This window comes from Aulostomus chinensis, chromosome 1 (assembly GCF_037954235.1).
Source record: "Aulostomus chinensis isolate RoL2024-O1b breed Wild chromosome 1, RoL_Achi_v1.0, whole genome shotgun sequence".
NCBI classification, from domain to species: domain Eukaryota; kingdom Metazoa; phylum Chordata; class Actinopteri; order Syngnathiformes; family Aulostomidae; genus Aulostomus; species Aulostomus chinensis.
In genome coordinates, this window is record NC_141320.1 from 42975198 (window position 1) to 43046964 (window position 71767).

Below are 71767 nucleotides of genomic sequence, written 5' to 3' on the forward strand. Positions count from 1 at the left end.
CCACATTACTGTAGCATCATTTTGAGGTTTTAAGCAACTCTCACCACATTACTGTTGCATCATTTTGAGCTTCGTAGCAACTCTCACTACATCCTGTAGCATCATTTTGAGGATTTTAGCAACTCTCCCCCCATCACTTCAGCATCATCTTTAGATTTTTTGTAACTCCTACTACATTACTGTAGCATCATTTTGAGGTTCGTAGCAACTCTCACTACATCACTGGAGCATCATTTTGAGGTTCGTAGCAACTCTCACTACATTACTGACAGCATCATTTGAGGTTTTGAGCAACTCTCATCACATCACTTTCGCATCATTATGAGATTTTTAGCAATTCTCACCACATCACTGTAGCATCATTTTGAGGATAGTAGAAAATCTCACTTCATGACTGTCAGCATCATTTTGAGGTTCGTAGCAACTCTGACTACATCACTGGAGCATCATTTTGAGTTTTTTGAAACTATTACCACATCACTGTCACATCATTTTGAGATTTTAAGCAACTCGAACTACATCATTGTAGCATCATTTGAAGGATAGTAGCAACTCTCACCACATCACTGTCGCATCATTTTGAGATTTTAAGCAACTCTCACTACATGACTGTCAGCATCATTTTAAGGTTTTAAGCAACTCTTACTGCATCACTTTAGCATCATTTTGAGATTAGTCGCAACTCTCACCCCATCACTGTGGCATCATTTCTTAGGTTAGTAGCAACTCTCATTACATCACTGTCAGCATCATTTTGAGGTTTTTAGCAACTCTCACTACATGACTGTAGCATCATTTTTTAGGTTCGTAGCAACTCTCACCACATCACTGTAGCATCATTTCTTAAGTAAGTAGCCACTCTCATTACATCACTTTGGCATGATTTTGAAATTACTATCAACTCTCACCACATCACTGTAGCATCATTTTGATGTCATGAGCAACTCTTACTACATCACTGTAGCATCATTTTGAGGTTATTAGTAACTCTCATTACATCACTTTAGCATCATTTTGACATTAGTTGCAACTCTCACTACAACACTGTAGCATCATTTCTTAGGTTCGTAGCATCTCTCATTACATCACTTGATTATCATTTCTTATGTGAGAAGAAACTCTCACTACATCACTGTAGCTTTATTTTCAGTTAAGAAGAAACTCTCACTACATCACTGTAGCTTTATTTTCAGTTAAGAAGAAACTCTCACTACATTACTGTAGCTTTATTTTCAGTTAAGAAGAAACTCTCACTACATTACTGTAAGCATCAATTTGAGGATAGTGTCAACTCTTACTTCATCACTGCATCATTTTGAGGTTCGTAGCAACTCTCACTCCATGACTTTAGCATCAATTTTTAGGTTTTAATCAACTCTCACTACATTACTGTCAGCATCAATTTGAGCTTCCTAGTAACTCTCACTACATCACTGTCGCATCATTTCTTAGGTTCGGAGCAACTCTCATTACATCACTTTAGCATCATTTTTAAATTAGTAGCAACTGTCATTACATCACTTGAGCATCATTTTGAGGTTCGTAGAACTCTCACCACATCAGTGTAACATCATTTTGAGGTTAGTAGCAACTCTCACTACATCACTGAAGAATCATTTTGAGAATAGTTGAAACTCTCACTACATCACTGTAGCCTTATTTTGAGTTTAGCAGAAACTCTCACTACATTACTGTCAGCATCATTTTGAGGTTTTTAGCAACTCTCACCACATCACTGGAGCATCATTTCTTAGGGTAGTAGCAACTCTTACTACATCACTGAAGCATCATTTTGAGGATAGTAGTAACTCTTACTACACCACTGTCGAATCATTTAAAGGTTCGTAGCAATTCTCACTACATTACTGTCAGCATCATTTTGAGGTTCGTAGAACTCTCACCACATCACTGTAGCATCCTTTCTTAGGTTAGTAGCAAGTCTCATTACATCACTTCAGCATCATTTTGAGGTTCGTAGCAACTCTCATGACATCACTTTAGCATCATTTTTAAATTAGTAGCAACTGTCATTACATCACTTGAGCATCATTTTGAGGTTCGTAGAACTCTCACCACATCAGTGTAACATCATTTTGAGGTTAGTAGCAACTCTCACTACATCACTGAAGAATCATTTTGAGAATAGTTGAAACTCTCACTACATCACTGTAGCCTTATTTTGAGTTTAGCAGAAACTCTCACTACATTACTGTCAGCATCATTTTGAGGTTTTTAGCAACTCTCACCACATCACTGGAGCATCATTTCTTAGGGTAGTAGCAACTCTTACTACATCACTGAAGCATCATTTTGAGGATAGTAGTAACTCTTACTACACCACTGTCGAATCATTTAAAGGTTCGTAGCAATTCTCACTACATTACTGTCAGCATCATTTTGAGGTTCGTAGAACTCTCACCACATCACTGTAGCATCCTTTCTTAGGTTAGTAGCAAGTCTCATTACATCACTTCAGCATCATTTTGAGGTTCGTAGCAACTCTCATGACATCACTATCAGCATCATTTTGAGGTTAGTCGCAACTCTCACTACATTATTGTGGCATCATTTTGAGGTTTTTCGCAACTCTCACTACATCACTGTAGCATCATTTGTTTGGTTAGTGGCAATTCTTATTACATCAGTGTAGCATCATTTGAGCATCGTAGCAACTCTCACTACATCACTGTAGCATCATTTTGAGGATTTTTGAAACTCCCACTTCATGAGTGTCAGCATCATTTTGAGATTAGTAGCAACTCTCACTACATCACTGTAGCATCAGTTTGAGGTTTTTAGCAACTGTCACAACATTACTGATAGCATCATTTTGAGATTTTTAGCAACTCTCACTACATCACTATCAGCATCATTTTGAGGTTGGTAGCAACTCTCACTACATCACTGTAGCATTATTTTGAGTTAACAGAAACTCACACTACATTACTGTCAGTATCATTTTTAGGTTTTTAGCAACTCTCACTAAATGACTTTAGCATCATTTTGAGGTTCGTAGCAGCTCTCATGACATCACTTTGGCATCATTTTGAGGTTTGTAGCAACTCTCACTACATTACTGTAGCTTTATTTTGAGTTAAGCAGAAACTGTCACTACACTACTGTCAGTATCATTTTTAGGGTTTTAGCAACTCTCACTACATCACTGTAGCATTATTTTGAGATAAGTAGCAACTCTCACTACATCACTGAAGCATCATTTTGAGATTTTTAGCAACTCTCACTACATAACTGTAGCATCATTTTGAGGATAGTAGCAACTCTCACTACATCACTGTAGCATCATTTGGAGGATAGTAGCAACTCTCACTAAATGACTGTCAGCATCATTTTAAGGTTTCAAGCAACTCTCACCACATCACTGTAGCATCATTCATAGATTTTAAGCAACTCTCACTACATAACTGTAGCATCATTTTGAGGTTAGTAGCAACTCTCACTACATCACTGTAGCATCATTTTGAGGTTTTTCGCAACTCTCACCACATCACTGTAGCATCATTTTGAGGTTCGTAGCAACTCTCACTACATTACTGTTAGCATCATTTTGAGGTTCGTAGCAACTCTCACTACATTACTGTAGCATCATTTTGAGGTTTTTCGCAACTCTCACCACATCACTGTAGCATCATTTTGAGGTTCGTAGCAACTCTCACTACATTACTGACAGCATCATTTTGAGGTTTTAAGCAACTCTCACTACATTACTGTAGCATCATTTTGAGGTTTTTAGCAACTCTCACCACATCACTGAAGAATCATTTTGAGATTTTTAGCAACTCTTACTACATCACTGTAGCATCATTTTGAGGAAAGTAGCAACTCTCACTTCATGACTGTCAGCATCATTTTAAGGTTTGAAGCAACTCTCACTACATCACTGGAGCATCATTTTGAGGTTTTTAGCAACTCTCACAACATCACTGAAGCATCATTTTGAGATTTTTAGCAACTCTTACGACATCACTGTAGCATCATTTTGAGCTTCGTAGCAACTCTCACTACATCACTGTAGCATCATTTTGAGGTTTTAAGCAACTCTCACTAAATCACTGTTGCATCATTTCTTAGGTTTGTAGCAATTCTTTTTACATCACTGGAGCATCATTTCTTAGATTAGTAGCAACTCTCACTACATTACTGGAGCATCATATTGAGGTTCGTAGTGTCACGTCCCCATGGTCACGGGCATGGGGGCGTTGCATTATTTTTGACTTCCTTCCCTTCTCAGGTTCGAGCTTCATGGGGCGGAGCTGCTGACTAATTGGGAGCACCTGGGCCCGGCATCTCCCAGCTATAAAGCAGGCGATCAACCTGGCCGGTTGTCTCTCGCTCACTCCTCCTGGCCCACGTCGGAGCGATGGTTGTGTTTCTTGAGTTATGTCTTGTTTAGTTCTCTGCATCCATCACACCGCACACATACACCCCCTGTACACTCATGCACACACTCGCACTCACCACTGACACTACTGATAACCACACTCCACTGTACGTTATGGTTTGCCTTGTGTTGATTTTGCGTTACTAATAATAAATTATTAGTTGTGTTTCACGTTTAGTCTGCGTCTCCCTCCTTCGATGTCACGATTTCTGAGCCGGGTCGTGACAGAAGCAACTCTCACCACATCACTGTCGCATTATTTTGAGATTTTAAGCAACTCTCAGTACATCACTGGAGCATCATTTTGAGGTTCATCGAAACTCTCACTACATCACTGTAGCATCATTTGGAGGATAGTAGCAACTCTCACTACATGACTGTCAGCATCATTTTAAGGTTTTCAGCAACTCTCAGTACATCACTGGAGCATCATTTTGAGGATAGTAGCAACTCTCACCACATCACTTTCGCATCATTTATTAGGTTATAAGCAACTCTCATGACATCACTTTCGCATCTTTTTGAAATTAGTAGATACCCTCATTACATCACTGTCAGCATCATTTTGAGTTCATTATTATCATTGAGGTTATTCGAATCTTTCACTGCATTACTGTTAGCATTATTTTGATTTCATTAGCAATTCTTACGACATCTCTGTCGCATTATTTTGAGGTTATTAGCAACTCTTCCTAAATCCCTGTAGCATTGTTTTTGAGGTCGTTAGCAACTCTTCCTACATCACTGTAGCATTTTTTGAGGTTATTCGCAAATCTTACGACATCACTCTCAGCATCATTTTGAGATCATTAGTAACTTTAATTACATCACTGTAGCATCGTTTTGAGGTTCGTAGCAAATATTACTACAAGACTGTCAGCATCACTTTGAGGTTATTCGAAACTTTCACTACATTACTGTCAGCATCACTTTCAGTTTGTTAGCAATCCTTAGAACATCACGGTAGCATCATTTTGAGGTTCGTAGCAACTATTACTACAATAATGTCAGTATTATTTTGAGTTTATTAGCAATTCTTACGACATCACTTTCGCATTATTTTGAGTTTTTTAGCAACTCTTACTAGATTACCGTCAGCATCATTTTGAGTTCATTAGCAATTCTTACAACATCACTGTCGCATCATTTTGAGTTCATTAGCAATTCTTACGACATCACTGTCGCATCATTTTGAGGTTATTAGCAACTATTACTACATTACTGTCAGCATCACTGAGTTTATTAGCATCCATCACCACGTGACTGTTAGCATCGTTTTGAGTTCAATAGCAATTCTTACGACATCACTGTCATCATCATTTTTAGGTTACTCGCAGCTCTAACCACATGACTGTCAGCATCACTTTGAGGTTATTCGAAACTTTCACTACATTACTGTTAGTATCATTTTGAGTTTATTAGCAATTCTTACGACATCACAGTAGCATTATTTTGAGTTTCGTAGCAACTCTTACTACATGACTGTCAGCATCACTTTGAGGTTATTCGAAACACTTACTACATTGCTGGAAGCATCACTGAGTTGATTAGCAACTATCACTACATTACAGTTAGCATCATTTTAAGTTCATTAGCAATTCTTCCGACATCACTTTCAGCATCATTTTGAGGTTATTACCAATTCTTCTGACATCACTGTCGCATTATTTTGAGGTTGTTAGCAACTCTTACTACATTACTGTTGCATTATTTTAAGCAACTCTTTCTAACTGACTTTCAGCATCACTTTGAGGTTGTTCAAAACACTGACTAATTACTTTAAGCATCACTGAGTTAATTAGCAACTATCACTACATTACTGTTAACATCATTTTGAGTTCATTAGCAATTCTTCCGACATCACTGTCGCAATATTTTGAGGTTCGTAGCAACTTTTACTACATTACTGTCAGCATCACTTTTAGGTTATTCAAAACTTTCACTCCATTACTGTTAGCATCATTTTGAGTTCTTTAGCAATTCTTACTACATCACTGTCGCATCATTTTGAGATCATTAGCAATTCTTCCGACATCACTATCGCATTATTTTGAGGTTCGTAGCAACTCTTTCTACTTTACTGTTGCATTATTTTGACGTTATTAGCAGCTCTCACTACATTACTGTCAGAATCATTTTGAGGTTATTAGCAGCTCTCACTAGATTACTGTCAGCATCATTTTGAGTTCATTAGCAATTCTTACTACATTACTGTTGCATTATTTTGAGGTTAGTAGCAACTCTTACTACATGACTGTCAGCATCACTTTGAGGTTGTTTGAAACACTTACTACATTACTGTAAGCATCACTGAGTTTATTAGCAACTATCACTACATTACTGTTAGCATCATTTTGAGTTTATTAGCAATTCTTACGACATCACTGTATTATCAATTTGAGGTTAGTTTCAACTTTTCCAAAATTACCGTCAGCATCATTTTGAAATCATTAGCATTTCTTCCGACATCACTGTCGCATTATTTTGAGATTATTAGCAATTCTTCCGACATCATTGTCGCATTATTTTGAAGTTCATAGAAACTCTTACTACATGACTGTCAGCATTACTTTGAGGTTATTCGAAACTTTCACAACATTACTTTTAGCATCATTTTGAGTTCATTAGCAATTCTAATGCGGCTCGAGGCCACGGTGGTTCACCGAGCGACAAGGTGAGCCTTGAAAACGGCATCGGTCTCCTCTTGTGCTGGCAAGCCTGAGGAGACCGTGGAGGACGTAGCCTCGATGAGCTCCCAGTATCTCTCACACCTTCCAGCCCTAAATGAAGAGGGCAGGGTTTCTGCCACATTTAGTTGAGGGTCATGGTATCTGACAAGCCCTGGGCTCAGGACAATACATCCACGGCTCGTCTTCGCAGTAAGTGGAATGATACCAGAGAATTCATGCGTGGGAGGAGATCAACTTGGAAAACCCCGACTCCAGGATGAGTCGCTGGCTTGTGGCTTTGAACACCGCTTTGTTTTACTTTGAGTCGCCCCACTAGCATAGCAGGGTGAAGGCACCGATTGCCTTTGCTTTGGATAGCAGTGGGGACAACCAGTGTGCCAGATGTAGTGTTTATGGCACTGCATTTTGTGTCGCCACCCAAAATGTTGCAGTTCCTGCCCACAGCCGCGGCCGGGATTGGCTGTACCGGGGGTGCTGGCTCTCACGTCGGGTGGCTGACAGGCATCGCTTCTCGGCCTTTTGGCTAAGATCAAGTGTAGTATCTGTTCTTATCAGTTTAATATCTGGTACGTTCCCTATCCGGGAACCATATGTTAAATTGCTTTTTGGAACAGGGAGATGGAACGGGAGCTTGCTCCGTCCTTTCCACGCATCAACCTGGTATTGCAGTGTTTCCAGGAGTGGTGCAATTCCCCGCATTTCTCGTCGGAAATAAAACAAGCCTCCGCCAGGCACTCGCTCACCTGCTCCACCCAAAGCCGGACCAGGGTTCTCCTCCTGCACTGCAGCTTTTCCTCAGCCTGCGGCCGCAATGGCCTTCCAGGAACAGTGCGGGTCCCTCCCCTTTTGTCAGGAGCAAATCCCGTGCTCTTCAGGCCAACTCTCAAGTGCTGCACATGAGGCCGGGGCTGGATTTCCGCCCGCGCTGCCGCTGGGCGTCAAGTTGTGGCTCCGTTTGCACTCCAGATAAGGATGGAGGTCCGCTGACGGCACTGCTCTCGGAGCCTTTCCCAAAAGGCTTTGGAATGCACTCTGAAAGACCTGAACCTTCAATGTGCCTGAGCTTCCCGGGCTTGGGATATCCGACATCCGGCATCGTTGTGAGAAACAAAGGGGGCTGCGCACGCGGCAGATTGGCACAAGGTAGGAAAGATCAGGCGCTGTGTCGGCCTCCCTGCCTGTCAGTCAGAAGGCTGTGTCCCTGGAGCTCATGTCTGTTCCTAAGCTCAGCGAGTCATACTTACCTGGCAGGGGAGATACCATGATCAGCAAGGTGGTTCTCCCCGGGTGAGGCTCAGCCATTGCACTGGGGCTGTGCTGACCCTGGTGAATTCCCCAAATGTGGGAATCTCAACTGCATAATTTCTGACAGTGGGGGACTGCGTCCGCGCTCTCCCCTGTGATCGTGTGAAAAAAGGAAAGAAAGAAAGAAAGGCCGACCACGGCGGCAACAACAACAACGGTGACCGCCTGTCCCGGCCAGTCGGCGGTCTCCTCTTGTGCTGGCCAGCCTGAGGAGACCGCGGAGGACGTAGCCTCGATGAGCTCCCAGTATCTCTCACACCTTCCAGCCCTAAATGAAGAGGGCAGGGTTTCTTCCACATTTAGTTGAGGGTCATGGTATCTGACAAGCCCTGGGCTCAGGACAATACATCCACGGCTCGTCTTCGCAGTAAGTGGAATGATACCAGAGAATTCATGCGTGGGAGGAGATCAACTTGGAAAACCCCGACTCCAGGATGAGTCGCTGGCTTGTGGCTTTGAACACCGCTTTGTTTTACTTTGAGTCGCCCCACTAGCATAGCAGGGTGAAGGCACCGATTGCCTTTGCTTTGGATAGCAGTGGGGACAACCAGTGTGCCAGATGTAGTGTTTATGGCACTGCATTTTGTGTCGCCACCCAAAATGTTGCAGTTCCTGCCCACAGCCGCGGCCGGGATTGGCTGTACCGGGGGTGCTGGCTCTCACGTCGGGTGGCTGACAGGCATCGCTTCTCGGCCTTTTGGCTAAGATCAAGTGTAGTATCTGTTCTTATCAGTTTAGTATCTGGTACGTTCCCTATCCGGGAACCATATATTAAATTGCTTTTTGGAACAGGGAGATGGAACGGGAGCTTGCTCCGTCCTTTCCACGCATCAACCTGGTATTGCAGTGTTTCCAGGAGTGGTGCAATGCCCCGCATTTCTCGTCGGAAATAAAACAAGCCTCCGCCAGGCACTCGCTCACCTGCTCCACCCAAAGCCGGACCAGGGTTCTCCTCCTGCACTGCAGCTTTTCCTCAGCCTGCGGCCGCAATGGCCTTCCAGGAACAGTGCGGGCCCCTCCCCTTTTGTCAGGAGCAAATCCCGTGCTCTTCAGGCCAACTCTCGAGTGCTGCACATGAGGCCGGGGCTGGATTTCCGCCCGCGCTGCCGCTGGGCGTCAAGTTGTGGCTCCGTTTGCACTCCAGATAAGGATGGAGGTCCGCTGACGGCACTGCTCTCGGAGCCTTTCCCAAAAGGCTTTGGAATGCACTCTGAAAGACCTGAACCTTCAATGTGCCTGAGCTTCCCGGGCTTGGGATATCCGACATCCGGCATCGTTGTGAGAAACAAAGGGGGCTGCGCACGCGGCAGATTGGCACAAGGTAGGAAAGATCAGGCGCTGTGTCGGCCTCCCTGCCTATCAGTCAGAAGGCTGTGTCCCTGGAGCTCATGTCTGTTCCTAAGCTCAGCGAGTCATACTTACCTGGCAGGGGAGATACCATGATCAGCAAGGTGGTTCTCCCCGGGTGAGGCTCAGCCATTGCACTGGGGCTGTGCTGACCCTGGTGAATTCCCCAAATGTGGGAATCTCAACTGCATAATTTCTGACAGTGGGGGACTGCGTCCGCGCTCTCCCCTGTGATCGTGTGAAAAAAGGAAAGAAAGAAAGAAAGAAAGGCCGACCACGGCGGCAACAACAACAACGGTGATCGCCTGTCCCGGCCAGTTGGCGGTCTCCTCATGTGCTGGCCAGCCTGAGGAGACCGCGGAGGACGTAGCCTCGATGAGCTCCCAGTATCTCTCACACCTTCCAGCCCTAAATGAAGAGGGCAGGGTTTCTGCCACATTTAGTTGAGGGTCATGGTATCTGACAAGCCCTGAGCTCAGGACAATACATCCACGGCTCGTCTTCGCAGTAAGTGGAATGATACCAGAGAATTCATGCGTGGGAGGAGATCAACTTGGAAAACCCACAACTCCAGGATGAGTCGCTGGCTTGTGGCTTTGAACACCGCTTTGTTTTACTTTGAGTCGCCCCACTAGCATAGCAGGGTGAAGGCACCGATTGCCTTTGCTTTGGATAGCAGTGGGGACAACCAGTGTGCCAGATGTAGTGTTTATGGCACTGCATTTTGTGTCGCCACCCAAAATGTTGCAGTTCCTGCCCACAGCCGCGGCCGGGATTGGCTGTACCGGGGGTGCTGGCTCTCAGGTCGGGTGGCTGACAGGCATCGCTTCTCGGCCTTTTGGCTAAGATCAAGTGTAGTATCTGTTCTTATCAGTTTAATATCTGGTACGTTCCCTATCTGGGAACCATATATTAAATTGCTTTTTGGAACAGGGAGATGGAACGGGAGCTTGCTCCGTCCTTTCCACGCATCAACCTGGTATTGCAGTGTTTCCAGGAGTGGTGCAATGCCCCGCATTTCTCGTCGGAAATAAAACAAGCCTCCGCCAGGCACTCGCTCACCTGCTCCACCCAAAGCCGGACCAGGGTTCTCCTCCTGCACTGCAGCTTTTCCTCAGCCTGCGGCCGCAATGGCCTTCCAAGAACAGTGTGGGCCCCTCCCCTTTTGTCAGGAGCAAATCCCGTGCTCTTCAGGCCAACTCTCGAGTGCTGCACATGAGGCCGGGGCTGGATTTCCGCCCGCGCTGCCGCTGGGCGTCAAGTTGTGGCTCCGTTTGCACTCCAGATAAGGATGGAGGTCCGCTGACGGCACTGCTGTCGGAGCCTTTTCCAAAAGGCTTTGGAATGCACTCTGAAAGACCTGAACCTTCAATGTGCCTGAGCTTCCCGGGCTTGGGATATCCGACATCCGGCATCGTTGTGAGAAACAAAGGGGGCTGCGCACGCGGCAGATTGGCACAAGGTAGGAAAGATCAGGCGCTGTGTCGGCCTCCCTGCCTATCAGTCAGAAGGCTGTGTCCCTGGAGCTCATGTCTGTTCCTAAGCTCAGCGAGTCATACTTACCTGGCAGGGGAGATACCATGATCAGCAAGGTGGTTCTCCCCGGGTGAGGCTCAGCCATTGCACTGGGGCTGTGCTGACCCTGGTGAATTCCCCAAATGTGGGAATCTCAACTGCATAATTTCTGACAGTGGGGGACTGCGTCCGCACTCTCCCCTGTGATCGTGTGAAAAAAGGAAAGAAAGAAAGAAAGAAAGGCCGACCACGGCGGCAACAACAACAACGGTGATCCACTGTCCCGGCCAGTTGGCGGTCTCCTCATGTGCTGGCCAGCCTGAGGAGACCGCGGAGGACGTAGCCTCGATGAGCTCCCAGTATCTCTCACACCTTCCAGCCCTAAATGAAGAGGGCAGGGTTTCTGCCACATTTAGTTGAGGGTCATGGTATCTGACAAGCCCTGAGCTCAGGACAATACATCCACGGCTCGTCTTCGCAGTAAGTGGAATGATACCAGAGAATTCATGCGTGGGAGGAGATCAACTTGGAAAACCCCGACTCCAGGATGAGTCGCTGGCTTGTGGCTTTGAACACCGCTTTGTTTTACTTTGAGTCGCCCCACTAGCATAGCAGGGTGAAGGCACCGATTGCCTTTGCTTTGGATAGCAGTGGGGACAACCAGTGTGCCAGATGTAGTGTTTATGGCACTGCATTTTGTGTCGCCACCCAAAATGTTGCAGTTCCTGCCCACAGCCGCGGCCGGGATTGGCTGTACCGGGGGTGCTGGCTCTCACGTCGGGTGGCTGACAGGCATCGCTTCTCGGCCTTTTGGCTAAGATCAAGTGTAGTATCTGTTCTTATCAGTTTAATATCTGGTACGTTCCCTATCCGGGAACCATATATGTAATAGCTTTTTGGAAAAGGGAGATGGAACGGGAGCTTGCTCCGTCCTTTCCACGCATCAACCTGGTACTGCAGTGTTTCCAGGAGTGGTGCAATGCCCCGCATTTCTCGTCGGAAATAAAACAAGCCTCCGCCAGGCACTCGCTCACCTGCTCCACCCAAAGCCGGACCAGGGTTCTCCTCCTGCACTGCAGCTTTTCCTCAGCCTGCGGCCGCCATGGCCTTCCAGGAACAGTGCGGGCCCCTCCCCTTTTGTCAGGAGCAAATCCCGTGCTCTTCAGGCCAACTCTCGAGTGCTGCACATGAGGCCGGGGCTGGATTTCCGCCCGCGCTGCCGCTGGGCGTCAAGTTGTGGCTCCGTTTGCACTCCAGATAAGGATGGAGGTCCGCTGACGGCACTGCTCTCGGAGCCTTTTCCAAAAGGCTTTGGAATGCACTCTGAAAGACCTGAACCTTCAATGTGCCTGAGCTTCCCGGGCTTGGGATATCCGACATCCGGCATCGTTGTGAGAAACAAAGGGGGCTGCGCACGCGGCAGATTGGCACAAGGTAGGAAAGATCAGGCGCTGTGTCGGCCTCCCTGCCTGTCAGTCAGAAGGCTGTGTCCCTGGAGCTCATGTCTGTTCCTAAGCTCAGCGAGTCATACTTACCTGGCAGGGGAGATACCATGATCAGCAAGGTGGTTCTCCCCGGGTGAGGCTCAGCCATTGCACTGGGGCTGTGCTGACCCTGGTGAATTCCCCAAATGTGGGAATCTCAACTGCATAATTTCTGACAGTGGGGGACTGCGTCCGCGCTCTCCCCTGTGATCGTGTGAAAAAAGGAAAGAAAGAAAGAAAGGCCGACCACGGCGGCAACAACAACAACGGTGACCGCCTGTCCCGGCCAGTCGGCGGTCTCCTCTTGTGCTGGCCAGCCTGAGGAGACCGCGGAGGACGTAGCCTCGATGAGCTCCCAGTATCTCTCACACCTTCCAGCCCTAAATGAAGAGGGCAGGGTTTCTTCCACATTTAGTTGAGGGTCATGGTATCTGACAAGCCCTGAGCTCAGGACAATACATCCACGGCTCGTCTTCGCAGTAAGTGGAATGATACCAGAGAATTCATGCGTGGGAGGAGATCAACTTGGAAAACCCCGACTCCAGGATGAGTCGCTGGCTTGTGGCTTTGAACACCGCTTTGTTTTACTTTGAGTCGCCCCACTAGCATAGCAGGGTGAAGGCACCGATTGCCTTTGCTTTGGATAGCAGTGGGGACAACCAGTGTGCCAGATGTAGTGTTTATGGCACTGCATTTTGTGTCGCCACCCAAAATGTTGCAGTTCCTGCCCACAGCCGCGGCCGGGATTGGCTGTACCGGGGGTGCTGGCTCTCACGTCGGGTGGCTGACAGGCATCGCTTCTCGGCCTTTTGGCTAAGATCAAGTGTAGTATCTGTTCTTATCAGTTTAATATCTGGTACGTTCCCTATCCGGGAACCATATATGTAATAGCTTTTTGGAACAGGGAGATGGAACGGGAGATTGCTCCGTCCTTTCCACGCATCAACCTGGTATTGCAGTGTTTCCAGGAGTGGTGCAATGCCCCGCATTTCTCGTCGGAAATAAAACAAGCCTCCGCCAGGCACTCGCTCACCTGCTCCACCCAAAGCCGGACCAGGGTTCTCCTCCTGCACTGCAGCTTTTCCTCAGCCTGCGGCCGCAATGGCCTTCCAGGAACAGTGCGGGCCCCTCCCCTTTTGTCAGGAGCAAATCCCGTGCTCTTCAGGCCAACTCTCGAATGCTGCACATGAGGCCGGGGCTGGATTTCCGCCCGCGCTGCCGCTGGGCGTCAAGTTGTGGCTCCGTTTGCACTCCAGATAAGGATGGAGGTCCGCTGACGGCACTGCTCTCGGAGCCTTTTCCAAAAGGCTTTGGAATGCACTCTGAAAGACCTGAACCTTCAATGTGCCTGAGCTTCCCGGGCTTGGGATATCCGACATCCGGCATCGTTGTGAGAAACAAAGGGGGCTGCGCACGCGGCAGATTGGCACAAGGTAGGAAAGATCAGGCGCTGTGTCGGCCTCCCTGCCTGTCAGTCAGAAGGCTGTGTCCCTGGAGCTCATGTCTGTTCCTAAGCTCAGCGAGTCATACTTACCTGGCAGGGGAGATACCATGATCAGCAAGGTGGTTCTCCCCGGGTGAGGCTAAGCCATTGCACTGGGGCTGTGCTGAATCTGGTGAATTCCCCAAATGTGGGAATCTCAACTGCATAATTTCTGACAGTGGGGGACTGCGTCCGCGCTCTCCCCTGTGATCGTGAGAAAAAAGGAAAGAAAGAAAGAAAGGCCGACCACGGCGGCAACAACAACAACGGTGACCGCCTGTCCCGGCCAGTCGGCGGTCTCCTCTTGTGCTGGCCAGCCTGAGGAGACCGCGGAGGACGTAGCCTCGATGAGCTCCCAGTATCTCTCACACCTTCCAGCCCTAAATGAAGAGGGCAGGGTTTCTGCCACATTTAGTTGAGGGTCATGGTATCTGACAAGCCCTGGGCTCAGGACAATACATCCACGGCTCGTCTTCGCAGTAAGTGGAATGATACCAGAGAATTCATGCGTGGGAGGAGATCAACTTGGAAAACCCCGACTCCAGGATGAGTCGCTGGCTTGTGGCTTTGAACACCGCTTTGTTTTACTTTGAGTCGCCCCACTAGCATAGCAGGGTGAAGGCACCGATTGCCTTTGCTTTGGATAGCAGTGGGGACAACCAGTGTGCCAGATGTAGTGTTTATGGCACTGCATTTTGTGTCGCCACCCAAAATGTTGCAGTTCCTGCCCACAGCCGCGGCCGGGATTGGCTGTACCGGGGGTGTTGGCTCTCACGTCGGGTGGCTGACAGGCATCGCTTCTCGGCCTTTTGGCTAAGATCAAGTGTAGTATCTGTTCTTATCAGTTTAATATCAGGTACGTTCCCTATCCGGGAACCATATATTAAATTGCTTTTTGAAACAGGGAGATGGAACGGGAGCTTGCTCCGTCCTTTCCACGCATCAACCTGGTATTGCAGTGTTTCCAGGAGTGGTGCAATGCCCCGCATTTCTCGTCGGAAATAAAACAAGCCTCCGCCAGGCACTCGCTCACCTGCTCCACCCAAAGCCGGACCAGGGTTCTCCTCCTGCACTGCAGCTTTTCCTCAGCCTGCGGCCGCAATGGCCTTCCAGGAACAGTGCGGGCCCCTCCCCTTTTGTCAGGAGCAAATCCCGTGCTCTTCAGGCCAACTCTCGAGTGCTGCACATGAGGCCGGGGCTGGATTTCCGCCCGCGCTGCCGCTGGGCGTCAAGTTGTGGCTCCGTTTGCACTCCAGATAAGGATGGAGGTCCGCTGACGGCACTGCTCTCGGAGCCTTTCCCAAAAGGCTTTGGAATGCACTCTGAAAGACCTGAACCTTCAATGTGCCTGAGCTTCCCGGGCTTGGGATATCCGACATCCGGCATCGTTGTGAGAAACAAAGGGGGCTGCGCACGCGGCAGATTGGCACAAGGTAGGAAAGATCAGGCGCTGTGTCGGCCTCCCTGCCTGTCAGTCAGAAGGCTGTGTCCCTGGAGCTCATGTCTGTTCCTAAGCTCAGCGAGTCATACTTACCTGGCAGGGGAGATACCATGATCAGCAAGGTGGTTCTCCCTGGGTGAGGCTCAGCCATTGCACTGGGGCTCTGCTGACCCTGGTGAATTCCCCAAATGTGGGAATCTCAACTGCATAATTTCTGACAGTGGGGGACTGCGTCCGCGCTCTCCCCTGTGATCGTGTGAAAAAAGGAAAGAAAGAAAGAAAGGCCGACCACGGCGGCAACAACAACAACGGTGACCGCCTGTCCCGGCCAGTTGGCGGTCTCCTCTTGCGCTGGCCAGCCTGAGGAGACCGCGGAGGACGTAGCCTCGATGAGCTCCCAGTATCTCTCACACCTTCAAGCCCTAAATGAAGAGGGCAGGGTTTCTGCCACATTTAGTTGAGGGTCATGGTATCTGACAAGCCCTGGGCTCAGGACAATACATCCACGGCTCGTCTTCGCAGTAAGTGGAATGAACCAGAGAATTCATGCGTGGAAGGAGATCAACTTGGAAAACCCCGACTCTCAATTCTGACGACATCACTGTCGCATCATTTTGAGATCATTAGCAATTCTTGTTACATCACTGTCGCATTATTTTTAGTTTCATAGCAACTCTTACTACATTACTGTGTCATTATTTTAAGTTTTTTAGCAACTCTTCATAAATTACTGTCAGCATCACTTTGAGTTTATTAGCAACTATCACTACATTACTGTCAGCATCATTCTTGAATTCATGAGCAATTCTTCCGGCATCACTGTAGCATCTTTTTGAGATCATTAGCAATTCTTACTACATCACTGTCACATCATGTTGATATCATTAGCAATTCTTACGACATCACCGTAGTATTATTTTGAGGTTAGTAGCAACTCTTACTACATGACTGTCAGCTTCACTTTGAGGTTGTTCAAAAGACTTACTACGTTACTGTAAGCATAACTGAGTTTATTAGCAACTATCACTACATGACTGTCAGCATCATTTTGAGTTTATTAGCAATTCTTCCGACATCGCTGTCGCATTATTTTGAGTTTTGTAGCAACTCTTACTATATGACTGTCAGCATCACTTTGAGGCCATTCGAAACTTTCATTCCATTACAGTTAGCATCATTTTGAGTTCATTAGCAATTCTTGCTACATCACTGTCGCATCATTTTGAGACCATTAGCAATTCTTCCAACATCACTGTCGCATTATTTTGAGGTTCGTAGCAACTCTTACTACATTATTGTCAGCATCACTTTGAGGTAGTTCGAAACACTTACTACATTACTGTTAGCATCATTTTGAGTTTATTAGCAATTCTTATGACAACAGTGTAGCATCATTTTAACGTTAGTTTCAACTCTTCCTACATTACCGTCAGCATCATTTTTAGTTTTTTAGCATCTCTTACTTCATCACTGTAGCATCATTTTGAGTTCATTAGCAACTCTTCCGACATCACTGTCGCATTATTTTGAGTTTAGTAGCAACTCTTACTACATGACTGTCAGCATCATTTTGAGGGAGTTTGAAACTCTTCCTACATTATTGTAAGCATCACTGAGTTCATTAGCAACTATCACTACGTTACTGTTAGCATCATTTTGAGTTCATTAGAAATTCTTCTGAAATCACTGTCGCATTATTTTGAGGTTATTAGCAACTCTTAATACATTACTGTCCGCATCATTTTTAGGTTACTCGAAACTCTTCCCACATGACTGTCAGCATTACTTTGAGGTTATTCGAAACTTTCACTACATTACTGTTAGCATCATTTTGAATTTATTAGCAGCTCTTACTAGATTACCGTCGCATCATTTTGAGATCATGAGCAATTCTTCCGACATGACAGTCGCATTATTTTGTGGTTTTTAGCAACTCTTACTACATGACTGTAAGCATCACTGAGTTTATGAGCAACTATCACTACATTACTGTTTGCATCGTTTTGAGTTTATTAGCAATTCTTACGACATCACTGTCGCATCATTTTGAGATCATTAGCAATTCTTCTGAAATCACTGTCCCATTACTTTGAGGTTCGAAGCAACTCTTACTACATTACTGTCAGCATCACTTTGAGGTTAATCGAAACTCTAACCACATGTCTGTCAGCATCACTTAGTTTATTAGCAACTATCACTACATTACTGTTAGCATCAATTTGAGTTCATTAGCAATGTGGGGCTTTGATTGGGAATTGTAAGAAAAATCACTGAATGAACAACACAAACACAGACTGTGTCTGAAATTCCACACCTGCACTTGAAACCAGTGTGGAATCAATTGTATCCACTGTCAATCCTGATTCTGGAGAAATTTCTTTGTGTGTTTTGATGGACGCGAGCCAAGCAGAAATTTCCCACAATGCAATAGGGCGGCGTTTGGTCAGTGTTGAGCAGGCGTCAGTCTGACAATGATGTCATATTATTGTGTCATCACTTGACCAGACCCAAAAGTAGGCTCAGGTATCAGTTTCTTCTCAATGCTAATGTCTGCTAGCTTAGTCTGCTACTTTGATGGCTCTGCCTGCTCAAAGGTCCAGACCCCTGGATGTGGTGGTTCCTACCTGAACGTAGATTCTGTCAGCTCATGTTGTTAAATCAACTCACCAGGAACACCAGTAGATTTCAATGGACTGACAATGAGTCTCATTGAATGGGTGTCTCGTCCAATGAGAAACAATCAGTCTCAGGTTGAAGCTCATCAATGAGGTCTTGTGGATCAGTGGCTTGCATGAATGAATGAGTTGGAAGACTTCTTGGAAATTAAAGAGGATTTAATACAATTAAGAAAACACTTAAGACAGAGTGACAATTCCAGCAGAGTAATTAAGGCCCATATTGAGTAGCAGGTATGAATTAGCCTGGATTTATCTGAGCTTCAAGTAGACGGCTAAGAGGCAGGTGGAAAGGTGTGTAGGATGAACGATGGTGACCTCCAACCAAATGAAGAGGACTGAGTGGAGGCTGACCAGCTCTACGGAGTCAGGCGGAGTTTGGCAGCGAGACAGGAGTCCAGGCCTGAATCGGTGAAAACCAACGTAACCGGCTTACGTTCTCAGCTGGATTCTCCCATCGATGTACGACGCCTCTCCAACGAACTGGTGGGAGGACGGCCTCCAAAGCCTCCACCTCGTCGACCGTGGCTCCCGCTGAGATTCGCTCGATGAAGAAGGGAAGCGCGTTGATTGGCTACCCTCTGGTCTCAGGCTGCTGGCTGCCTGGACTAAGCTGCTCTTCTCCAACACAAAGGTGGCTTCTCTCTCTTCAAGGCTCACAGGAGGTCAAGAGTGTAGCGACCGTGAGCCGAGATCGATGATGAATTACAAAAATAGAAAATCAAAAAATAAATTAGAGGAATAGAAAAGAAAAGGGGGGGGGGCGGACCAGCTGCTCTAGGAGCTCACACACAAAGGGCAGAAACAAGAAGCACTGAAGAGAGCGCCAGCAGTGGATGGTGCCACCACTGTTACAGTAAACTGGTCCGCCTCAGAGCAGTGACCTTTGACCTGTGAGGGGTTGTTGGCCAATCAGCACACTTTGCTGTCTTCAGTCCTTCTCAGATATCAACAAATGAAGCTGGTTGAACAGACAGCAATCATCATCACTCAGAGACATCACCTGGAGAGGAAGACTGCTCAGAGTTCTGACAATGACAGTGAAGAGACAAGGAGAGCTGGACAACCACAGACAGTGAAACATTTGGAACATCATGTTGATACACGTGTGTGTGTGTGTGTGTGTGTCAGAATCGGAATCAGAATCTTTTATTTTCGTTGTAGGGGGGGGGGGTACAGTGACAATAGTTAGAGCGCTCTTCCAGAGCCACCGTGCACCACAGAATGCAGATACAAAGAAAAGATAGAAAAGATAAAAGCAAGATAAAAGACACTGTTAGAACAGAGAGATCCATCAACCCACCAACCAGAGGTGTGTCTGGTACAGATGTGGAATTATTGGCTCACACAATGTTGAGGCAACTGGAAGAAGACAAACAAAAAAGGCTGGTGTGATCCAGACCTTCATCAAAGATGGTCCTGGAGAACTGTTCAATGTGTCAGGACTTCTGTCCATTGTCTTCTGCTTATCCTGTTCAGGGTCATGAGGGGGTGGAGCCTATCCCAGCAGCTTTTGGGCGACAGGCCGTGTTCACCCTGGACAGGTCACCAGTCCATCACAGGGCCAACACATCCACAGACAAACATTCCAAGCCAGACTCAGGAGGATCTCTCCACCCTACAGACTGTAAAGGAACCATCAAAGATGGCAGTTGGAGTTCTGTGGATCTGTGCTGGATTCCTCATCCTCACGGACCAGAAGTCTGTCTGAAATACTGCACTGATTGATGATCTTTTCATGAATCTGGAAAAGCTTCTAAAATGAAAGGAAAACAATCCTATCTTCTTCATGCCTCAAGCCAAATCAAACCAAGAGTTCTTTTATCATATTTTTTTAACCGGACGTCTGCTTTGACTGGTTGGTTGTTGAAAGAGAGCAGGACAGGACAGACAGCAGAAGACAAATATAGAGAAGGAAAGACAAAAGACAGAGAGAAAGGAGGGAGAGAATGACAAAAAGATGGGAACAAGATGAGGGTGAAAGACAAGCAGAGAGAAAGACAGAGGGACAGGGGGATGGAAGACAGACACACAACCAACAACAGCAGCAGCAATAATAGTAAACTAGCTGCCAATGATAACATCTCCTGGTCGCTGAAGCAATCAACTTCATAATAGGAGGATTGAAGAGCCAGGAAATAAAATATTAGCACAATACTGATGTGAATGTTCGTGCAATACTGAGAACACTGATATGTAGACGACTAGTAGGGGCGGCACGGTGGTGCAAGAAGACAAACAAAAAAGGCTGGTGTGATTCAGACATCCATCAAAAATGGTCCTGGAGAACTGTTCAATGTGTCAGGACTTCAGAAGCTCCAATCCTCTCTAAGGTCCAGTGAGAGTGGAAGAGATTATAAATGAGAGAAGCAGGGCCCTCACTCAGAACTGAACCAGCTCAGTTGGGAGAGCCTTAGACTGAAGATCTAAAGGTCCCTGGTCCGATCCCAGGTTTCAGCAGAGGAGCAGCATTGACTTTACTTTCCAGTGGAGGAACTGCAGACATGAAGGAAACTAACATCTTGTCCTGTGCATTCTTGTGACATTCAGGACATTTTTGGAGCCTTTTGTTGGATTTTGCCACAGAGAATCAGAGCCAATCAAAAGCATGGTGGACTTCAACATGGAGGACTGAACAAGTCAAGAAAGCATCAGTTTGACCTTCACAGGTGTTTCTGTTCCTGTCTCAATGCTGTAGAAAGAGCCTGAGGAGCTCAGAGGGTAGAGCATCAGACTTTTAATCTGAGGGTCCAGGGTTCAAGTCCCTGTTCAGGTGCTGTGGAGGTTCCAGTGTTTGACAACATGGTACTGGATGAAGTTCAGTGTTGAACAAACTGTCAACATTAAAAGTAGAAGTGTTCTTGTCTTGCCACTGTGAGACAGTCGCTAGAAAACTGACCAACAATAATTTCATGTGGCATGCAATTAACAAAAGACCTACACTGATGGTCGAGGGGGGGGCTGGAGCCTATCCCAGCATCTACAGGCCAGAGGTGGGGTTCACCCTGGACAGGTCACCAGTCCATCACAGGGTCAGCATACAGAGACGAACAACCATTCACACTCACATTCATACCTACGGTCAATTTAGAGTGTCCAATCAGCCTCGTCCCCAATTACATGTCTTTGGACGGTGGGAAGGAGCTGGAGTACCAGAGAGAACCCACGCATTCATGGGGAGAACATACAGGCTCTACACAGAAAGATTCCCCACCCGAGCCTGGACTCAAACCAGAACCTTCTTGCTGTGAGGCCACAGTGCTCCCCACTGCACCATCATGCTGCCATGCTCTCTTCTACTTTCCTCAATTGTGTTTCTTTCATGTCCTCCTGAGATCAAAGACAGAATTCTAGCTATTGTCAAAGCCCTGATGACATCATCAGGAATTCTGACTTTGATCTGGAGACTCTTGCTTTAATCTGAATTTGACCTGACTAATGTTTTAGTTTAGGTTGCATGATACCGACCACCTCATTTCTCCTGATGGACTGGTGACCTGTCCAGGGTGAACCCTGCCTCTTGAACAATGTCACCTGGGATCGCCCCCCCCCCCCCCCATGACCCCATACCCCCTTCCCTCATGTGACTCTTTCATGCGGGCCTCTCAAAACAAAAACATGGCCGCCGCTCCTGTCATTTTCGGAGGAAAGTGCCTTCTTCCAAGATAGTTTTGATTTAATAAAGCATTCTGATGACATTTCTAGAGAGAAATATGCATTTTGTTTTCATAATCTTTGCTCAGTTCTTGTGTTTAATCTTTGGTTTGTTCGTTATTACGGTGAATCTTTCACCTCTCGGAAGAGAGTCGTTACAGTGTCACATTTCTACTGTTGCTATGTTGGTTGCTAAGGAAGCCATTACGGACGAGTGTCATTTCAAGATAGGTTTGATTTTTAAAAAGCATTTTAAGGACATTTCTGGCGAGAAATATAAATTTTATTTCCATAATATTCGCTGTTCAAGAAAGAATAATATGAAATGGATTTTAGTGCCCCAGGAATTACAAACATCTGCTTCCGTGGAAGTCGCCCCCCGTTCTTCTGTGAGAAAATCCGGTAGTTGTCGCTCACTCGGAGGAAAAAAAACAAATATTTTTAATACTTCATCTTTTGATTAATAAGACAATCTACAAATTCATTTAATTTCTGGATGTTTATTCTACCTACGAAGTCCATTTGTCACCATTATAGATCGACCAATCAGCATTAAGAATATAAACAATGACTCAAACTAATGGCGGTCTGCTGACGTCACATCCGTCACAGAGGCTCACTCCTGCACTCAGAGGTGGCCTTTTAGTTCCATCACTTCACGCTATATTTACAGATTTATGATTGAGGGGAACAAACCACTCTGATGTCTGGGTTCATCAAGGATATCATTAAAGAAATCCTAACTATCTGGCCAGTTAAATTGATCCTAACTGTTCTTCAGATGTTGTGCTGGTAATGTCATGTAGTTTCTTTTCCAATGTAACTTTGTCGTTCTGATGTGTGTATTTTTACTGCTCCAACAAAGCTGTTCCTCTTCTGGGGAAATCAATCATTCAGGCAATCAATAACTGAGTGTCTCTGATGCTGTACTGTAGTATTGCAGTACAACAACACTCTGATCCTTCCTTTTCAAATGTTTTTATTGTGTTTCTCTCATCAGGTGTTCAAAATGATGACAATAAAAATCAATAATTGATATTCAGCTTTGTTTCAACAATAATAACTGATCAGAAATGAGGCCTGATGGCTGCAATAGCAGCTTTGTGCTGTTCAGTGACTCCTGCTATAAAAAGGAGTCAAGGCGGTCTTAAAGATGTGAAAATGTTCCAAAGATCCTTCTTCATGTTGGTCCTGAACAAGATTGGTGTCAGGCCTTTTTTCAAAGGAGCTCCAAAAGGCTCACTTAACCCTTTGAGGCCTGGCTGAGACACGAGGCCTGTTGACCTTTGACCCTGTTGCTCTTTTGCTCTCATTGGCCTCTCCAGTGGATACAGACCTGAAACTTTATGAAATCCTAATCTGGTGGAATAATTCTAGAACCCCCTCCCAAACAGGAAGTAGCTTCAGGAAGGAGGTGGGGCTTCAAAGTTTTAAATATTGGTTTCTGGCAGAGGTGTGAGCTCCTCCCAGAAAGCTCATCTCATTTGGAGCAACTTTGACCAGTTATGATGCTTCATTGAAAGACTTTACTGGACTTTGCCACACCCTTTATGGACAGCAGAAAGGACTTAGGGGGGTCAAACCAGCACAGATGCGATCCTTCGAGAACAGAACAACACACTCAAATTTCAACTTCCTCGGTTCAAAGAGAAAAAACTATCCCCTTGTGAAACTGGGCAAAATCAGGGTCTGGGACTTCTGCACTCCGAGAGCCTTTTGGAGCAGAATTGAGGATCAAATCTGGGTTCTGGTGTTTCTGCTTGGGCTACATCCACCAAACTTTACACACATAGTGTGATGCCCCAGAGTAGCATGTGCTGGGAATTTCAGCCATCTAGGTGCTAAGGGGCCCAAGCACAGTCCCGGGGCATCCACTAACCCTAAGGGGCTGCTCAAAGTCTGGCCCCTCTTCCCTGGTTTCATTTGAGCTGAAGCCACCAAAAGTCACACCAATGGTTGATGTCAGTGAGAGGACTGATTCTGACATTTTCAGCCATCCAGAAGTTACAGAGCTGAAACACAAGACCCCAAAGCCCCTTCCATGTTTGTTGCCAGAGATATCGTAGTCATGACAGTGCACCTCCTTTATGAAGAAAAACAAAACAACTACTGCTTTGGGGCTTGTGTTTAGGGTTATTATATTATATTATTATATTATATTATGTGTGTAAAGTTTGGTGGATGTAGCCGGATGGGCCGGTGTGAGCAGGCATTTCAAAATATATATTTCTGGTAAAAACGCAGAAACAGCGGTGTTTTTGTGTTAAAATGAGAAACAGACCCATCCAGTTGTAGTGCCACCACTCAGCGGCCGCCTTGCAGTCAGAAGCCATGAAGAATGTTGCCCAGTAAGAGGAAGGAGAAAGGAGGAGCCGAAAAAGAGACACTCACGAGAAGAAAAGCAGACGAATTTCCAAAACTCGACGCGTTCTTCCAGGGCTGGACTGGGAAGAAGAGACGTCAGGTGTTGGAACGTGTAGTGGAAGAAGAAGGTCTCTGTGAGTAGTGAAAGAGTATCACTCTTTTAACATGGTTACTGTCTTCCATGTAGAATACTGCACTTTATTTTAATTTTTGAAACTTCAAAATGTGCGCATACATCCTCTGGTATGGCGTGTGCTTACACATATCGTGTAAATAACCATGGAGGGCTGCCAGGGATGAAAAATGCCAGGGCCATTTTTTGGTCCCAGTCCAGCCCTGCTTCTTAACCTGCTCACGGTGTCCTGTCAGCTGTCTTCCCTCAAGGAGGTGGCCAGTCTTGCTCTGGAGCAGTTTCAAAAATAGGCCTCAGCACACTGCCTCTGTGCCATGCCTCTCTCATGCTCCTCTACTCTTTGGTGCACATGCCTCCAGTCTGTCAGGCCTCTAATGAAGACACTTGGATCACTGGGCTTGCTAAAAGCAGGGCAAACAAAACAAAACAAAGCATGACGTTGACCACAATAAGTCAGCCATTTCCACGTCGTGCCGTCCGTTCTAACGAAGAGCCTCTGGACGACAGGGTTTATGGAATCTTGTTGAGGATGAAACTTTAAAAAATCAGTCCTCTGTGTGGAAGAAGGGCGACTAAAATAGTCTCCAACTGTCTGATCTGACTCCTCCACTTCCATTGCAACAGCATGGCTTGACTAAGAGAAAGAGAGAGAGCTGAGAGATTTCATTGGACGAGCCCAATGTCCTTCAAGAAAATCAACCAATGGGCCGCGTTTCGCGTCTCCGATACCGTTACGGTCGATTAAAATCTATACACTTTTGAAAAAAAAATTATGACAGTTATGGGCCGGCCCAAAGATGTGCATCGGCCAGGTGGCCAGTCCAGCCCTGGGTTCACCCTTGATGGGTCACCAGTCCATCCCAGGACCAACACACACACACAGACAGACAACCATTCACACTCACAGTCATTTAGAGTGTCCAGGTAACCACTACCCTCTTGATGTCTGGACCGTGGGAGGAAGCTGGAGTACCAGAGAGAACCACCACAGAGACAGGGAGAACCTGCAGGAGGGGTGGAGGTCGATGAGTCCTGGAGACGTTCAATAATGTCCACAACTTTGGCACCAAGAAGACAGCAGGTGATGGCACCTGGGAGTTCAACAGACCTGATGATTGAACCACCAATCACAAGGATTTCAGCCTCCATTGTAAACAGAGAGTTTAGATGAGAGAGAACCTGCTGTCAGCCTCACCAGTCAGGGCAGTGGCAGAGGCAGCAGAGTCGAATGAAGCAGGATCACTTGGCAGGTCTCAGCTGGAGGTGATGACATCACTGGCCTCAGTCCTCACCAGTGCTCTGCCTAGCAACAGGGACGATGGAGAGAAACCAGTAGAAGCGCTCTGAGAGTTGGAGACAGCAGGAGAGAGACCACGACAGAGTCACCCATGGGAAACTGTTGGATCCACTCAGGACAAACTGGACAGACACAGATCAAAGTCAGAATTGATGATGATGTCATCAGGAGGCTTTGATGGTGTCTTTATTTGTACCTAGAATTCTGTCTTTGATGTCAGGAGGACATGAAAGAAACACAATTGAGGAAAGTAGAGGCGAACATTCAGCTTCATTAGAAACACTTGAACTGTTGAACAGTAGAATTTGTTTGAAACAGTTTACAACACTGAGTGACAGGATTGAAGAGGGAAGGTTTTTGTGTTTTCAGTTTAATTCTAACTTAAAACTGGGCATGAACATTTTTAGTCGTTCATATTCTAACATACAGAGGAAGTCATGGCATTCCCTTTTTTTTAACCTGTCCTGTTCAGGAAATGGAAATGGAAATTTAGCTGCTATGTTGAATCAGAAAAACCTTTTGAAGTCTACTTTTGCTTCAGTCAGAAAGTGGACTGTTGTTAACTCTCACAATGGTTGGTGATTGTGGAGGAAGACAAAATCCTTATGAACCTCTTTTTAACAGACACACATTTCTAAAGATGCAGGTTCATTTTATTTTGTTCTTTTAGCAGAGGATAGTTTCGATCCATCGACCTCTGGGTTCTGGGCCCAGCACGCTTCCTCTGCACCACTCTGAGCTCCAGTCTGCTCTGAGGAGGCAGCAGACATCTGCACCACTCAGAGGTTTGGTTGGTGGTTTTGAAAAAATCCCAACAAACTAAAATCCTGTTGAATCAGGAAGTTCTAGTTGAACTCTCATCCACGTCACATGACCAAGAAAACCTCCTCTTTCATTCAGACCAGAACAGACAAACATAGAAACATTGTTTCAGCTTCTGATCAAACAATAACAAGATCTTGATTGTTTGTCATGTTCTATGAATCAGACTGATGTTCTCTGGATGTTCTAGGAGGGGTGTCTGTTTCTGATGAAGCCTGTTTGGTCTGGGGGGGTTAAGATGGTGGGGCTGTTTCAGTTCTAGTGCTGAAGGCTTTCATTATGACAGTCAGACTCTCCTCTGTCCTTCATGGTCCCTCAAATGTGCAGTGTGGACCTCACACACTGAATTTAGCCTGAAAACTCTTCATGAAAAGTAGGTGACTCAGAGTCTCTGTGGCGCAATCGGTCAGCGCGCTCGGCTGTTAATCGAGAGGCTGGTGGTTCGAGCCCACCCAGGGACGATGAAGAGGCTCTACTGGTGCTTAGGAGTCGCTGCGTTAATGATCTGAATGTGGACGGACAGACTGACCCTCCACAGCAGACTCATGTGACAGATCTCTTGATGAGACGCTTCAGTCTTCAATTTAGTCATCGTGTGTCATGCAGTGTTGAGGAGGCCTGCTGGCTGTGGGTAAAGTGGGGGCTCAGAGTTTGTGGAGTCGGCTCTGGAGTGAAGGGGGTCACTGTTTGGTTCTCAGATGCTCCAGCTCAGGTTAGCGAGGTGGTGGAGAAACCAGTGAGAGCTCTGCCAGCTGGAGCCTCTTGGGTCCCGGGAGGCTTCACTCCTGGAGGTGGAAATGTTGAGGAGTTTTAAAATCTGCTCCTCTTTCACGCTGACTTGTTTTCTAGGGTTCCCTCTTTTATTCTCCTGGAGATCAAGAGGATCCTGCCATGTTTGTCCAGGAGACCCACAGTACAACTGTCAGTGAATGGGGATGCAGGCAGACTTTTAATGGGGGTCATTTGAAGTCCCAAGTCCAGTTGGAGCAGAGGGTGGAGTTTGATTCTCCAGGAGGTTTTTGTTGTTGTTTTTTCACCAGTTTCTTTTGATTTGGAGGAAATCATTCCAGGTGTTTGAAAGAAGGTGAGAGCAACTTTGGAAAATGTTCAACTGGTGTTTTTAAATGTCTTTGCACCAACAAATGGTGGACAGGACAGCTTTTGAGACATTTTAATGCCACCGTTCAACAGTGAATCTGCTGGTTTCCTGTTTTTAGGAGCTGATGGGAGCTGCACAGAGAAGCTCTTTGAGACAGGAACCATTCAGAGCTCCACCCTGCTTCTTCCAGCAGGATCCACAGATCCACCAACACACCAGCTGTCTGATGTGTGGAGGCTTTTGACCAGGATTCCTAGACAGCACAGCTGGACTCACTCAACAGCTAACTTGTTAGCACCGACTAGACAGGAGCGCTTCTATGGTTTTACTCAGTGGTTCAATGTTTTTAAGAGATGTCCCATTCAGCCTGTGGGTTTGAGTGATCACTCTTCAGTCTCCTGTTCTGTTTTATTAATATATTCATTTAAAAGCTCCTGAGAGAGAGAGAGAGGGGGGGGGGAGACAGAGAGAGAGAGGGAGAGGGGGGGTAGACAGAGAGAGGGGGAGAGAGGGGGGAGACAGAGGGAGAGAGAGGGGGAGAGAGGGGGAGACAGAGGGAGAGAGGGGGGGAGACAGAGGGAGAGAGGGGGGAGGGAGAGAGAGGATCAAACTGATCTCAAACTTGACTTCAAAATTCTCAGATTATAATCATTTGTACTCCTTGATAGATTCATCACTGCAGTGTCATAGAGGGTCCATTACTATTGCAGTATATTAAAGAATATAAGAACGAGGTTACCATTCATGTAAATATAATATTTCATGTATTGCAGTATATTTTCAAAGATATAACACTTTAATTTTTTTAATAAGAGACTTTAATGTGAGACTTTAATGTCTGTCTTTGATCTCGAACTCTGACTCTGATGTCATTGGTGGTGACTGAACTCTACCCCCTGACAGACTGGGAAGGCTCCTATTGGTGATGTCATCATAAATACATGAAGGTCTTTTTTCAATGGTATAACATAAAAGCTCATCTTAGTAAAACAATCAAGTTACCTGAACTAAATTCTTGAAAAAATGACTGTCACTGACTTAAATAAATCAAATCTACTTCAAAGTTCCTTCTGTTGTCATAAGTCAGCCATTTTAAGTGTACTTGTAGTTCCAGAACATTCCAAGAGGAGATGATATGAATCATTTTGTTAGATGAACTCAGTTCCTCTGCTTTGATGTTGGTGGACCGAGGGGAGTTTGCCTGAACCTGCTTGGACCTGCTGGCTCCTGCTCAGTCCCTCACTCAGCCTCACTCAGCCTCAGCAGCACCGCTCCACTGAGGACTTATTCAGGTTCCTAGCAACCAAATAGGAGGAGAGCTGAACCTTCTTGCTGGGAGGCCACAGTGCTGACCACTGCACCATTGTGTCCCCTGAAAATGACACCATGTTGTTGGGATTTTCTGTAAAAGCAAGCACACATGAACACAGCAGCTTCTTCACAGGGCTGGTGGTGCAATGGATAACGCGTCTGACTACGGATCAGAAGATTCTAGGTTCAACTCCTGGCCAGCTCGCTTTGAACTTTATACTGAGAAGATGAAGTGAGAACCACTGATCAAAGTCACTGAAGTCCTCCCAGGTTTCCTCCTTGTCTGCTGGAAACATGAACACATGAATGATCCTGCTACCTCTCATGTTAAGCTGCACTTGACAGTGACAGCAGGAGAACAAAAATCCCAGTGTGTCATCAACATTTGCTGTCAATCAATGATAGAAGCTGTTGAGTTTCTGGATCAGAACAAGGAGAAAGGAGCCCCAATGAAAGAGAGATGGTTCTTGATTCTGATTTTGTTCTTCACTCCTACACCAGAGAGTGAAAGTGTGGGCTGGCTGGGAGCAACTGCCTGCTTCAGAGTGGGAGGAGCCTCAGGACTTTCCAGTGAGAGCTGCAAACTTCCACCAGCGCCCAGTGCCAGCAGGTCTTCATGATGGAGCTGAGAAGAACACAACAACACCAGAGCACTGGAGAGGAGCACAACACTTCTTTGCTTCCTGGCCTCTCTCATGTCTGTCTGTCCATCTGGAGCTGGGGGGAGGAGCTTCACATGTTTTTCTTTTTTTAAAAAGGGAATGACATGACTTCCTCTGTATGTTAGAATATGAACCACTAAAAATGTTCATCTCCAGTTTAAAGTTAGAATTAAATTTAAAGTAGAAAAATCTTCCCTCTTCAATCCTGTCACTCAGTGTTGTAAACTGTTTCAAACAAATTCTACTGTTCAACAGTTCAAGTGTTTCTAATGAAGCTGAATGTTCTCCTCCACTTTCCTCAATTGGGTTTCTTTCATGTCCTCCTGACATCAAAGACAGAATTCTAGCTACTGTCAAAGCCCTGATGACATCATCAGGAATTCTGACCTGTCCAGGGTGAACCCTGCCTCTTGAACAATGTCACCTGGGATCGCCCCCCCCCCCCCATGACCCTTAAAGGATAAGAACAGAAAGTGGATGGAGGGATGGACTCAACACTGAAATCAGCTGATCTGATCCACATTCTAATGTTTCCTGTCCCTCTTTAGGAGTCAATGAGAATAGTAGTGTATATAATAATGTATATCCAACCTTGTAGTATCTTTCCAAAGCTTTTAGTATTTCTTCTTGTTTCTACTTGTAGTTTTAGTGTCTGGATCTTTTCTTTTGATGTCCTGCTGTCTGCTCTTTGCTTTTGGAGCTTCCTTCAACAACAACCAGGCCTCCTGGGTACTGTAGGAAACATGGTCAAGTTCTTCTGACTTCTCCAGGAACGTCCTGCTCACATTGGTCTGCCTTCATTTTGACTCCTCCCACTGCCACAATGACCAGCCTTTATACTCTTGGTGACTGGGGCCCTGGTTGCTGCAGGCCTCAACACCAGCCTGTGGTTGTGAGCAGGGCAGAACAGAACTGACAGTATCTCCCATGCAGGACCTGGGTCAGCACCTGGTGCCAGCTGGGGCACCGCTTTAACCTGGACCCCTAGAAGATCTTCTCCAGGAACTGGTCTTTTTCAATCGAAACAGCATGAAACTACAAGTAAAGAATTAAAATTATTTAATTCACAATGAAGCCTCTGTCATAAAACAAAGGAACAACTGACTACCTCACCATGACTTCACCCTGATCACCAGGAGGTAACCTGGTAGTCAGAGCAGCGATGCTCAGGTCTGTGGACTCAAAGGAGGGTTCTTCTTTTGGTCACAGGTTTGAAGACCTCAGCGGAAGAGAGAGGAGAGGCTGTGAGAGACCTGCCACACCTCTCCAGTGACCTGGGACATGATGGCAGTGGTGGGATTTGAACCCACGCCTCCTCAGAGACTGGAACCTTAATCCAGCGCCTTAGACCGCTCGGCCACACTACCTCACTGTGCTGCTCTCTGAGTTGGTCTGCTAAAGGCATGTTGAAGAGGAAGTAACAATGATATCAAACTTATTCTGAAGGGGGACCCCTTCCCTCCACGGTCACAGGAAGTGACAACAGCGCCGCTAGAAGCAGGAAAGAAATGGTAAAAGGACTCAGTTTGTACAGAGCCTTTCTACCTCAGCAGCACTCAAGGAGCTGAACAATGTCCTCTCATTCACACACACTCACACACTGATGCTGAAGGCTGCCATGCAAGGAGCCAACCTACTCATCAGAAGTATTTAGGGGTTCAGTCTCTTACTCAAGGACACTTTGACATGGCCACTGGAGAAAGTGAGGATCAAACCAGCCACCCTTTGGTTGCCAGACGGCCATGCTACTCCTGAGTCATGTGACCTGGATAAGATGGTGAACTACAGCTGATCGCCATGCTAGCAAACCCCTTTTGTTTGGTTTGGTTGTTGTTTAGTGACTGTGGATGAATACACAGGAGAAGTTGAGCATAAATTTGTGTTCCCTGTTCACTTGAATATCTGCAGGAGTGTGAGGTGGAAATAATAGTTGGAGGAGAATGAGAGTTCAGTCTCAGCGCTATGACCTGTGCTGACACTAAAACATGTCAGCCCACAGAACAAAGATGGCAGTCCTCTGGGAGAGCAGGTACACCACACATACATGAAGAAACCCTAAAGGAAACAAATATGTTGCCAGAGACTTTTACTCTGTTTTTGTTGTTTACCCAAGTAAAGGATTGGAGGGAGACTGATGGTCGCTGTTTGGGTTTTTGGAAAACAAGGAGGCTGTGGGTTCAAGCTGGATTCTCAGAGACTATTTCCCCAACCTCTACATTGGTATCTACGCTGTCATCCAGTCACGTGACTGAAGTCATCCAGTCACGTGACTGAAGTCATCCAGTCACGTGACTGAAGTCATCCATTCATGTCAGTGATGTCACTTGGCAGGACTGTCATTGCCGTCTCATTCTAGAAAAGAATCCAGACTCCACCTGTGGCTCCATGATAACTGATGGACCTCTGGTTGGAGGCTGGACGATGATGTTTGGACTGGAAGGAAAACTCCTTGTCCAAATTCCATGGTGTTCAAGTTTAAAGTCCCACAATAAGAAGTAGCTGAATCTGACAGGTGGAGGTTTGGAACTACAAGATGGTGATGTTTTCTTGACTTGATGCTCTGACTGTCAGGGTGGATGACAGCTTCTTCTGCTGCTGCATCTGAGTGGCTATGATTGGAGCTTTTACCTCCCAAGGTTGTCTGGTTCCAGGGGACATTTTAGAATTCCAGTCCCCAACCTGGGCTGTTCTGAAACTCTTCTCCTGAATCACTCCTGAGCTGCAGCAAGAACAAATACCAGTGCCAACCAGATCAACTTCATGGCTGCTAACAGCCTCAGACACTTGACTTCCATCAATCTGGAGCCAAGAAGGCCCTCACCTGTGGTTCTCCTCCAGGAGGGTCCAGGTTCTGCCATTGTGGCTCCTGGTGCCACTGCCAGAGAGCCTCAGCTGCACACTGCAACATTTCAACAGGAGATTGACATTCCTTCAAATGTCCTGACATCTGATTCCAATGGTTCTGTTCCATATTTATATTTTAAAATGAATCACACAATGAAAGCTGCCTCAGCTGCTTTAAGAGAGAGAACAAGCTAAGAGATCTGAAACCAGTAAAATATGCTTTTCTGTGTGCAAACTAGTGAGGGGCATGGAAGGATATTTTACCACCAATACAGAACCCAGACTTTAGTCATGTGATGAGATGGAGTCTCTGATTATGAAGTTAATGGACAAAATGTGAATTGAAAGAAAACACATTCCTTCAGTAGACTTTGATCCAACATTGAAGTTAGAGTTTGGTGGCTGCTCCATGTTGGAGGAAACCAGGCGATGTTGGGACGTCACAGGGAAGCTCCTTTGCCTCCTCTGCTGCCAGTTCAACCACTCACTCCCATCAGTGGAGAGCAGCTTCAACTGGGTTTGGAGTTTACCACTGTGGATGCATAGGAATGTGGAGAAAATGTCCTTTGTCAGAAGTGGGATTCGAACCCACGCCTCCAGGAGAGGCTGCGACCTGAACGCAGCGCCTTAGACCGCTCGGCCATCCTGACAGAAACTGACAGTTGCAGACTGAATTAATTCACTGACAAAGTAGAATTTTTTAAATTGTTAACATTAAACACACAGTCTGAGTTCATGGCAGGAAGAAATGATTTTCATTTTTCTAAAGGACAAGAAATGAACCAGAACATTAGAACCACATTGCATCTCTTGATCAGTTTGTTACATGGGACACCTTACAGACAGGAAGGTCCCACCAAGACTTGAACTGGGATCACTGGATCCAGAGTTCTCACCCTTCCATCATGGAACCAAACACAAGGAGGTGGTTCCTCAAAATACCACTTGACATCACCTGCAATCAACCTGTTGATATTTGGAGGTTCATCTTGCTCTTGTTCCAGACTACATTGGCAAAAGGATCATGAACCACAAGGAAATCATGGAACTCCAGATTGATTCAGGACTTTCTAACTCCATCGTATGACCTGGGAGCAAAGACTGGCCAGGCCTTCCTTAATTTATCAGTTAATTACTGCTTCAACAAACATGCCACTTAATTAAGTTACCAGAATTTCTCTCATTGAAAAACACACCAGCCTGATTTCTTGACATGACATGAAAAATTCTCCAAGAACCCACAGTTGGGTGGAAAGATACCAGGTTAACCAGGAGGAGTCCTGTTCCTGAACCATGGATGGAACAAAGTCCACTGGAAAACTCAGCAGTTCCTGAGTGCCAGATCCATCCAGGAGCTTGGGTCTCCACTTGACTGTGGTGATCCATGAGATCAAGGAGGACAGAGGAAAGAAGGATCCTGTTGGAGATCTCCTCCCTTCTTCCTCCACTTCACTACTACTTGGATGTCAGGAATATGAGGTACTTTACTCAAATGACGTATTAGGAGTTTCCTGTTTGACAAGAAGGAAGTCAGAGGTTCATCCCTCACTTGTTGGTGGTGCCCTCAACCTGCTGAGAGCATCACTTAGTTCTCTACAGAGAAACATGGCAGCTCTGCTGAAGGCTGCAGGAAACCTGCTGGAACTGAGACTTGGACTCAGGTCACTGGATTCAAAGTCCAGGGTGCCAACAGGTCCACCAGGGCATCTGTGCTTTACTTACCGTGTAAAAAGGACCACAGTGGTCGTCTGGTTTTAATTTAACAAACAAATACGGTTGAAAACTTTGAGACAGAGACACAGGGCTCTTATTTGAAGGGCCATGGGATGGGAAATATCCCAGACCTCTGAGATCAGAGCGTTCACTTTGATCTCAGGGTCCTGACTTTGGGGGTCCTTCCTTTGGTCTTCAAATACTTGTGTTTTTATTGGCAGAACTTTCAACTTGCATGCAAAAAGAGAATCACAGTCAATGTAAACCCAGCAGACAGTGTTTATTTCTAATAAATCAGACAATCGCACAAATGAGAATGAAAGGAAAAAAACAATAAAATGTTTAAAAATCCTTCTCCACTCTGAAGCTTTTTAAAGTTCATTTGAAGGTTCAAAGGTGGAGGTGAGGAGGTCACCCTGATCCTCCCTGTCGTCACTGCCAGGATTCTTTCTTCTGGTGCTGTGGTTCTTCTGATGAAGGGGGCGTGATGTTTGCTGTCTCAGGCTCCACCAAATGTCCTCTTTAGGACGCCACAATGTGGCCTCTTCACTGCTCCATCTTCCCTGCATCGGAGACACCAGGGTTCCTCCTGGTGCCGACCCAATCGTCCTTCTACCCAATGGTGCGGCCATGGATCCTCAGAGGAGGCTGGGATCCTTCTTCTCATCAGAGCCACAGTTTTTCCTGGAGGGAACAACAGGAGCTTTGTTGTAATGTTTTGCTCGGAGTTTCCTGCACAGAGCGTCAGGATCTGTGACGCCATCTTGTGGTAGGGGGTCACCATCTTGTTGTGTGGTAGTGGATTCATTGATCTGCTGTTTCAACACATTCAAGTTCATTATCCTACAAGTCAAAGTACATTTGGTGTGGAGTTTTAGTTTCTGGCCTCAATCATAACGTGTGCCTTTCTTCTTCATGAACATTTCTCAGCTTTGTAAGTTTATTCTAGTTTTTCTTCCTCACTTTTCTATTCCATTGTTGTTGAAGATTCTACTGCAGGTTGGAGTTCCCTGTTGACTGAAGCAGAAACAGGAACAACAAGCTGGAGGCTGTCAGAGCTCCAAGTTGGGGGCTGATATTAAAGTAGGAGATGAACACATCCAGGTTAGCATCCCTCTCAGAAGCTGCTACTTTAGCTCTTCAGGATACAGCAGCCTAGCATAGCTTCATCTGGCCAGTTAGTGGCCCACTTTGATGTCTGGGATATCAGGTTCAAGGTTCTTCACAGCTCTGAATGAAGGCTTTCTAAAGTGTTAACCAGTACTCCAGTTGTAAAAAACAATCAGGGGGGATGGTAGATTTTGATGTTTAGGAACAGATCATTTGTGCTGATGACAGCCCATCAGGTGAGAGACCAACAGTGTACCCTTACTCCTCTCAAACAACAAGCATGCCATGGATATTACCTGTCTGCTACTCCTGTCATTGATCTTGACCAAGCCCCCAGGCTGACACTGCTACCACTGCTCCTACATAGTTAGAGTCAAATGCAGAGGACATTTTCCCACCGGGTGCAAGTGCAACTTCATACTCATGCTAGCTATAAATCTGGGAATTCATCTATATTTTGAAACAAAACATTCTCAAGTCAAGTCCATTTTAATTAAAGTGCAAGAGCAAAAGAATTAAACAAATGTACTGTGGCAGGATGGCGCTCCACTCCCCACCGTGAGGGGCAGTGTGGCCGACGATAGTGAGTGGTCACCTAGAAATAGACCTGGTCCGACCCTTCTCCGTCCTTTCCACTTCCTCTCCCTCCTTTACAGAGCTGAAAGCCGTGCGTGGTGGCGTCTCGCTGGTCAGCAGATCGGTTACAAACAAAGGAACCTCAAAACCTCAAAATAATGCTACAGTGATGTCGGAAGAATTGCTAATGAACTCAAAATGATGCTAACAGTAATGGAGGAAGAGTTGCTAATAACCTCAAAATAATGCTACAATGATGTTGTAAAAATTCCTAATGATCTCAAAATGATGCGAAAGTGATGTCATAAGAATTGCTAATGAACTCAAAATTATGCTAACAGTAATGTAGTGATAGTTGCTAATAAACTCAAAGTGATGCTGACAGTCGTGTAGTAAGAGTTGCTACTAACCACAAAATAATGTTACAGTGATGTCGGAAGAATTGCTAATGAACTCAAAATGATGCTAACAGTAATGTAGTGATAGTTGCTAATAAACTCAAAGTGATGCTGACAGTCGTGTAGCAAGAGTTGCTACGAACCACAAAATAATGTGACAGTGATGTCGGAAGAATTGCTCATGATCTCAAAATGATGTGAGAGTGATGTCGTAAGAATTACGAATGAACACAAAATGATGCTAAAAGTAATGGAGTGAAACTTTCGAATAACCTCAAAGTGATGCTGACAGTCATGTACTAAGTGTTGCTACGAACCTCAAAATGATGTGACAGTAATGTAGTAAATGTTGCTACGAACCTCAAAATAATGCGACAGTAATGTAGTAAGAATTGCTAATGAACTTAAAATGATGCTAACAGTAATGTAGTGATAGTTGCTAATCAAGTCAGTGATGCTTACAGCAATGTAGTAAGTGTTTCGAACAACCTCAAAGTGATGCAAGCAGTCATGTAGTAAGAGTTGCTACGAACCTCAAAATAATGCGACAGTGATGTTGGAAAAATTGATAAAGATCTCAAAATGATGCAAATGTGATGTCAGAAGATTTGGTAATGATCTCAAAATGATGCTAACAGTAATGGAGTGAACGTTTCGAATAACCTCAAAGTGATGCTGACAGTCATGTACAAAGAGTTGCTACGAACCTCAAAAAAATGCGACAGTAATGTAGTAAAAGTTGCTACGAACCTCAAAATATTGCGACAGTGATGTCGGAAGAATTGCAAATGAACTCAAGATGATGCTAACAGTAATGGAGTGAAACTTTCGAATAACCTCAAAGTGATGCTGACAGTCATGTAGTAATTGTTGCTACGAACCTCAAAATAATGCGACAGTAATGTAGTAAAAGTTGCTACGAACCTCAAAATATTGCGACAGTGATGTCGGAAGAATTACTAATGAACTCAAAATGATGCTAACAGTAATGTACTGATAGTTGCTAAGAAACTCAGTGATGCTTTCAGTAATGTAGTAAGAGTTTCGAACAACCTCAAAGTGACGCTGACAGTCATTTAGTAAGAGTTGCTAATGAACTCAATTTAATGCTACAGTGATGTCGTGAGAATTGCTCAACAACTCAAAATGATGCTAACAGTTATGTAGTGATAGTTGCTAAAAAACTCAAAGTGATGCTGACAGTAATGTAGTAAGAGTTACTACGAACCTTAAAATAATGCAACAATAATGTAGTAAGAGTTGCTACGAACCTCAAAATATTGCGACAGTGATGTCGGAAGAATTGCTAATGAACTCAAAATGATGCAACAGTGTTGTAGGAAGAATTGGTAATGAACTCAAAATGATGCTAATAGTAATGTAGTGATAGTTGCTAATCAAGTCAGTGATGCTTATAGTAATGTAGTAAGTGTTTCGAACAACCTCAAAGTGATGCTGACAGTCATGTAGTAAGAGTTGCTACAAACCTCAAAATAATGCGACAGTGATGTCAGAAGAATTGCTAAAGATCTCAAAATGATGCGAATGTGATGGTAGAAGAATTGCTAATGATCTCAAAATGATGCTAACAGTAATGGAGTGAACGTTTCAAATAACCTCAAAGTGATGCTGACAGTCATGTAGTAAGAGTTGCTACGAACCTCAAAATATTGCGACAGTGATGTCGGAAGAATTGCTAATGATCTCAAAATGATGTGACAATGATGTAGTAAGAATTGCTAATGAACTCAAAATGATGCTTACAGTAATGGAGTGATAGTTGCTAATCAAGTCAGTGATGCTTATAGTAATGTAGTAAGTGTTTCGAACAACCTCAAAGTGATGCTGACAGTCATGTAGTAAGAGTTGCTACGAACCTCAAAATAATGCGACAGTGATGTCAGAAGAATTGCTAAAGATCTCAAAATGATGCGACAGTGATGTTAGAAGAATTGCTAATGATCTCAAAATGATGCTAACAGTAATGGAGTGAACGTTTCAAATAACCTCAAAGTGATGCTGACAGTCATGTAGTAAGAGTTGCTACGAACCTCAAAATATTGCGACAGTGATGTCGGAAGAATTGCTAATGATCTCAAAATGATGCGACAGTGATTTTGTAAGAATTGCTAATGAACTCAAAATGATGCTAACAGTAATGGAGTGAACGTTTCGAATAACCTCAAAGTGATGCTGACAGTAATGTACTAAGAGTTGCTAAGAACCTCGAAATAATGCGACAGTAATGTAGTAAACGTTGCTACGAACCTCAAAATATTGCGACAGTGATGTCGGAAGTATTGCTAATGAACTCAAGATGATGCTAACAGTAATGTAGTGATAGTTGCTAAGAAACTCAGTGATGCTTACAGTAATGTAGTAAGAGTTTCCAAAAACCTCAAAGTGATGCTGAAGGTCATTTAGGAAGAGTTGCTAATGAACTAAATTTAATGCTACAGTGATGTCGTGAGAATTGCTCAACAACTCAAAATGATGCTAACAGTAATGTAGTGATAGTTGCTAATAAACTCAAAGTGATGCTGACAGTAATGTAGTAAGAGTTGCAACGAACCTTAAAATAATGCAACAATAATGTATTAAGAGTTGCTACGAACCTAAAAATATTGCAAAAGTGATGTCGGAAGAATTGCTAATGAACTTAAAATGATGCTAAAAGTAATGTAGTGATAGTTGCTAATCAACTCAGTGATGCTTACAGTAATGTAGTAAGTGTTTCGAACAACCTCAAAGTGATGCTGACAGTCATGTAGTCAGAGTTGCTACGAACCTCAAAATAATGCGACAGTGATGTCAGAAGAATTGCTAAAGATCTCAAAATGATGCGACAGTGATGTAGTAAGAATTGCTAATGATCTCAAAATGATGCTAACAGTAATGGAGTGAACATTTCGAATAACCTCAAAGTGATGCTGACAGTCATGTACTAATAGTTGCTACGAACCTCAAAATAATGCGACAGTAATGTAGTAAAAGTTGCTACGAACCTCAAAATATTGCGACAGTGATGTCGGAAGAATTGCTAATGAACTCAAAATGATGCTAAAAGTAATGTAGTGATAGTTGCTCATCAACTCAGTGATGCTTACAGTAATGTAGTAAGTGTTTCGAATAACCTCAAAGTGATGCTGACAGTCATGTACTAAGAGTGGCTACGAACCTCAAAATAATGCGACAGTGATGTAGTAAGTGTTTCGAACAACCTCAAAGTGATGCTGACAGTAATGTAGTAAGAATTGCTACGAACCTCAAAATAATGCGACAGTCATGTAGTAAAAGTTGCGACGAACCTCAAAATATTGCGACAGTGATGTCGGAAGAATTGCTAATGAACTCAAGATGATGCTAACGGTAATGGAGTGAAACTTTCGAATAACCTCAAAGTGATGCTTACAGTAATGTAGTCAGTGTTTCGAACGAACTCAAACTGATGCTAGCAGTCATGGAGTAACAGTTGCTGCGAACCTCAAAATAATGCGACAGTGATGTCGGAAGAATTGCTAAAGATCTCAAAATGATGCAACAGTGATGTCAGAAGAATTGGTAATGATCTCAAAATGATGCTAACAGTAATGGAGTGAACGTTTCGATTAACCTCAAAGTGACGCTGACAGTCATGTACTAAGAGTTGCTACGAACATCAAAATAATGCGACAGTAATGTAGTAAAAGTTGCTACGAACCTCAAAATATTGCGACAGTGATGTCAGAAGAATTGCTAAAGATCTCAAAATGATGCAACAGTGATGTAGTGATAGTTGCTAATAAACTCAAAGTGATGCTGACAGTCATATAGTAAGAGTTGCTGCGGACCTTAAAATAATGCAATAATAATGTAGTAAGAGTTGCTACGAACCTCAAAATATTGCGACAGTGATGTCGGAAGAATTGCTAATGAACTTAAAATGATGCGACAGTGTTGTAGGAAGAATTGCTAATGAACTCAAAGTGATGCTAACAGTAATGTAGTAAGAGTTGCTATGAAGCTTAAAATAATGCAACAATAATGTAGTAAGAGTTGCTACGAACCTCAAAATATTGCGACAGTGATGTCGGAAGAATTGCTAATGAACTCAAAATGATGCTAACAGTAATGGAGTGAAACTTTCGAATAACCTCAAAGTGATGCTGACAGTCATGTAGTAAGTGTTGCTACGAACCTCAAAATAATGCGACAGTCATGTTGTAAAAGTTGCTACGAACCTCAAAATATTGCGACAGTGATGTCGGAAGAATTGATAAAGAACTCAAGATGATGCTAACAGTAATGTAGCGATAGTTGCGAAAAAACTCAGTGATGCTTACAGTAATGTAGTAAGAGTTTCGAACAACCTCAAAGTGATGCTGAAAGTCATTTAGTAAGAGTTGCTAATGAACTCAATTTAATGCTACAGTGATGTCGTGAGAATTGCTCAACAACTCAAAATGATGCTAACAGTTATATAGTGATAGTTGCTAATAAACTCAAAGTGATGCTAACAGTAATGTAGTAAGAGTTGCTATGAAGCTTCAAATAATGCAACAATAATGTAGTAAGAGTTGCTACGAACCTCAAAATATTGCGACAGTGATGTCGGAAGAATTGCTAATGAAGTCAAAATGATGCTAACAGTAATGTAGTGATAGTTGCTAATCAACTCAGTGATGCTTACAGTAATGTGGTAAGTGTTTCGAATAACCTCAAAGTGATGCTGACAGTCATGTACTAAGAGTTGCTACGAACCTCAAAATAATGCGACAGTAATGTAGTAAAAGTTGCTACGAACCTCAAAATATTGCGACAGTGATGTCGGAAGAATTGCTCATGAACTTGAAATGATGCTAACAGTAATGTAGTGGTAGTTGCTAATCAAGTCAGTGATGCTTACAGTAATGTAGTAAGTGTTTCGAACAACCTCAAAGTGATGCTGACAGTCATGTAGTCAGAGTTGCTACGAACCTCAAAATAATGCGAAAGTGATGTCAGAAGAATTGCTAAAGATCTCAAAATGATGCGACAGTGATGTAGTAAGAATTGCTAATGATCTCAAAATGATGCTAACAGTAATGGAGTGAACGTTTCGAATAACCTCAAAGTGATGCTGACAGTCATGTACTAATAGTTGCTACGAACCTCAAAATAATGCGACAGTAATGTAGTAAAAGTTGCTACGAACCTCAAAATATTGCGACAGTGATGTCGGAAGAATTGCGAATGAACTCAAAATGATGCTAAAAGTAATGTAGTGATAGTTGCTAATTAACTCAGTGATGCTTGCAGTAATGTAGTAAGTGTTTCGAAAAACCTCAAAGTGATGCTGACAGTCATGTAGTAAGAGTTGCTACGAACCTCAAAATAATGCGACAGTGATGTCAGAAGAATTGCTAAAGATCTCAAAATGATGCAACAGTGATGTCGGAAGAATTGCTAATGAACTCAAGATGATGCTAACAGTAATGGAGTGAAACTTTCGAATAACCTCAAAGTGATGCTGACAGTCATGTAGTAAGTGTTGCTACGAACCTCAAAATAATGCGATCGTGATGTCGGAAGAATTGCTAATGAAGTCAAAATGATGCTAACAGTAATGTAGTGATAGTTGCTAATCAACTCAGTGATGCTTACAGTAATGTAGTAAGAGTTTCGAACAACCTTAAAGTGATGCTGAAAGTCATTTAGTAAGAGTTGCTAATGAACTCAATTTAATGCTACAGTGATGTCGTGAGAATTGCTCAACAACTCAAAATGATGCTAACAGTTATGTAGTGATAGTTGCTAAAAAACTAAAAGTGATGCTGACAGTAATGTAGTAAGAGTTGCTGCGAACCTTAAAATAATGCAATAATAATGTAGTAAGAGTTGCTACGAACCTCAAAATATTGCGACAGTGATGTCGGAAGAATTGCTAATGAACTCAAAATGATGCGACAGTGTTGTAGGAAGAATTGCTAATGAACTCAAAGTGATGCTGACAGTAATGTAGTAAGAGTTGCGATGAAGCTTAAAATAATGCAACAATAATGTAGTAAGAGTTGCTACGAACCTCAAAATAATGCGACAGTAATTTAGTAAAAGTTGCTACGAACCTCAAAATATTGCGACAGTGATGTAGTAAGAATTGCTAATGAACTTAAAATGATGCTAACAGTAATGTAGTGATAGTTGCTAATCAAGTCAGTGATGCTTACAGTAATGTAGTAAGTGTTTCGAACAACCTCAAAGTGATGCTGACAGTCATGTACTAATAGTTGCTACGAACCTCAAAATAATGCGACAGTAATGTAGTAAAAGTTGCTACGAACCTCAAAATATTGCGACAGTGATGTCGGAAGAATTGCTAATGAGCTCAAAATGATGCTAAAAGTAATGTAGTGATAGTTGCTAATTAACTCAGTGATGCTTGCAGTAATGTAGTAAGTGTTTTGAATAACCTCAAAGTGATGCTGACAGTCATGTAGTAACAGTTGCTACGAACCTCAAAATAATGCGACAGTGATGTCGAGGAAATTGCTAATGATCTCAAAATGATGCGACAGTGATGTAGTAAGAATCGCTAATGAACTCAAAATGATGCTAACAGTAATGGAGTGAAACTTTCGAATAACTTCAAAGTGATGCTGACAGTCATGTCGTAAGTGTTGCTACAAATCTCAAAATAATGCGACAGTCATGTAGTAAAAGTTGCTAGGAACCTCAAAATATTGCGATAGTGATGTCGGAAGAATTGCTAATGAAGTCAAAATGATGCTAACAGTAATGTAGTGATAGTTGCTAATCAACTCAGTGATGCTTACAGTAATGTAGTAAGTGTTTCGAATAACCTCAAAGTGATGCTGACAGTCATGTACTAAGAGTTGCTACGAACCTCAAAATAATGCGACAGTAATGTAGTAAAAGTTGCTACGAACCTCAAAATATTGCGACAGTGATGTCGGAAGAATTGCTCATGAACTTGAAATGATGCTAACAGTAATGTATTGATAGTTGCTAATCAAGTCAGTGATGCTTACAGTAATGTAGTAAGTGTTTCGAACAACCTCAAAGTGATGCTGACAGTCATGTAGTAAGAGTTGCTACGAACCTCAAAATAATGCGACAGTGATGTCAGAAGAATTGCTAAAGATCTCAAAATGATGCAACAGTGATGTCGGAAGAATTGCTAATGAACTCAAGATGACGCTAACAGTAATGGAGTGAAACTTTCGAATAACCTCAAAGTGATGCTGACAGTCATGTAGTAAGTGTTGCTACGAACCTCAAAATAATGCGACAGTAATGTAGTAAAAGATGCTACGAACCTCAAAATAATGCGACAGTGATGTCGGAAGAAATCCTAATGAACTCAAGATGATGCAAACAGTAATGTAGTGATAGTTGCTAAGAAACTCAGTGATGCTTACAGTAATGTAGTAAGAGTTTCGAACAACCTTAAAGTGATGCTGAAAGTCATTTAGTAAGAGTTGCGAATGAACTCAATTTAATGCTACAGTGATGTCATGAGAATTGCTCAACAACTCAAAATGATGCTAACAGTTATGTAGTGATAGTTGCTAAAAAACTCAAAGTGATGCTGACAGTAATGTAGTAAGAGTTGCTGCGAACCTTAAAATAATGCAATAATAATGTAGTAAGAGTTGCTACGAACCTCAAAATATTGCGACAGTGATGTCGGAAGAATTGGTAATGAACTCAAAATGATGCGACAGTGTTGTAGGAAGAATTGCTAATGAACTCAAAGTGATGTTAACAGTAATGTAGTAAGAGTTGCGATGAAGCTTAAAATAATGCAACAATAATGTAGTAAGAGTTGCTACGAACCTCAAAATAATGCGACAGTAATTTAGTAAAAGTTGCTACGAACCTCAAAATATTGCGACAGTGATGTAGTAAGAATTGCTAATGAACTTAAAATGATGCTAACAGTAATGTAGTGATAGTTGCTAATCAAGTCAGTGATGCTTACAGTAATGTAGTAAGTGTTTCGAACAACCTCAAAGTGATGCTGACAGTCATGTACTAATAGTTGCTACGAACCTCAAAATAATGCGACAGTAATGTAGTAAAAGTTGCTACGAACCTCAAAATATTGCGACAGTGATGTCGGAAGAATTGCTAATGAGCTCAAAATGATGCTAAAAGTAATGTAGTGATAGTTGCTAATTAACTCAGTGATGCTTGCAGTAATGTAGTAAGTGTTTTGAATAACCTCAAAGTGATGCTGACAGTCATGTAGTAACAGTTGCTACGAACCTCAAAATAATGCGACAGTGATGTCGAGGAAATTGCTAATGATCTCAAAATGATGCGACAGTGATGTAGTAAGAATCGCTAATGAACTCAAAATGATGCTAACAGTAATGGAGTGAAACTTTCGAATAACTTCAAAGTGATGCTGACAGTCATGTCGTAAGTGTTGCTACAAATCTCAAAATAATGCGACAGTCATGTAGTAAAAGTTGCTAGGAACCTCAAAATATTGCGATAGTGATGTCGGAAGAATTGCTAATGAAGTCAAAATGATGCTAACAGTAATGTAGTGATAGTTGCTAATCAACTCAGTGATGCTTACAGTAATGTAGTAAGTGTTTCGAATAACCTCAAAGTGATGCTGACAGTCATGTACTAAGAGTTGCTACGAACCTCAAAATAATGCGACAGTAATGTAGTAAAAGTTGCTACGAACCTCAAAATATTGCGACAGTGATGTCGGAAGAATTGCTCATGAACTTGAAATGATGCTAACAGTAATGTATTGATAGTTGCTAATCAAGTCAGTGATGCTTACAGTAATGTAGTAAGTGTTTCGAACAACCTCAAAGTGATGCTGACAGTCATGTAGTAAGAGTTGCTACGAACCTCAAAATAATGCGACAGTGATGTCAGAAGAATTGCTAAAGATCTCAAAATGATGCAACAGTGATGTCGGAAGAATTGCTAATGAACTCAAGATGACGCTAACAGTAATGGAGTGAAACTTTCGAATAACCTCAAAGTGATGCTGACAGTCATGTAGTAAGTGTTGCTACGAACCTCAAAATAATGCGACAGTAATGTAGTAAAAGATGCTACGAACCTCAAAATAATGCGACAGTGATGTCGGAAGAAATCCTAATGAACTCAAGATGATGCAAACAGTAATGTAGTGATAGTTGCTAAGAAACTCAGTGATGCTTACAGTAATGTAGTAAGAGTTTCGAACAACCTTAAAGTGATGCTGAAAGTCATTTAGTAAGAGTTGCGAATGAACTCAATTTAATGCTACAGTGATGTCATGAGAATTGCTCAACAACTCAAAATGATGCTAACAGTTATGTAGTGATAGTTGCTAAAAAACTCAAAGTGATGCTGACAGTAATGTAGTAAGAGTTGCTGCGAACCTTAAAATAATGCAATAATAATGTAGTAAGAGTTGCTACGAACCTCAAAATATTGCGACAGTGATGTCGGAAGAATTGGTAATGAACTCAAAATGATGCGACAGTGTTGTAGGAAGAATTGCTAATGAACTCAAAGTGATGTTAACAGTAATGTAGTAAGAGTTGCTATGAAGCTTAAAATAATGCAACAATAATGTAGTAAGAGTTGCTACGAACCTCAAAATAATGCGACAGTAATTTAGTAAAAGTTGCTACGAACCTCAAAATATTGCGACAGTGATGTAGTAAGAATTGCTAATGAACTTAAAATGATGCTAACAGTAATGTAGTGATAGTTGCTAATCAAGTCAGTGATGCTTACAGTAATGTAGTAAGTGTTTCGAACAACCTCAAAGTGATGCTGACAGTCATGTAGTCAGAGTTGCTACGAACCTCAAAATAATGCGACAGTGATGTCAGAAGAATTGCTAAAGATCTCAAAATGATGCAACAGTGATGTAGTAAGAATTGCTAATGATCTCAAAATGATGCTAACAGTAATGGAGTGAACGTTTCGAATAACCTCAAAGTGATGCTGACAGTCATGTACTATTAGTTGCTACGAACCTCAAAATAATGCGACAGTAATGTAGTAAAAGTTGCTACGGACCTCAAAATATTGCGACAGTGATGTCTGAAGAATTGCTAATGAACTCAAAAAGATGCTAAAAGTAATGTAGTGATAGTTGCTAATTAACTCAGTGATGCTTGCAGTAATGTAGTAAGTGTTTGGAATAACCTCAAAGTGATGCTGACAGTCATGTAGTAACAGTTGCTACGAACCTGCAATTAATGCGACAGTGATGTCAGAAGAATTGCTAATGATCTCAAAATGATGCGACAGTGATGTAGTAAGAATCGCTAATGAACTCAAAATGATGCTAACAGTAATGGAGTGAAACTTTCGAATAACTTCAAAGTGATGCTGACAGTCATGTCGTAAGTGTTGCTACAAATCTCAAAATAATGCGACAGTCATGCAGTAAAAGTTGCTACGAACCTCAAAATATTGCGATCGTGATGTCGGAAGAATTGCTAATGAACTCAAAATGATGCTAACAGTAATGTAGTGATAGTTGCGAATCAACTCAGTGATGCTTACAGTAATGTAGTAAGTGTTTCGAATAACCTCAAAGTGATGCTGACAGTCATGTACGAAGAGTTGCTACGAACCTCAAAATATTGCGACAGTGATGTCGGAAGAATTGCTCATGAACTTGAAATGATGCTAACAGTAATGTAGTGATAGTTGCTAATCAAGTCAGTGATGCTTAAAGTAATGTAGTAAGTGTTTCGAACAACCTCAAAGTGATGCTGACAGTCATGTAGTAAGAGTTGCAACGAACCTCAAAATAATGCGACAGTGATGTCAGAAGAATTGCTAAAGATCTCAAGATGATGCAACAGTGATGTAAGAAGAATTGGTAATGATCTCAAAATGATGCTAACAGTAATGGAGTGAACGTTTCGAATAACCTCAAAGTGATGCTGACAGTCATTTACTAAGAGTTGCTACGAACATCAAAATAATGCGACAGTAATGTAGTAAAAGTTGCTACGAACATCAAAATAATGCGACAATAATGTAGTAAAAGTTGCTCATGAACTCAAGATGATGCTAACAGTAATGGAGTGAAACTTTCGAATAACCTCAAAGTGATGCTGACAGTCATGTACTAAGAGTTGCTACGAACCTCAAAATAATGCGACAGTAATGTAGTAAAAGCTGCTACGAAACCTCAAAATATTGCGACAGTGATGTCGGAAGAATTGCTAATGAACTCAAGATGATGCTAACAGTAATGGAGTGAAACTTTCGAATAACCTCAATGTGATGCTGACAGTCATGTAGTAAGTGTTGCTACGGACCTCAAAATAATGCGACAGTAATGTAGTAAGTGTTGCTACGAACCTCATAATATTGCGACAGTGATGTCGAAAGAATTGCTAATGAACTCAAGATGATGCTAACAGTAATGTAGTGATAGTTGCTAAGAAACTCAGTGATGCTTACAGTAATGTAGTAAGAGTTTCAAACAACCTCAAAGTGATGCTGAAAGTCATTTAGTAAGAGTTGCTAATGAACTCACTTTAATGCTACAGTGATGTTGTGAGAATTGCTCAACAACTCAAAATGATGCTAACAGTTATGTAGTGATAGTTGCTAAAAAACTCAAAGTGATGCTGACAGTACTGCAGTAAGAGTTGCTGCGAACCTTAAAATAATGCAATAATAATGTAGTAAGAGTTGCTACGAACCTCAAAATATTGCGACAGTGATGTCGGAAGAATTGCTAATGAACTCAAAATGATGCTAACAGTAATGGAGTGAAACTTTCGAATAACCTCAAAGTGATGCTGACAGTCATGTAGTAAGTTTTGCGACGAACCTCAAAATAATGCGACAGTAATGTAGTAAAGGTTGCCACGAACCTCAAAATATTGCGACAGTGATGTCGGAAGAATTGCTAATGAACTCAAAATGATGCTAAAAGTAATGTAGTGATAGTTGCTAATCAAGTCAGTGATGCTTACAGTAATGTAGTAAGTGTTTCGAACAACCTCAAAGTGATGCTGACAGTCATGTAGTAAGAGTTGCTACGAACCTCAAAATGATGCGACAGTGATGTTAGAAGAATTGCTAATGATCTCAAATTGATGCTAACAGTAATGGAGTGAACGTTTCGAATAACCTCAAAGTGATGCTGACAGTCATGTACTAATAGTTGCTACAAACCTCAAAATAATGCGACAGTAATGTAGTAAAAGTTGCTACGAACCTCAAAATATTGCGACAGTGATGTCGGAAGAATTGCTAATGAACTTAAAATGATGCTAACAGTAATGTAGTGATAGTTGCTAATCAACTCAGTGATGCTTGCAGTAATGTAGAAAGTGTTTCGAATAACCTCAAAGTGATGCTGACAGTCATGTAGTAAGAGTTGCTACGAACCTCAAAATAATGCGACAGTGATGTCAGAAGAATTGCTAAAGATCTCAAAATGATGCAACAGTGATGTCGGAAGAATTGCTAATGAACTCAAGATGATGCTAACAGTAATGGAGTGAAACTTTTGAATAACCTCAAAGTGATGCTGACAGTCATGTAGTAAGTGTTGCTACGAACCTCAAAATAATGCGACAGTAATGTAGTAAAAGTTGCTACGAACCTAAAAATATTGCGACAGTGATGTCGGAAGAATTGCTAATGAACTCAAGATGATGCTAACAGTAATGTAGTGATAGTTGCTAAGAAACTCAGTGATGCTTACAGTAATGTAGTAAGAGTTTCGAACAACCTCAAAGTGATGCTGAAAGTCATTTAGTAAGAGTTGCTAATGAACTGAATTTAATGCTACAGTGATGTCGTGATAATTGCTCAACAACTCAAAATGATGCTAACAGTTATGTAGTGATAGTTGCGAAAAAACTCAAAGTGATGCTGACAGTAATGTAGTAAGAGTTGCTGCGAACCTTAAAATAATGCAATAATAATGTAGTAAGAGTTGCTACAAACCTAAAATATTGCGACAGTGATGTCGGAAGAATTGCTAATGAACTCAAAATGATGCTAACAGTAATGTAGTGATAGTTGCTAATCAAGTCAGTGATGCTTACAGTAATGTAGTAAGTGTTTCGAATAAACTCAAAGTGATGCTGACAGTCATGTAGTAACAGTTGCTATGAACCTCAAAATAATGCGACAGTGATGTCGGAAGAATTGCTAATGATCTCAAAATGATGCGACAGTGATGTAGAAAGAATTGCTAATGAACTCAAAATGATGCTAACAGTAATGGAGTGAAAGTTTCGAAAAAACCTCAAAGTGATGCTGACAGTCATGTTGTAAGTGTTGCTATGAACCTCAAAATATTGCGACAGTGATGTCGGAAGAATTGCTAATGAACTCAAAATGATGCTAACAGTAATGGAGTGAAACTTTCGAATAACCTCAAAGTGATGCTGACAGTCATGCACTAAGAGTTGCTACGAACCTCAAAATAATGCGACAGTAATGTAGTAAAAGTTGCTACGAACCTCAAAATACTGCGACAGTGATGTCGGAAGAATTGCTAATGAACTCAAAATGATGTTAACAGTAATGTAGTGATAGTTGCTAATCAACTCAGTGATGCTTACAGTAATGTAGTAAGTGTTTCGAATAACCTCAAAGTGATGCTGACAGTCATGTACGAAGAGTTGCTACGAACCTCAAAATAATGCGACAGTCATGTTCGAAGAGTTGCTACGAACCTCAAAATAATGCAAAAGTAATGTAGTAAAAGGTGCAACGAACCTCAAAATATTGCGACAGTGATGTCGGAAGAATTGCGAATGAACTCAAAATGATGCGAAAAGTAATGTAGTGATAGTTGCTAATTAACTCAGTGATGCTTACAGTAATGTAGTAAGTGTTTCGAACAACCTAAAAGTGATGCTGTCAGTCATGTGGTAACAGTTGCTTCTAACCTCAAAATGATGCTAACAGTAATGTAGTGATAGTTGCTAATAAACTCAGTGATGCTTACAGTAATGTAGTAAGTTTTTCAAACAACCTCAAAATGATGCTGACAGTCATGTAGTAAGAGTTGCTACTAACCTCAATTAGATGCGACAGTGATGTCTATGAATTGCTAATAAACTCAAAATGAAGCTAAAAGTATTGTAGTGATAGTTACTAATAAACTCAAAATGATGCTAAAAGTAATGTAGTGATAGTTGCTAATAAACTCAAAATGATGCTAAAAGTAATGTAGTGATAGTTGCTAATCAAGTCAGTAATGCTTACAGTAATGTAGTAAGAGTTTCGACCAACCTCAAATTTAGCTGAAAGTCATTTAGTAAGAGTTGCTAATGAACTGATTTTAATGCTACAGTGATGTCGTGAGAATTGCTCAACAACTCAAAATGATGCTAACAGTTATGTAGTGATAGTTGCTAATAAACTCAAAGTGATGCTGACAGTAATGTAGTAAGAGTTGCTACGAACCTCAAAATAATGTGACAGTGATGTCACAAGAATTGCTAATGATGTCAAAATGATGCGACAGTCATGTAGTAAGAATTGCTAATGAACTCAAAATGATGTTAAAAGTAATGTAGTGATAGTTGCTAATCAACTCAGTGACGCTTACAGTAATGTAGTAACTGTTTCGAACAACCTAAAAGTGATGCTGAAAGTCATGTAGTAAGAGTTGCTACGAACCTTTAAATAATGCAACAGTAATGTAGTAAGAGTTGCTACGAACCTCAAAATAATGCGACAGTGATGTCGGAAGAATTGCTAATGATCTCAAAATGATGCGACAGTGATGTAGTAAGAGTTGCTACGAACCTCAAAATAATGCGACAGTGATGTCGGAAGAATCGCTAATGAACTCAAAATGATGCTAACAGCAATGGAGTGAAAGTTTCGAATAACCTCAAAGTGATGCTGACAGTCATGTAGGAAGAGTTGCAACGAACCTCAAAATAATGCGACAGTAATGTAGTAAAAGTTGCTACGAACCTCAAAATATTTCGACAGTGATGTCGGAGGAATTTCTAATGAACTCAAGATGATGCTAACAGTGATGTAGTGATAGTTGCTAATCAACTCAGTGATGCTTACAGTAATGTAAGTGTTTCGAAGAACCTCAAAGTGATGCTGACAGTCATGTAGTAAGAGTTGCTACGAACCTCAAAATAATGTGACAGTGATGTCAGAAGAATTGCTAATGATCTCAAAATGATGCGATAGTGATTTAGTAAGAATTGCTAATGAACTCAAAATTATGCTAACATGAATGGAGTGAAAGTTTCGAATAACCTCAAAGTGATGCTGACAGTCATGTAGTAAGAGTTAATACGATCATCAAAATATTGCGACAGTGATTTCGGAAGAATTGCTAATGATCTCAAAATGATGCGACAGTGATGTCGGAAGAATTGCTAATGAACTCAAGATGATGCTAACAGTAATGTAGTGATAGTTGCTAAGAAACTCAGTGATGCTTACAGTAATGTAGTAAGAGTTTCGAACAACCTCAAAGTGATGCTGACAGTCATTTAGTAAGACTTGCTAATGAACTCAATTCAATGCTACAGTGATGTCGTGAGAATTGCTCATGAACTCAAAATGATGCTAACAGTTATGTAGTGATAGTTGCTAATAAACTCAAAGTGATGCTGTCAGTAATGTAGTAAGAGTTGCTACGAACCTTAAAATAATGCAACAATAATGTAGTAAGAGTTGCTACGAACCTCAAAATGATGTGACAGTGATGTCAGAAGAATTGCTAATGATCTCAAAATGATGCGACAGTGATGTCAGAAGAATTGCTAATGATCTCAAATTGATGCGACAGTGATGTAGTAAGAATTGCTAATGAACTCAAAATGATGCTAACAGTAATATAGTGATAGTTGCTAATCAACTCAGTGATGCTTACAGTAATGTACTAAGTGTTTCGAACAACCTCAAAGTGATGCTGACAGTCATGCAGTAAGAGTTGCTACGAACCTCAAAATAATGCGACAGTGATGTCAGAAGAATTGCTAAAGATCTCAAAATGATGCGACAGTGATTTAGTAAAAATTGCTAATGAAGTCAAAATGATCCTAACAGTAATGGAGTGAACGTTTCGAATAACCTCAAAGTGATGCTGACAGTCATGTAGAAAGAGTTTCTACGAACCTCAAAACAATGCGACAGTGATGTCAGAAGAATTGCTCATGATCTCAAAATGATGCTACAGTGATTTAGTAAGAATTGCTAATGAACTCAAAATGATGCTAACATTAATGAAATGAAAGTTTCGCATAACCTAAAAGTGATGCTGATAGAAATGTAGTAAGAGTTAATACGAACCTAAAAATATTGCGACAGTGATGTCGGAAGAATTGCTAATGATCTCAAAATGATGCGACAGTGATGTCGTAAGAATTGCTAATGAACTCAAGATGATGCAAACAGTAATGTAGCAATAGTTGCTAAAAAACTCAGTGATGCTTACAGTAATGTAGTAAGAGTTTCGAACAACCTCAAAGTGATGCTGACAGTCATGTAGTAAGTGTTTCGAAAAACTTCAAAGTGATGCTGAAAGTCATGTAGTAAGAGTTGCTACGAAACTCAAAATAATGCGACAGTGATGTCAGAAGAATTGCTAAAGATCTCAAAATGATGCGACAGTGATTTAGTAAGAATTGCTAATGAACTCAAAATGCTGCTAACAGTAATGGAGTGAAAGTTTCGAATAACCTCAAAGTGATGCTGACAGTCATGTAGTAAGAGTTGCTACGAAACTCAAAATAATGCGACAGTAATGTAGTAAAAGTTGCTACGAACCTCAATATATTGCGACAGTGACATCGGAAGAATTGCTATTGAACTCAAAATGATGCTAACAGTAATGTCGTGATAGTTGCCAATCAACTCAGTGATGCTTACAGTAATGTAGTAAGAGTTTCGAACAACCTCAAAATGATGCTGACAGTCATGTAGTAACAGTTGCTACGACCCTCAAAATAATGCGACAGTGATGTAAGAAGAATTGCGAAAGATCTCAAAATGATGCGACAGTGATTTAGTAAGAATTGCGAATGAAATCAAAATGGTGCTAACAGTAATGTAGTAAGAGTTTCGAACAACCTCAAAGTGATGCTGAATGTCATGTAGTAAGACTTGCTACGAACCTCAAAATAATGCGACAGTGATGTCAGAAGAATTGCTAAAGATCTCAAAATGATGCGACAGTGATTTAGTAAGAATTGCTAATGAACTCAAAATGCTGCTAACAGTAATGGAGTGAACATTTCAAACAACCTCAAAGTGATGCTGACAGTCACGTAGTCAGTGTTGCTACGAACCTCAAAATATTGCAACAGTGATGTTGGTAGAATTTCTAATAAACTAAAAAATAATGCGACAGTGATGTAGTAAGAATTGCGAATGAACTCAAAATGATGCTAACAGTAATGTAGTGATAGTTGCTAATAAACTCAAAGTGATGCTGAGAGTCATGCAGTAAGAGTTGCTACGAACCTTAAAATAATGCAAGAATAATGTAGTAAGAGTTGCAAAGAACCTCAAAATGATGTGACAGTGATGTCGGAAGAATTGCTAATGATCTCAAAATGATGCGACAGTGATGTAGTAAGAATTGCTAATGAACTCAAAATGATGCTAACAGTAATGGAGTGAAAGTTTCGAATAACCTCAAAGTGATGCTGACAGTCATGTACTAAGAGTTGGTACGAACCTCAAAATAATGCGACAGTAAAGGAGTAAAAGTTGCTACAAACCTCAAAATATTGTGACAGTGATGTCGGAAGAATTGCTAATGATCTCAAAATGATGCTAACAGTAATGTAGTGATAGTTGCTAATCAAGTCAGTAATGCTTACAGTAATGTAGTAAGTGTTTCGAAGAACCTCAAAGTGATGCTGACAGTCATGTTGTAAGAGTTGCTCCGAACCTCAAAATAATGCGACAGTAATGTAGTAAAAGTTGCTACAAATCTCAAAATATTGCGACAGTGATGTCGGAAGAATTGCTAATGAACTCAAAATGATGCGAACAGTAATGTAGTGATAGTTGCTAATCAAGTCAGTACTGCTTACAGTAATGTAGTAAGTGTTTCGAAGAACCTCAAAGTGATGCTCACAGTCATGTAGTAAGAGTTGCTACGAACCTCAAAATAATGCGACAGTGATGTCAGAAGAATTGCTAAAGATCTCAAAATGATGCGACAGTGATGTCAGAAGAATTGGTAATGATCTCAAAATGATGCTAACAGTAATGTAGTGATAGTTGCTAATAAACTCAAAGTGATGCTGACAGTAATGTAGTAAGAGTTGCTACGAACCTTAAAATAATGCAACAATAATGGAGTAAGAGTTGCTACGAACCTCAAAATATTGCGACAGTGATGTCGGAAGAATTGCTAATGAACTCTAAATGATGCTAACAGTAATGGAGTGAAACTTTCGAATAACCTCAAAGTGATGCTGACAGTCATGTAGTACGTGTTGCTACGAACCTCAAAATAATGCGACAGTAATGTAGTAAAAGTTGCTACGAACCCCAAATATTGCGACAGTGATGTCGGAAGAATTGCTCATGAACTCAAAATGATGCTAACAGTAATGTAGTGATAGTTGCTATAAACTCAGTGGTGCTAAAAGCAATGTAGTAAGTGTTTCGAATAACCTCAAAGTGATGCTGACAGTCATGTAGTAAAAGTTGCTACGAACCTCAAAATAATGCGACAGTGATGTCGGAAGAATTGCTAATGATCTCAAAATGATGCTAACAGTAATGGAGTGAAAGTTTCGAATAACCTCAAAGTGATGCTGACAGTCATGTAGTAAGTGTTGCTACGAACCTCAAAATATTGCGACAGTGATGTCAGAAGAATTGCTAATGAACTCAAAATGATGCTAACAGTAATGTAGTGATAGTTGCATATCAACTCAGTGATGCTGACAGTGATGTAGTAAGTGTTTCGAACAACCTCAAAGTGATGCTGACAGTCTTGTACTAAGAGTTGCTACGAACCTCAAAATAATGCGACAGTGATGTCGGAAGAATTGCTAATGAACTCAAGATGATGCTAACAGTAATTGAGTGAAACTTTCGAATAACCTCAAAGTGATGCAGACAGTCATGTAGTAAGTGTTGCTACGAACCTCAAAGTGATGCGACAGTAATGTAGTAGAAGTTGCTACGAACCTCAAAATATTGCGACAGCGATGTCGGAAGAATTGCTAATGAACTCAAGATGATGCTAACAGTCATGTAGTGATAGTTGCTAAGAAACTCAGTGATGATTACAGTAATGTAGAAAGAGTTTCGAACAACCTCAAAGTGATGCTAACAGTCATTTAGTAAGAGTTGCTAATGAACTCAATTTAATGCTAAAGTGATGTCGTGAGAATTGCTCAACAACTCAAAATGATGCTAACAGTAATGTAGTGATAGTTGCTAATAAACTCAAAATGATGCTAACAGTAATGTAGTGAAAGTTGCAAATAAACTCAAAGTGATGCTGAACAGTAATGTAGTAAGAGTTGCTACAAACCTTAAAATAATGCAACTATAATGTAGTAAGAGTTGCTACGAACATCAAAATAATGTGACAGTGATGTCAGAAGAATTGCTAATGATCTCAAAATGATGCGACAGTGATGTAGTAAGAATTGCTAATGAACTCAAAACGATGCTAACAGTAATAGAGTGAAAGTTTCGAATAACCTCAAAGTGATGCTGACAGTCATGTAGTAAGAGTTGCTACGAAACTCAAAATAATGCGACAGTAATGTAGTAAAAGTTGCTGCTAACCTCAAAATATTGCGACAGTGATGTCGGAAGAATTGCAAATGAACTCAAAATGATGCTAACAGTAATGTAGTGATAGTTGCTAATCAACTCATTGATGCTGACAGTGATGTAGTAAGTGTTTCGAACAACCTCAAAGTGATGCTGACAGTCATGTAGTAAGAGTTGCTACAAACCTCAAAATATTGCGACAGTGATGTCGGAAGAATTGCTAATGAACTCAAAATGATGCTAACAGTAATGTAGTGATAGTTGCTAATAAACTCAGTGATGCTTACAGTAATGTAGTAAGTGTTTCGAAGAACTTCAAAGTGATGCTGACAGTCATGTTGTAAGAGTTGCTACGAACCTCAAAATAATGCGACAGTAATGTCGTAAAAGTTGCTACAAACCTCAAAATATTGCGACGGTGATGTCGTAAGAATTGCTAATGAACTCAAAATGATGCTAACAGCAATGGAGTGAAAGTTTCGAATAACCTCAAAGATATGCTGACAGTCATGTACTAAGAGTTGCTACGAACCTCAAAATAATGTGACAGTAATGTAGTAGAAGTTGCTACGAACCTCAAAATATTGCGACAGCGATGTCGGAAGAATTGCTAATGAACTCAAGATGATGCTAACAGTCATGTAGTGATAGTTGCTAAGAAACTCAGTGATGATTACAGTAATGTAGAAAGAGTTTCGACCAACCTCAAAGTGATGCTAACAGTCATTTAGTAAGAGTTGCTAATGAACTCAATTTAATGCTAAAGTGATGTCGTGAGAATTGCTCAACAACTCAAAATGATGCTAACAGTAATGTAGTGATAGTTGCTAATAAACTCAAAATGATGCTAACAGTAATGTAGTGAAAGTTGCAAATAAACTCAAAGTGATGCTGACAGTAATGTAGTAAGAGTTGCTACAAACCTTAAAATAATGCAACAATAATGTAGTAAGAGTTGCTACGAACCTCAAAATAATGTGACAGTGATGTCAGAAGAATTGCTAATGATCTCAAAATGATGCGACAGTGATGTAGTAAGAATTGCTAATGAACTCAAAACGATTCTAACAGTAATAGAGTAAGTGTTTCGAACAACCTCAAAGTGATGCTGACAGTCATGTAGTAAGAGTTGCTACAAACCTCAAAATATTGCGACAGTGATGTCGGAAGAATTGCTAATGAACTCAAAATGATGCTAACAGTAATGTAGTGATAGTTGCTAATCAACTCAGTGATGCTTACAGTAATGTAGTAAGTGTTTCGAAGAACTTCAAAGTGATGCTGACAGTCATGTTGTAAGAGTTGCTACGAACCTCAAAATAATGCGACAGTAATGTCGTAAAAGTTGCTACAAACCTCAAAATATTGCGACGGTGATGTCGTAAGAATTGCTAATGAACTCAAAATGATGCTAACAGCAATGGAGTGAAAGTTTCGAATAACCTCAAAGTGATGCTGACAGTCATGTACTAAGAGTTGCTACGAACCTCAAAATAATGTGACAGTTATGTAGTAAAAGTTGCTACGAACCTCAAAATATTGCGACAGTGATGTCGGAAGAATTGCTAATGAACTCAAAATGATGCTAACAGTAATGTAGTCATAGTTGCTAATCAAGTCAGTAATGCTTACAGTAATGTAGTAAGTGTTTCGAAGAACCTCAAAGTGATGCTGACAGTCATGGAGTAAGAGTTGCTACGAACCTCAAAATATTGCGACAGTGATGTCGGAAGAATTGCTAATGAACTTAAAATGATGCTAACAGTAATGTAGTGATTGTTGCTAATCAACTCAGTGATGCTTGCAGTAATGTAGTAAGTGTTTCGAATAACCTCAAAGTGATGCTGACAGTCATGTAGCAAGAGTTGCTACGAACCTCAAAATAATGCGACAGTGATGTCAGAAGAATTGCTAAAGATCTCAAAATGATGCGACAGTGATGTCAGAAGAATTGGTCATGATCTCAAAATGATGGTAACAGTAATGGAGTGAACGTTTCGAAAAACCTCAAAGTGATGCTGACAGTCATGTAGTAAGAGTTGCTGTGAACCTAAAAAAAAATGCGACAGTGATGTCAGAAGAATTGCTAAAGATCTCAAAATGATGCGACAGTGATGTCAGAAGAATTGCTAATGAACTCAAAATGATGCTAACAGTAATGGAGTGAACGTTTCGAATAACCTCAAAGTGATGCTGAAAGTCATGTAGTAAGTGTTGCTACAAACCTCAAGATAATGCGACAGTCATGTAGTAAAAGTTGCTCCGAACCTCAAAATATTGCGACAGTGATGTCGGAAGAATTGTTAATGAACTCAAGATGATGCCAACAGTAATGTAGCGATAGTTGCTAAGAAACTCAGTGATGCTTAAAGTAATGTAGTAAGAGTTTCGAACAACCTCAAAGTGATGCTGACAGTCATTTAGTAAGAGTTGCTAATGAACTCAATTCAATGCTACAGTGATGTCGTGAGAATTGCTCATTAACTCAAAATGATGCTAACAGTAATGTAGTGATAGTTGCTAAAAAACTCAAAGTGATGCTGACAGTCATGTAGTAAGAGTTGCTACGAACCTCAAAATAATGCGACAGTAATGTAGTAAAAGTTGCTACAAACCTCAAAATATTGCGACAGTGATGTCAGAAGAATTGCTAATGAACTCAAGATGATGCTAACAGTAATGGAGAGAAAGTTTCGAATAACCTCAAAGTGATGCTGACAGTCATGTAGTAAGTTTTGCTACAAACCTCAAAATAATGCGACAGTGATGTCACAAGAATTGCTTAAGATCTCAAAATGATGCGACAGTGATTTAGTAAGAATTGCTAATGAACTCAAAAAGATGCTAACAGTAATGGAGTGAACCTTTCGAATAACCTCAAAGTGATGCTGACAGTCATGTACGAAGAGTTGCTACGAACCTCATAATAATGCGATAGTAATGTAGTAAAAGTTGCTACGAACCTCAAAATATTGCGACAGTGATGTCGGAAGAATTGCTAATGAACTTAAAATGATGCTAAAAGTAATGTAGTGATAGTTGCTAATCAACTCAGTGATGCTGACAATAATGTGGTAAGTGTTTCGAATAACCTCAAAGTGATGCTGACAGTCATGTAGTAACAGTTGCTACGAACCTCAAAATAATGCGACAGTGATGTCAGAAGAATTGCTAATGATCTAAAAATGATGTGACAGTGATGTAGTAAGAGTTGCCATGAACCTCAAAATAATGCGACAGTGATGTCGGAAGAATTGCTAATGATCTCAAAATGATGCGACAGTGATGTAGTAAGAATTGCTAATGAACTCAAAATGATGCTAAGAGTAATGGAGTGAAAGTTTCGAATAACCTCAAAGTGATGCTGACAGTCATGTAGTAAGTGTTGCTACGAACCTCAAAATATTGCGACAGTGATGTCGGAAGAATTGCTAATGAACTCAAAATGATGCTAACAGTAATGTAGTGATAGTTGCTAATTAACTCAGTGATGCTTACAGTAATGTAGTAAGTGTTTCGAACAACCTAAAAGTGATGCTCTCAGTCATGTTGTAACAGTTGCTTCTAACCTCAAAATGAAGCTAACAGTAATGTAGTGATAATTGCGAATAAACTCAAAGTGATGCTGACAGTAATGTAGTAGGAGTTGCTACGAACCATCAAATAATGCAACAGTAATGTTGTAAGAGTTGCTACGAACATCAAAATAATGCTACAGTGATGTCAGAAGAATTGCTGATGATCTCAAAATGATGCGACAGTGATATAGTAAGAATTGCTAATGAACTCAAAATGATGCTAGCAGTAATTGAGTGAACATTTCGAATAACCTCAAAGTGATGCTGACAGTCATGTAGTAAGAGTTGCTACGAACCTCAAAATAATGCAACAGTGATGTCAGAAGAATTGCTAAAGATCTCAAAATGATGCGATAGTGATGTCAGAAGAATTGGTAATGATCTCAAAATGATGCTAACAGTAATGGAGTGAACGTTTCAAATAACCTCAAAGTGATGCTGACAGTGATGTACTAAGAGTTGCTACCAACCTCAAAATAATGCGACAGTCATGTAGTAAAAGTTGCTACGAACCTCAAAATAATGCGACAGTGATGTCGGAAGAATTGCTAATGATCTCAAAATGATGCGACCGTGACGTAGTAAGAATCGCTAATGAACTCAAAATGATGCTAACAGTAATGGAGTGAAGGTTTAGAATAACCTCAAAGTGATGCTGACAGTCATGTAGTAAGAGTTGCTACAAACCTCAAGATAATGCGACCGTCATGTAGTAAAAGTTGCTCCGAACCTCAAAATATTGCGACAGTGATGTCGGAAGAATTGTTAATGAACTCAAGATGATGCTAATAGTAATGTAGCGATAGTTGCTAAGAAACTCAGTGATGCTTAAAGTAATGTAGTAAGAGTTTCGAACAACCTCAAAGTGATGCTGACAGTCATTTAGTAAGAGTTGCTAATGAACTCAATTCAATGCTACAGTGATGTCGTGAGAATTGCTCATTAACTCAAAATGATGCTAACAGTAATGTAGTGATAGTTGCTAATCAACTCAGTGATGCTTACAGTCATGTAGTAAGAGTTGCTTCTAACCTCAAAATAATGCGACAGTAATTTAGTAAAAGTTGCTACAAACCTCAAAATATTGCGACAGTGATGTCAGAAGAATTGCTAATGAACTCAAGATGATGCTAACAGTAATGGAGTGAACGTTTCGAATAACCTCAAAGTGATGCTGACAGTCATGTAGGATGAGTTGCTACGAACCTAAAAATAATGCGACATTAATGTAATAAAAGTTGCTACGAACCTCAAAATATTGCGACAGTGATGTCGGAAGAATTGCTAATGAACTCAAAATGATGCTAATAGTAATGTGGTGATAGTTGCTAATCAACTCAGTGATGCTTACAGTCATGTAGTAAGAGTTGCTTCTAACCTCAAAATGATGCTAACAGTAATGTAGTGATAGTTGCTAATTAACATAAAGTGATGCTGATAGTAATATAGTAAGTGTTTCGAACAACCTCAAAGTGATTCTGACAGTCATGTAGTAAGGGTTGCTACGAACCTTAAAAAATGCAACAGTAAAGCAGTAAGAGTTGCTTCGAACCTCAAAATAATGCGACAGTGATGTCAGAAGAATTGGTAATGATCTCAAGATGATGCTAACAATAATGTAGTGATAGTTGCGAATGAACTCAGTGATGCTTACAGTAATGTAGTAAGAGTTTCGAACAACCTCAAAGTGATGCTGACAGTCATGTAGTAAGTGTTTCGAACAACTTCAAAGTGATGCTGACAGTCATGTAGTAAGAGTTGCTAATGAAGTCAATTTAATGCTACAGTGATGTCATAAGAAATGCTAATAAACTCAAAATGATGCTAACAGTAATGTCGTGATAGTTGCTAATAAACTCAAAGTGATGCTGACAGTAATGTAGCAAGAGTTGCTAATAACCTCAAAATAATGCAACAGTGATGTTGGAAGAATTGCTATTGATCTCAAAATGATGTGACAGTGCTGGCGTAAGAATTGCTAATGAACTCAAAATGATGCTAACAGTAACGGAGTGACATTTTCGAATAACCTCAAAATGATGCTAACAGTAATCTAGTAAGAGCTGCTAATAACCTCAAAATGATGACAGTAATTTAGTAAGAGCTGCTAAAAACCTCAAAATAATGCTACAGTTATGTAGGAAGAATTGTAAATGAATTCAAAAATGATGCTGACAGTCATGTAGGATGAGTTGCTACGAACCTAAAAATAATGCGATAGTTATTTCGTAAGAATTGCTAATGATCCCAAAATGATGCTAATGGTAATGTAGTGATAATTGCTAATAACCTCAAAGTGATGCGAACAGTAATGTAGTAAGAGTTGAAACTAGAACAACAAACTGTCCTCTGATGGTTGGACAGGTTGCTTTGGTCCGTCCTCTCACTCATCATTAAAAGCCCTTATTACTCATCATTCATCCAATCTGACACTCACGTCTGCAGTGGGGAATCCCCAGCAACCCACGGCCCACATGGAGAAGTCTCGGCCAATCACGTGGGGCCTGCAGCGGCACCGACCACCAAATGACTCGCAGGTGTCACTCTCAGCTCCAACCTCATGGCAGGCACAAGGCAGGGCGCCGTTGTTGAAGAGAGCCCAAGAGACACAGCTGAGCTGAGACAGAATGGAGACCAAGGACAGGAGGGACGACAGAGAAAAAGGAAACGTTAGCGAGACATTTTAGGAAAATTAGTTTAGTGGGGAAACGGTTCTTAGCCAAACTTGCTAAATGGAAGGACAACAAAAAAACAAAGATCTTCAAAAGAAAATTAGCACAAAATGAAACCCTGCAAGAGAAAGTAAATCAAGAACTAAATATTCTTGAGGCTCAGGTCTTTAGTTCCAATGCTTGTAAATGACATCTGAATGCATTCACAACCCAAATCTGAGCAGACAGAAGCGTCCCAGTCAGGCCCAGTTTAGTTCCTCCAGAACATTCAGGGATACAGAACATGGACCAACTCAGGCTGAGAGACACCGACTTGACATGAAAGCTGTTGAGGCCACAGTTGCTGATGAAGTGGTCAGATTTCTCCAGTGGTTCTTGGTTCAGGGAGCTGGAGCTGGAGCTGCTCTCAGGCACCACCAGGACGTGATCCTGGAGAGACAGAAGGAAGAAGTCCAGGCCTGACAGAGGAGAAGGAGGCACAGAGTAGAAACAGCAGATACGTGTGGGGAAAGGGAGAGGGTATCAGTCCAGCAGAGGAGCAGGAAACCTACCACCACAGGGCTCTGCCTGCAGGAACCTGCAGGTGAGGAGGACCTGGTGGTCCGGCACATCCACAATGATCTGGTTTTCAGACACCGGCACGTTTCGGCAGCCGTAAGCGTGGGGACAGAAGGAGGCGTTGGCGTGGCCTGAAAGACACAAACAACCATCTCCATTTGAATGTTTCTCAAACAGCCGGAGCAGGAAAGCTAAGATGAATCAAAGATCCTCCACCCTGCCAGATCCGACCCTGGTAATGTAGACCTGCACAGGGTGGGTGGGGTGGAGCGGCTGGTGGTGGTGGAGGATGAAGACCTATCTGCCCAAAGCCTGGACACGGTGGAGTCCACCGCAGCGTTCTGAGTAGAAGGATGAGAGTGATGTTCAATGGTACATGTTTTCTTTCCTGAACCGCCGATGTTTCCAATCACGAATCTCAGTCATGAGATTTGAACATCATGGAGGAGTTCAAAAGTGTCAAACTGGGCCGGTCTCCATTTTATGAGTCCGGAGACCGAGGATAAAACTACAAGTCCGTGGTTCAGATTTGACTCGTCTGAATCCAAACACAGCAGCGTTCTTCCACCAGGCCAGATGAGTTGATCATGATAACAAGATATCTTCATGCTACTACAACACACAAACTCATCACCAGAAAAGACTTCATGGTGGAACAACAAATCTCCTCCCAATGGGAAAAACATTGAGTTGAACAATCAACTTTTCCATGATGACATGGAGAGCTTGGCAGCAGCAGCAGGCTTCCATTGGGGGCTGATATGCCAGCTCCACTTAGCCTTCTTTGGAATGGTTTCACCTGGAGTGATGCTGTTATTGAGACCTTTTATCTGGAACAACACCACCTGCATGGGAACTGAGGACTTCAACAGATGCAGATGTTGACCCAGAATAAATCTAAATATTCCAGATGTGTTAAATCAATCCAGCAGCAGTGGTGGGAGCGTCGTAAACTCACTCACTCAGCAGCCGTCAGCCTCCGTACCTGCACGGAGTCCAGCCTGATGTGGTCTCTGTTGTCTGCTCCCAGAGGTGGTCTGTCACCTCTGAACCAGGGGGCTCATCTCTCTGGTGGGAGGTCAGTGGAGGAGCTGCAGCGGGGGAGGCCAGGATGGGCTCCTGTAGGAGGAGCTCTGGCCCTCCTTCAGCACCAGCCAGTGGGAGGGAGTTTGGAAACGTGAGGGGACACAGGAGGAGCTACAGGGGGAGGGAAGGTGGATCAGAACCGTTCTAACAAGAGCGCTGAGGGGACACAGGAGGAGCTACAGGGGGAGGGGAGGTGGATCAGAACCGTTCTAACAAGAGCGCTGAGGGGACACAGGAGGAGCTACAGGGGGAGGGAAGGTGGATCAGAACCCTTGTAACAAGAGCGCTGAGGGGACACAGGAGGAGCTACAGGGGGAGGGAAGATGGATCAGAACCGTTCTAACAAGAGCGCTGAGGGGACACAGGAGGAGCTACAGGGGGAGGGAAGGTGGATCAGAACCCTTCTAACAAGAGCGCTGAGGGGACACAGGAGGAGCTACAGGGGGAGGGAAGGTGGATCAGAACCGTTCTAACAAGAGCGCTGAGAGGACACAGGAGGAGCTACAGGGGGAGGGAAGGTGGATCAGAACCGTTCTAACAAGAGCGCTGAGGGGACACAGGTGGAGCTACAGGGGGAGGGAAGGTGGATCAGAACCGTTCTAACAAGAGCGCTGAGGGGACACAGGAGGAGCTACAGGGGGAGGGAAGGTGGATCAGAACCGTTCTAACAAGAGCGCTGAGGGGACACAGGAGGAGCTACAGGGGGAGGGAAGGTGGATCAGAACCGTTCTAACAAGAGCGCTGAGGGGACACAGGAGGAGCTACAGGGGGAGGGAAGGTGGATCAGAACCGTTCTAACAAGAGTGCTGTCCCACTAATGTTCCTCACCAGAATCCTCCTGTCAGGGGGGAACCATCCATGGGTGCTGATGCAGCGGACTGAAGGTTCAACGTAGTCCATGCTGAACTGGTCTTTAGGCACCAGGTGGACTTTGTGCTAAAAACAGCAGAAAAAAAAGACAAAAAGGGGAGAATTTTAACAAAAGTATGCAAATGAGCTGAAGATCAAAATACAAAAAGTAAATCAAGGTTTTCTTCAAATGATTGCCAGCTATTTAGCTCAGAGAAGGACAAATGTCAATCAAGATGTCAGAATGGAACGATCCCACTGGCTTCTGGTCAAGGGAACCATGGAGATGCTAACTTCCTGTTGGACTATCAGGGTGTCTCATCCCTGACATGCTAACTTCCTGTTGGACGATAAGCGTGTCTCATCCCTGAAATGCTAACTTCCTGTTGGACGATAAGCGTGTCTCATCCCTGACATGCTAACTTCCTGTTGGACGATAAGCGTGTCTCATCCCTGACATGCTAACTTCCTGTTGGACGATAAGCGTGTCTCATCCCTGACATGCTAACTTCCTTTTGGACTATCAGGGTGTCTCATCCCTGACATGCTAACTTCCTGTTGGACGAAAAGGGTGTCTCATCCCTGACATGCTAACTTCCTGTTGGACTATAAAGCCTGATTTAAGCCTGATTTATGCTTCTGAGTCGCGTAGTATTCATACCTCCGCCGTAGCCTGAAACGCGCCTCCAAAAAATCCTGCTTACGCATAGCCTCTACGCGTGGTGACGTCATCGTCGAGTACTGTGATTGGTCCACTCAGAACGTTATTTCCGGTTCAGTCGCGGCAAACCAACACCGCCATTTTCAAAGTTTCTGTGGTGAAGGCTCCAAGAAAAAATGGACCAAGCTGAAGAAAGGATTATCGAGGAGGTGCTCAAGTACGACCACCTCTACAACGCCTCTTCGCGGCACTACAAAGACTGACAAATGGCCAACAATTGTTGTCTGTGACCGGAAGAAAACCAAGGAATCCGACAAGAGCCCCGTAAACAATACAAAGACAAAGCCACACCCCCTAGCGGCTTGGCGGTGTATTGCAGAGCAACGCGTTCCCTCGACGCAGAATAAACCAGGCTTTGCAGTCGCACCTGTTTTACGCCCCCGTGCCAGATAAGGACCCCCATCGGGCTGTGCCACTCTGGAGGGAGCGCGTCTCACAGTCAGTCAGCGGAACCATGCGGATCCGGGCCGGAGCTGTGGGAAGGAGCGCCAATTGTATCGGGTTGTTGTTTTCTGGACTGCAGCAGAACAGGAGCAGCCGGGACTGGAATGTAGAAGTAGGTTATCTTGAAGTTGACTCAGTTATGGTGAACGATATTGTGGTTCAACACTTTAATGAGCTTTAAGGCAAACACATTTCATGAGGAAACAACGCTGGAATTGGACGGATTTCAGCGGCACACAACAACGTATCCGATACACCTCATTGGAAACCTGGTGGTCTAAGACTAAGAAACACCAGTCACCATGAAGAAAGGAACTTTTAGCTGAGCACTCATGTTCTTTTCTGCAGGTTGAATGTGGCATTTGTTGGACAGAAGCTTCTCATCTCAACAAAAGCACCTCTTCAGTGCTGAGGCATGATGGGGCCAGGCATGAGAATGAAGTCCCAGATCCACCAGGATGAACTCAGGTATACAGCCACTCTCCAACTGACTCACAGTTGCTTTGTTGAGAATTAATTCCTATTTATTTCTTCTCTCCTTCATCTTTAACCATCCAGCTTCCAGGAAGCAGATGCTGGATGAGGCTCTGCTGAATTTCATCCTGAAGGACTGCCAGCCCCTCAGCACTGTTGAGAGGGAAGGGTTCAGGGAACTGGTTCAGGTCCTTGAGCCTCATATGTTTGCCAACCAGAAAGGTTTGTGTGGAAATGATCTAAAGCAGTCGTTGATATCTCCAGTTTATTTCATCTCTAATTTCAATGTATTGATTTACTCTGGGTGTCATTTTCAGACCATCAAACAAACGGTGGCCAAAAAGTACCAGGAGGAACGGGAAGGAGTGAAAAAGGAAGTCCAGCTGCCATGTGGACATCTGTGGACATGGAGGCTCCCTTGGCTCTGACCTGTCACTGCATTAGTGAGAATGAATGTGTTGGGAGTGCAAGACTTTCCACAAAGTCACCCTACATCACTGTCGCATCATTTTTAGGATAGTAGCAACTCTCACGACATTACTGTGGCATCATTTTGAGATTCGTAGCAACTCTCACCACATCACTGTAGCATCATTTTGAGGATCGTAGCAACTCCCATTACATCACTGTCGCATCATTTTGAGGATAGTCGCAACTCTCACGACATTACTGGAGCATCATTTTGAGATTCCTAGCAACTGTCATTACATCACTGTACCATCATTTTGAGGTTCGTAGCAACTCTCATTACATCACTGTAGCATCATTTTGAAATTACTATCAACTCTCACCACATCACTCTAGCATCATTTTGAGATTAGTAGCAACTCTAATTACATCACTGTAGCATTATTTTGAGGTTCGTAGCAAACCTCACTACATCACTGTAGCATCATTTCTTAGGGAAGTAGCAACTCTCATTACACCGCTTTAGCATTATTTTGAAATTACTATCAAGTCTCACTACATCACTGTCAGCATCAGTTTGAGATTTGTATCAACTCTCACTACATCATTGCCACCTCATTTTGAGGATCGTAGCAACTCTCACCACATCACTGTCGCATCATTTTGAGGATCGTAGCAACTCTCACTACATCACTGTCGCATCATTTTGAGGTTCGTAGCAACTCTCACCACATCACTGTCGCATCATTTCTCAGTTAAGTAGCAAGTCTCATTACATCACTTTAGCATGATTTTGAAATTACTATCAACTCTCAGCACATGTCTGTAGCATAATTTCTTAGGTTTGTAGCAACTCTCATTACATCACTCTAGCATCATTTGGTCATTTGTAGCAACTCTCATTACATCACTGTAGCATCATTTCTTAGGTTTGTAGCCACTCTCATTACATCACTTAAGCATCATTTGGACATTTGTAGCAACTCTCATTACATCACTGTCGCATCATTTTGAGGACAGTCACAACTCTCACGACATTACTGGAGCATCATTTTGAGATTCCTAGCAACTGTCATTACATCACTGTACCATCATTTTGAGGTTCGTAGCAACACTCACCACATCACTGTAGCATCATTTCTTAAGTAAGTAGCAACTCTCATTTCATCACTGTAACATCACTTTGCGGTTCGTAGCAACTCTCACTACACCACTTTAGCATTATTTTGAAATTAGTATCAACTCTCACCACATCACTGTAGCATCACTTCTTAGGTTTGTCGCAACTCTCATTACATCACTTAACATCATTTTGAGGATAGTCGCAACTCTCACGACATGACTGTAGCATTATTTTGAGGTTTTAAGCAACTCTCACAACATTACTGTAAGCATCATTTTGAGCATCGTAGCAACTCTCACTACATCACTGTACCATCATTTTGAGATTAGTCACAACTCTCACTACATCACTGTCGCATCATTTCTTAGGTTAGTAGCAACTCTCACTACATCACTGTCGCATCATTTCTTAGGTTAGTAGCAACTCTCACCACATCACTGTAGCATCATTTTGCGGTTCGTAGCAACTCTCACTACATCACTGTAGCATCATTTCTTAGGTTAGTAGCATCTCCCATGACATCACTGTAGCATCATTTTGAGGTTTGTAGCAACTCTCACTACATGACTGAAAGCATCAGTTTGAGCATCGTACCAACTCTGCCTATATCACTGTAGCATCATTTCTTCGGTTAGAAGCAACTCTCATGACATCACTTTAGCATGATTTTGAAATTACTATCAACTCTCACCACAACACTGTCAGTATAATTTCTTAGGTTAGTAGCAACTGTCATAACATCACTGTAGCATCATTTTGAGGATCGTAGCAACTCTCACCACATCACTGTAGCATCATTTTGAGGATCGTAGCAACTCTCAATACATCATTGTCGCATCATTTTGAGGATAGTCGCAACTCTCACGACATTACTGTAGCATCATTTCTTAGGTTTGTAGCAAATCTCGTTACATCACTCTAGCATCATTTTGAGATTCGTAGCAACTCTCATTACATCACTGTAGCATCATTTTGCGGTTCGTAGCAAACCTCACTACATCACTGTAGCATCATTTTGAGGATCGTAGCAACTCTCAATACATCATTGTCGCATCATTTTGAGGATAGTCGCAACTCTCACGACATTACTGTAGCATCATTTCTTAGGTTTGTAGCAAATCTCATTACATCACTCTCGCATCATTTTGAGATTCGTAGCAACTCTCATTGCATCACTGTAGCATCATTTTGCGGTTCGTAGCAAACCTCACTACATCATTGTAGCATCATTTCTTAGGGAAGTATCAACTGTCATTACACCACTTTCGCTTTATTTTGAAATTACTATCAACTCTCACCACAACACTGTCAGTATAATTTCTTAGGTTAGTAGCAACTGTCATAACATCACTGTAGCATCATTTTGAGGATCGTAGCAACTCTCACCACATCACTGTAGCATCATTTCTTAGGTTTGTAGCCACTCTCATTACATCACTTAAGCATCATTTGGACATTTGTAGCAACTCTCATTACATCACTGTCGCATCATTTTGAGGATAGTCGCAACTCTCACGACATTACTGGAGCATCATTTTGAGATTCCTAGCAACTGTCATTACATCACTGTACCATCATTTTGAGGATCGTAGCAACTCTCACGACATCACTTTAGCGTGATTTTGAAATTACTATCAACTCTCACCACATCACTGGAGCATCATTTCTTAGGTTAGTAGCAACTCCCATGACATCACTGCAGCATCATTTTGAGGTTTGTAGCAAATCTCACGACATTACTGGAAGTATCAGTTTTAGGTTCGTAGCAACTTTCACCACATCACTGTAGCATCATTTGTTTGGTTAGAAGCAACTCTTATGACATCGCTTTAGCATGATTTTGAAATTACTATCAACTCTCACCACAACACTGTCAGCATAATTTCTTAGGTTAGTAGCAACTCTCATTACATCACTTCAGCGTGATTTTGAAATTACAATCAACTCTCACCACATCACTGTAGCATTAAATTGAGGTTAGTAGCAACTCTTACTACATGACTGTCAGCAGCACTTTGAGGTTATTCGAAACTTTCACTCCTTTGTTGTTAGCATCATTTTGAGTTCATTAGCAATTCTTACTACATCAGTGTCGCATCATTTTGAGATCATTAGCAATTCTTCCGACATCACTTTCGCATTATTTTGATGTTCGTAGCAACTCTTACTACATTATTTTTGCATTATTTAAAGGTTCGTAGCAACTCTCACTACATTACTGTTAGCATCATTTTGAGTTTATTAGCAATTCTTCCGACATCACTGTCGAAATATTTTGAGGTCCGTAGCAACTTTTAATACATTACTGTCGCATTATTTTGAGGTTCGTAGCAACTCTTAGTACATGACTTTCAGCATCACTTTGAGGTTATTCGAAACGTTCACTCCATTTCTGTTCGCATCATTTTGAGTTCAATAGCAATTCTTGCGACATCACTGTCACATCATTTTGAGATCATTAGCAATTCTTCCGACATCAATGTCGCATTATTTTGAGGTTCGTAGCAACTCTTACTACATAACTGTCAGCATCACTTTGAGGTTATTCGAAACGTTCACTCCATTACTGTTAGCATCATTTTGAGTTCATTAGCAATTCTTACTAAATCACTGTCGCATCATTTTGACATCTTTAGCAATTCTTCTGACATCACTGTCGCATTATTTTGAGGTTCGTAGCAACTCTTACTACATTACTGTTGCATTATTTAAAGGTTCGGAGCAACTCTCACTACATTACTGTTAGCATCACTGTGTTTATAGCAAATATCACTACATTACTGTTAGCATCATTTTGAGTTCATTAGCAATTCTTACGACATCACTGTCCCATCAGTTTAAGATCATTTACAATTCTTTTGACATCACTGTCGCATAATTTTGAGGTTCGAAGCAACTCTTACTACTTTACTGTTGCATTATTTTAAGGTTCGTAGCAACCCTTACTACATGACTGTCATAATCACTTTGAGGTTTTTCGAAACACTTACTACATTTCTGTCAGCATCATTTTGACTTTATTAGCAACTATCACTACATGACTGTTAGCATCGTTTTGAGTTCAATAGCAATTCTTCCGACATGACTGTCGCATTATTTTGAGGTTCGTAACAACTCTTAGTATATTACTGTGAGCATCACTTTGAATTTATTAGCAACTTTCACTCCATTACTGTTAGCATCATTTTGACTTCATTCGCAATTCTTACTACATCACGGTCGCATCATTTTGAGATCTTTAGCAATTCTTCTGACATCACTATCGCATTATTTTGAGGTTCGTAGCAACTCATCCTACATTACTGTCAGCATCACTTTGAGTTCATTAGCAACTATCACTACATTACGGTTAGCATCATTTTGAGGTTAGGAGCAACTCTTACTACATGACTGTCATTATCACTTTGAGGTTGTTCCAAACACTTACTACATTACTGTAAGCATCACTGAGTTCATTAGCAACTATCATTACGTTACTATTAGCATCGTTTTGAGTTCAATAGCAATTCTTACGACATGACTGTCAGCATCATTTTTAATTTACTCGCAACTCAAACCACATGACTGGCAGCATCACTTTGAGGTTATTTGAAACTTTCACTCCATTACTGTTAGCATCATTTTGAGTTCAGTAGCAATTCTTACGACATCACTGTCGCATCATTTTGAGATCTTTTGCAATTTTTCTGACATCACTGTGGCATTATTTTGAGGTTCGTAGCAACCCTTACTACATGACTATCACCATCACTTTGAGGTTGTTCGAAACACTTACTACATTACTGTTAGCATCATTTTGAGTTCATTAGC

At 42.2% G+C, this 71767-nt stretch overlaps 16 non-coding genes across 16 annotated transcripts; 14 read left to right on the plus strand and 2 right to left on the minus strand.

Annotated features, from left to right (window-relative positions):
- The first annotated feature begins 7592 nt into the window (after positions 1–7592).
- LOC147271736 (U2 spliceosomal RNA) lies at positions 7593–7783 on the plus strand. The gene has a single exon (XR_015117190.1). It is a non-coding gene; the product is annotated as a U2 spliceosomal RNA (small nuclear RNA).
- Positions 7784–8325: 542 nt separating this feature from the next.
- On the plus strand, positions 8326–8489 carry LOC147271737 (U1 spliceosomal RNA). Its single transcript, XR_015116611.1, has one exon. It is a non-coding gene; the product is annotated as a U1 spliceosomal RNA (small nuclear RNA).
- Positions 8490–9075: 586 nt separating this feature from the next.
- On the plus strand, positions 9076–9266 carry LOC147271738 (U2 spliceosomal RNA). Its single transcript, XR_015117441.1, has one exon. It is a non-coding gene; the product is annotated as a U2 spliceosomal RNA (small nuclear RNA).
- A 542-nt stretch (positions 9267–9808) lies between these two features.
- LOC147271739 (U1 spliceosomal RNA) lies at positions 9809–9972 on the plus strand. The gene has a single exon (XR_015116612.1). It is a non-coding gene; the product is annotated as a U1 spliceosomal RNA (small nuclear RNA).
- Positions 9973–10563: 591 nt separating this feature from the next.
- LOC147271740 (U2 spliceosomal RNA) lies at positions 10564–10754 on the plus strand. The gene has a single exon (XR_015117047.1). It is a non-coding gene; the product is annotated as a U2 spliceosomal RNA (small nuclear RNA).
- A 542-nt stretch (positions 10755–11296) lies between these two features.
- LOC147271741 (U1 spliceosomal RNA) lies at positions 11297–11460 on the plus strand. Its single transcript, XR_015116910.1, has one exon. It is a non-coding gene; the product is annotated as a U1 spliceosomal RNA (small nuclear RNA).
- Positions 11461–12050: 590 nt separating this feature from the next.
- LOC147271742 (U2 spliceosomal RNA) lies at positions 12051–12241 on the plus strand. Its single transcript, XR_015116423.1, has one exon. It is a non-coding gene; the product is annotated as a U2 spliceosomal RNA (small nuclear RNA).
- Positions 12242–12783: 542 nt separating this feature from the next.
- LOC147271743 (U1 spliceosomal RNA) lies at positions 12784–12947 on the plus strand. Its single transcript, XR_015116614.1, has one exon. It is a non-coding gene; the product is annotated as a U1 spliceosomal RNA (small nuclear RNA).
- A 586-nt stretch (positions 12948–13533) lies between these two features.
- On the plus strand, positions 13534–13724 carry LOC147271744 (U2 spliceosomal RNA). The gene has a single exon (XR_015116475.1). It is a non-coding gene; the product is annotated as a U2 spliceosomal RNA (small nuclear RNA).
- A 542-nt stretch (positions 13725–14266) lies between these two features.
- LOC147271745 (U1 spliceosomal RNA) lies at positions 14267–14430 on the plus strand. The gene has a single exon (XR_015117000.1). It is a non-coding gene; the product is annotated as a U1 spliceosomal RNA (small nuclear RNA).
- A 586-nt stretch (positions 14431–15016) lies between these two features.
- On the plus strand, positions 15017–15207 carry LOC147271746 (U2 spliceosomal RNA). Its single transcript, XR_015116419.1, has one exon. It is a non-coding gene; the product is annotated as a U2 spliceosomal RNA (small nuclear RNA).
- Positions 15208–15749: 542 nt separating this feature from the next.
- On the plus strand, positions 15750–15913 carry LOC147271747 (U1 spliceosomal RNA). Its single transcript, XR_015116960.1, has one exon. It is a non-coding gene; the product is annotated as a U1 spliceosomal RNA (small nuclear RNA).
- Positions 15914–26996: 11083 nt separating this feature from the next.
- trnan-guu (transfer RNA asparagine (anticodon GUU)) lies at positions 26997–27070 on the plus strand. The gene has a single exon. It is a non-coding gene; the product is annotated as a tRNA-Asn (tRNA).
- A 2081-nt stretch (positions 27071–29151) lies between these two features.
- trnar-acg (transfer RNA arginine (anticodon ACG)) lies at positions 29152–29224 on the plus strand. The gene has a single exon. It is a non-coding gene; the product is annotated as a tRNA-Arg (tRNA).
- A 1742-nt stretch (positions 29225–30966) lies between these two features.
- trnal-aag (transfer RNA leucine (anticodon AAG)) lies at positions 30967–31048 on the minus strand. The gene has a single exon. It is a non-coding gene; the product is annotated as a tRNA-Leu (tRNA).
- A 2044-nt stretch (positions 31049–33092) lies between these two features.
- On the minus strand, positions 33093–33175 carry trnal-cag (transfer RNA leucine (anticodon CAG)). The gene has a single exon. It is a non-coding gene; the product is annotated as a tRNA-Leu (tRNA).
- Positions 33176–71767: the final 38592 nt, after the last annotated feature.